This window comes from Culicoides brevitarsis, chromosome 1 (assembly GCF_036172545.1).
Source record: "Culicoides brevitarsis isolate CSIRO-B50_1 chromosome 1, AGI_CSIRO_Cbre_v1, whole genome shotgun sequence".
Classification (NCBI taxonomy): domain Eukaryota; kingdom Metazoa; phylum Arthropoda; class Insecta; order Diptera; family Ceratopogonidae; genus Culicoides; species Culicoides brevitarsis.
Genome location: NC_087085.1, coordinates 41,265,041 through 41,322,412, shown reverse-complemented (window position 1 = coordinate 41,322,412; position 57,372 = coordinate 41,265,041). Strand labels below are relative to the sequence as shown.

General features: G+C 23.2%; 4 protein-coding genes and 1 long non-coding RNA gene across 9 annotated transcripts; 2 read left to right on the top strand and 3 right to left on the bottom strand.

Annotated features, from left to right (window-relative positions):
• Window positions 1-15,138: 15,138 nt before the first annotated feature.
• LOC134837847 (leucine-rich repeat-containing protein 15-like) lies at window positions 15,139-16,539 on the bottom strand. Its single transcript, XM_063853240.1, has one exon. The coding sequence runs from the start codon at window positions 16,537-16,539 to the stop codon at window positions 15,139-15,141; it is 1,401 nt and encodes a 466-aa protein (XP_063709310.1).
• Window positions 16,540-20,970: 4,431 nt separating this feature from the next.
• Window positions 20,971-39,763, top strand: LOC134837969 (DNA-binding protein D-ETS-4). The gene is made up of 5 exons (XM_063853367.1): window positions 20,971-21,488; window positions 29,576-30,392; window positions 34,376-34,536; window positions 37,388-37,532; window positions 38,459-39,763. Exons 1-5 carry the CDS (start codon window positions 21,453-21,455, stop codon window positions 38,920-38,922), a joined length of 1,623 nt encoding a protein of 540 aa, XP_063709437.1. The 5' UTR covers window positions 20,971-21,452; the 3' UTR covers window positions 38,923-39,763.
• Window positions 39,764-42,403: 2,640 nt separating this feature from the next.
• Window positions 42,404-44,058, bottom strand: LOC134827260 (ninjurin-1-like). The gene is made up of 3 exons (XM_063839841.1): window positions 43,857-44,058; window positions 42,894-43,070; window positions 42,404-42,824 (listed from the first exon to the last, which is right to left on the bottom strand). The coding sequence occupies exons 1-3, from the start codon at window positions 43,911-43,913 to the stop codon at window positions 42,612-42,614; spliced, it is 447 nt and encodes a 148-aa protein (XP_063695911.1). The 5' UTR covers window positions 43,914-44,058; the 3' UTR covers window positions 42,404-42,611.
• Window positions 44,059-46,761: 2,703 nt separating this feature from the next.
• Window positions 46,762-47,937, bottom strand: LOC134826954 (crustapain-like). 4 transcript variants are annotated; one of them, XR_010161741.1, is made up of 4 exons: window positions 47,766-47,937; window positions 47,617-47,657; window positions 47,150-47,348; window positions 46,762-47,078 (listed from the first exon to the last, which is right to left on the bottom strand). XR_010161741.1 is itself a non-coding variant. In XM_063839468.1 (4 exons), the coding sequence occupies exons 2-4, from the start codon at window positions 47,630-47,632 to the stop codon at window positions 47,002-47,004; spliced, it is 306 nt and encodes a 101-aa protein (XP_063695538.1). In that variant the 5' UTR covers window positions 47,633-47,657; window positions 47,766-47,937; the 3' UTR covers window positions 46,762-47,001. The 4 variants fall into 4 exon arrangements, 3 of the variants coding, with proteins under 3 accessions (XP_063695538.1, XP_063695539.1, XP_063695537.1); XM_063839468.1 differs by having other exon boundaries at window positions 47,603-47,657; XM_063839469.1 differs by having other exon boundaries at window positions 47,603-47,657; window positions 47,773-47,937.
• Window positions 47,938-48,516: 579 nt separating this feature from the next.
• Window positions 48,517-56,412, top strand: LOC134827344 (uncharacterized). Of its 2 annotated transcripts, XR_010161775.1 has the most exons (5): window positions 48,517-48,686; window positions 55,168-55,363; window positions 55,427-55,615; window positions 55,676-55,750; window positions 56,165-56,412. It is a non-coding gene; the product is annotated as an uncharacterized LOC134827344 (long non-coding RNA). The 2 variants fall into 2 exon arrangements; XR_010161774.1 differs by lacking the exon at window positions 55,676-55,750.
• The last annotated feature ends 960 nt before the right edge of the window (window positions 56,413-57,372 follow it).

The following is a 57,372-nucleotide window of genomic DNA, read 5'->3' as shown; positions in this document are numbered from 1 at the left end:
TATTATGAACAGAAATGAACTTTAGAATGGATATTTATTCAATTTTAGGCTTAAAAGTGATCAAAAAATGACATGTAAAAAAATCAGCGTTTTTACTTCCAAACGCTGATTTTTTTGTTTCATCAAATATCGACCCAATATGAACATAAATGAACTTTAGAATTAATATTTATTCAATTTTAGGCTTAAAAGTGATCAAAAAATGACTTGTAAAAAAATCAGCGTTTTTACTTCCAAACGCTGATTTTTTTTCAGAAATCATCTATAGAATGAATATTTATTCAATTTTAGGCTTAAAAGTGATCAAAAAATGACATGTAAAAAAATCAGCGTTTTTACTTCCAAACGCTGATTTTTTTGTTTCATCAAATATCGACCCAATATGAACAGAAATGAACTTTAGAATGAATATTTATTCAATTTTAGGCTTAAAAGTGATCAAAAAATGACTTGCAAAAAATCAGAGTTTGAAGCTCCAAACTCTGATTTTTTTTGTTTCTTCAAAAATCGACCCAATATGATCAGAAATCATCTGTAGAATGAATATTTATTCAATTTTAGGCTTAAAAGTGATCAAAAAATGATATGTAAAAAAATCAGCGTTTTTACTTCCAAACGCTGATTTTTTTGTTTCATCAAATATCGACCCAATATGAACAGAAATGAACTTTAGAATGAATATTTATTCAATTTTAGGCTTAAAAGTGATCAAAAAATGACATGTAAAAAAATCAGCGTTTTTACTTCCAAACGCTGATTTTTTTGTTTCATCAAATATTGACTTAATTTGATCAGAAATCATCTTTAGAATGAATATTTATTCAATTTTAGGCTTAAAACTGGTCAAAAAAAGACTTGCAAAAAAAAATTTCCAAAATTTTAATTTGATTCAATTTTAGAATGAATATTTATTCAATTTTAGGCTTAAAACTGATCAAAAATTGACTTGCAAAAAAAATCAGCGTTTTTACTTCCAAACGCTGATTTTTTTGTTTCATCAAATATCGAACAGAAATGAACTTTAGAATGAATATTTATTCAATTTTAGGCTTAAAAGTGATCAAAAAATGACATGTAAAAAAATCAGCGTTTTTACTTCCAAACGCTGATTTTTTTGTTTCATCAAATATTGACTTAATTTGATCAGAAATCAACTTTAGAATGAATATTTATTCAATTTTAGGCTTTAAAGTGATCAAAAAATGACTTGTAAAAAAATCAGAGTTTGAACCTCCAAACGCTGATTTTTTTGTTTCATCAAATATCGACCCAATATGATCAGGAATGAATATTTATTCAATTTTAGGCTTAAAAGTGATCAAAAAATGACATGTAAAAAAATCAGCGTTTTTACTTCCAAACGCTGATTTTTTTGTTTCATCAAATATCGACCCAATATGAACAGAAATGAACTTTAGAATGAATATTTATTCAATTTTAGGCTTAAAAGTGATCAAAAAATGACTTGCAAAAAAAATCAGCGTTTTTACTTCCAAACGCTGATTTTTTTGTTTCATCAAATATCGACCCAATATGATCAGAAATCATCTATAGAATGAATATTTATTCAATTTTAGGCTTAAAACTCATAAAAACATGTAAAAAAATCAGCGAACTTCCAAACGCTGATTTTTTTGTTTCATCAAATATCGAACAGAAATGAACTTGACTTGTAAAAAAATCAGCGTTTTTACTTCCAAACGCTGATTTTTTTGTTTCATCAAATATCGACCCAATATGAACAGAAATCATCTTTAGAATGAATATTTATTCAATTTTAGGCTTGAAACTGGTCAAAAATGACTTGCAAAAAAAAATCAGAGTTTGAACCTCCAAACTCTGATTTTTTTGTTTCATCAAATATGAACAGAAAGCATCTCTAGAATGAGTATTTATTCAATTTTAGGCTTAAAACTGACCAAAAATTCGCAAAAAAATGTAATTTAAACTCATTTTGATGACTCCTTAAACAAATTTTCGTCTTATACTTAACAACAATAACAACTTAAGTCCTTATTATTTTTCATTTTCCACTGTCTTTTATAATTTTTTCTTTTTCGTCTTGTACCTTAACTGACTTTCTTTCATCTCCTGTGAGAACACTCAGTAATATGATACAATAAAATAAAGAGACACAGCAATTATTCTTTTTTTTTTTTGTATTTTATTCAGAAACAAATTTTCATTCTTTTTTTTATTAAATTATTGTTTATTTTTCTTTGTTTTCGTTTCTCGACGATTATTTTGTGCTTTTTTATTGTCTCTACTTTTACTTTTGCACTCTGATGAAGCCGAGAACAAATAAAAATATAATAAATTATCATTTAATATCATTTGTTTCAGACAAATTTCGTACCTAATGATCCCCCAATGGCCGATTAAAAAATACAAAAAAAAAAAAGAAATACACAAAACGAGACCTTTCTGCGTTCCCTTTGAAAGTTTCACTCACACGAATGACGTGTGTGTGAGAAAGTGTCCTTTTTGTGATTTTTCTAATGACCTACTTTCAAAGCGCTTTTAAGGGAACGGAAAAAAAGTTTTCTTTCATGATCCCTATTAGTGTGAAAAAAGCTTGAAAATGGATGAAACGGTGACTTTTGTAAATAAAATAAATGAGCAAACACATTTTATTTCTGTTTTATGATAATAATAATCCACACAAAGAGCGCATAAAAAATTAAGCAAAAATTCTCTCGGAACACTTCCTGTTACCGCCACGAAGTCCCATTAATGCTGGACAGAAAAAAACTTTTAAGGCGACAATTTGTATGCACGCATAACTCTCCCATATAACTGACGACACACGGAAAACATAAGAACTCGGAAAACGTTTACTCAAACGAGAGACAGAGACAGAAAAAGGACATAAAATGAAATAATAAAATGGAGAAAAAAAAAATATAAATAAAAACCACTTTTGTTCGGTCGTTCGGAGTGGATGTGAATGTTGAGATAACTGTTTTTTTTTCTCTTTTCTCTCTAAATCACACAAACACACGCATTTGCTGCTGCTTTTTTTTTGCCGTGCAAAGACCAGGAGACACGACATGCGAGAAAAGAGCGGCAAATGTCAAAGTAATCCTTTTTGTGTCCCTTTTTCACTTTTTTTTTTAACAACTCTATTGTGTAAAATTACGTTTTACGATCGACGAAATTATGTCTTTTGTTGTCACAGCAATGAAAATTAATTGGATTTCTCGGTATTTGCGAGAAAAAAAAAGTGTTTAAAAAATACGAAGTCGTTCATTTCAACCGTAATCCGGAGAGAAATTCATTTAAATCTGGAAATTAATTAGATCAATTTGAAACAGAGATTTCATTTTAAAATCAAAAATTATTTTTCACAAAAATCTTTTGAATTCAGGAAATGTCTTTTAATTAATTTGAAGTTTTATGAAGCGGTTTTCCATGAAAAAAAAAATTCAAATGTGAACAAATATTTTTCATTTAAACCACGATAAAGAGGAATTTTTATTTGCTTAGTTATTTTTATTTATTTAATAAAGGAAAATAGTCAGACACTTTTCTTGTGAAACTCCTCTGCAATTCCAACTATTTGTTTATATTGGAATAAAACGAGAAATTTTCCCTTTTTCTCATTTTAGAAATATCAACAAACTAACGTGATGTCCATTTACCTGACATGAAGCTATTTTGAGAATTTTTATATTACCTTCTAGTTTACTTGCACATGTTTAGAGTTTTTTTTAATATACTGAAATGTGAAACAATTGAAGATTGGATGAAAATGCAATTTTAGTTCTTTTATAGAATTATTTTTGGAGTATTTTAGAGTTTAGAGAGGAAGTTTCATTTTTTAATGTAGAAAATTTGTATTTCTCATGAGAAAAAATTTATTCTATTTTATTTTATTGAATTTAAAAAAAATCAAAGTAATTAGTTTAAAAAAAATATTTAAAAATAAAAAATATTTAATTAAAAAAATATTAAATATTTTTAATTAATTATTAAATTTTAATTTAATTAAATTTTTTGAAAATATTTTTTTTTTATTTATTTTTTTATTATTTTAGATCATTTAAATTTAGACTTCTTGAATTATTAAAAAAAATCTGAAAAATGAATTTATTAAAAAAAATAGAAAATAATTTTTAAATTAATTATCTAATTAAAAAAAAATATTTAAAAAATATTAATTCAAAACTAAAATTATTTACCTAATAGAAATAGAAAAAATAATTTAAATTATTAAATTTTTTAAAAAGATTTTTTTTTTAAATTCAGTTTAAAAATTTAAATAATAATTTTTTAAAAAATTTAATATCTAAAAAAATTAATTTTAATTGAGTTAAAAAATAAAATTTTTTTAATATATTAATATATGTTAAATAAAAAAATTAAAAATATAGTTGAAATAAATGAGAAAATAAAGAAATAAAATATATAAAATATTTTATTTATTTTTTCTTTTCCTTTAAAAAGTAAAATAAATAGACTCTTATATTTTTTTATAGTTTTATATTTTTTTTATAAGAGAAACATTATTGTTGTACAATTTGAAAATCAAGCGTCAACTAAAAGAATTTCATTAGTTTCATGGATGGAACGAAAAATTCTAAAAATAATCTTTTTCCAAACATTTTCTCCTAAAACATGCAACAGTTGATTGACACTTTATTTACAAATATTCTTAAATAGTACAGAAAAAACTGAAAGCTCTTTGACGTCAATTCGACACGTGATAAAAAATTTCAATAAAAATCACATCTTGTCACTAAATAAAATATTAAAATTATTTATCGACTCTTATCCCGTCAATATGTGACACACTATTTTCTTTTTTGTCATAAAGTAACAACTTGTTTTTTCATTAAAATTTTTCAAACAGGTCAAATGACTCAATCTACTTTACAAAAGCAGAAAGAGTAACGAAATGCAATGACCATAAAACAGTTCGTTACCTGGGAAGTCATAGAAATTTTTCCTCTTGATCGAGTAGAAAACTGATGAGAAACATGTTGAATGCAACGGAACAATCCAACCAACATGTCATGAATAAAGAAGTCATGTAACTTGTTTGCAACAAAGAGAGACGTAACTATGACACCTGACTTTATGTTGCAAAAGAAGATAAAAAGTCTCCGTTTTGCCTTTTTTTGTTTGTGTATGTCAAATGCATGGACTTGGATGCTTTTAGAAGTAATTAAAAACTTTTTTTTCGCATGAATTTTTTTTTGCAAATCTCTACCAATGAAATATGTTTGTCTGTCTAGACTAGACGAATCAATCACGACAACAGATAACTTGAGCTAAAAGAGAATGGCAGTCCAATCATGCGAATATATGGTCTGCTACGTTCCGAGGATTAACTGCAACTACTGTCCATTTCGTTTCCATTAAGATGTTTTTACAGAGCAATGGACACAGACATGCCCTGCGATTGAAAAAGGTAAGAATTTAGCTTTTAAAGAGATTAATTTTATCTTTTCTTAAATTCCTTATTTTTATGATGCTTTTTCAATGAGAAAAATCTTTAGAATAAGAAATTCAGTTGAAAGCAATAATGTTAAAAAAATATTTTAAATGTGAAATTATTCCAAAATTACTCTTTCAAGATTATCAAAATAAGTCAAACAGAATGATTCTTAAGGTTAAAGCTAATACGTCATCTTAAAGTTTGGGAGTAAATAAAAATGCCTCTGACCTGATAAGGAACTCAAAGCAGCAAAAATTTTTAACTTATGCTTTAGTTAAAGAATCTAAAATTTTTGACCTAAATATTGAGGCTTAATGCCATCTTTTTGAGTTCATTACATGAAAGCTTTTTTTGTTTTACTTCAAGCCAAAAATTCATTTTTTGGAGCTATTGAGAATAGTTGAATTGAGTCAATTGAAATCATGTTTGAAGATTTTTCCGCCTTGTTTGATTGTACATGAGCAAACTTCAGTTATTTGACTCCAGATGATGTTTGCACATTTCAAAATAGATCAAGTCAAATATCAATAATATGTTTGAGTAAAGGTAATGAAAGTCTTTTGGTTTTCTGTTCCCAATGCCAATTATTTCATTGTTATGTCGGAACCCCATCCTCGTCGCCAAAATGTTATGTCGGAGGAAGAGTAAAACGCCTGCTGTTCGTTCGAATAGTGAAGATCAAAAAAGAGCGAGTCTGCTAGAGAACAGCAATCAGTTCATCTAAGTATGAGTCTTCAGCTTATTAACATAGATTTAATTCCCTAAAATAAGGTTCATAATTGAAATTGTATCTACATCTCCATCCTCCTTCTTCATATGTAACTCTCAGTATCATTATGATAATTTTTCATTTCAAAAATAGTTTCAGATTTTAATAGTTTTTGGTTGACCATAAACATTTCCTAAAAAATAAATCTCTTTAAAGCAATAAATTAACTTTAAAAATGATAAACTTACCTTTTTTCCTTAATCTGTTCAGTAGATTAAATTTAATGTTCAAATTAACTCCTTTTAGCTTCACAGGGTACTTTGCTCTTAATTTATAAACATCAATTACCCTTACCTTGTGTTCTTTTCTGTGATGCTTTTCAGTGACTAACGCTTTCGGACATTTTATCCGATTCAACAATGTTTCGATTGAGTTAGAGAAGGATACTTGTAACAAAGACTAAACACGAAATTTATTTCAACAATATTGTCAATATTAAGAGATTTGCAAAGAGAGTGACTTACGTTTCAAAGCTCCAAAAACTGATGGCATCGTCAAAACCACACAAGTAATTTATTTTAATCAAAAGTTAATTTTAAAGAATCATCTCTTGTCTTGTTACGCCACGAGACATAACACAAAACAACACGACATGTGTCTCATTTTAGCTGATTAAACTATTATTATTATTATGTTATGTTTGTCTAATTACACCACAGAGTCTATCTCCATGCGATTCGCTAAACTCATTAATTTATCTTTGTTTAGCGAAGAAATTTAGAATCATGATTTTGATACATGTCGTGACAGAGAGACACTCATAATGCACCACAAAGGGGGATTTCAGGGCGTTTGTAATTTTCAAATGTGTCACCATTAATTATAATCAAGTAATTATTTTTGTCTAACATCGCTAATTACATCACGCAAGAGTCTCAATCTAATTGCTTATTATCGATAATAATAACGAAATTCCATGAATTTTAGCGTGAAAACCATAAAGTTCTGAAGAAATTCCCATCTGGCAAGTTGCCAATCGGAGAGAACGCCTGGCACGTTTCAATTTTTGCGCTCCTTTGTTTCATTAATTCGCAGCGACTGACAACCGTTAATTAAATACATCAATCAAATTAAAGCAATTTCCCTCCCTCGAAATTCTCTATCTTCGAACTTTTTGGCATGACGCGACTACATTTATTTTTCGGGAGAGAAGCAAGAACGGTGTTGATAAAACCATTCGAACGTGGCACACGCATAGAAGTCGCAAAATGTAGTACATTAATCAATAATGCGAACGCAACGATTTGTACTAAAAGTCAATTTATTTTGTCCGATATCGCTGCGAAAAGTGTAGTAATAGAAAGGAACATTAAGGCACTTGTTGTTGATGGATGCGAGTTGGAGAGAAGAGTTTGAGCGTATTTTGTATGAATTTTGGTAAGTTTTACATTTTATTTTAATTTTTTTATTTTTTAAAAAAAAATTTAACGAAGTGAAAATTTTAAGAGAAATTATTTGTTTAAATTAATTTTTTTTTCGTATTAAAAACAAAATTCATAATTTTTAAGTTTATAGGCCTCAAATACAAATTTCAGAAGCAATTCAGTCTTCAGAATTAAGAAAAAATTTTAAATTTGAGAAAAAAGAGTTATTTGGACTCAAAAAATTTTTTAAGGAAAATTGAAATAAAATATCAATGAAAAATTTTTTTTTTTTTTTTAGAAAACCATAAAAATTTAAAATTTTTAAGAGCAATGAAACAAAATTTTGAAAAATATTTTTTGCTTCAAAAATGTATTTTTCATTTTTAAAATTTTTTTAAATTAAAAAAATTTATTTTAAAAATTTTTTAACAAAATTTAAAGTAAAAGAAAAAACAAAATATTGAATTTTTTAAAGTTCGCTAAAAAAATCGAAAAAAAAAAATTATTTTTTTTTTTAAAAATTAAAAATTAAATTTTTTATTATAAATAAAAATTAAATCAATTTTAAATTTAAAAAAATAAAAAAAAAATTAAAAAATTAAATATTTTTAATTAATTAAATAAAAATTTAAATTAAAATTAATTTTTAAAAATTAAAAAAAATATTAAAACTGCCCTATATTTGAAACAGTTAAAAATTTTAAGAATAAAAAATTATTTAAAAAATTTTATTATAATTTACTAAATTTAATTTAAAAATTATTTTATTAAAAAATATTAAATAAAATTATTTTTATAAAAATTTCAATTAAATAATAATTTAATTTAATTTAATTTTTAAAATAATTTATATTTTTAATAATTAAAAAAAATTTAAAATAATTCCAAAATTTTTTTTAAATAATTCAATTTTTTATTCTATTTAATTTTCAGATCACGACAGACAAACATTGCTTTTGCAACAAATTTTCTCCCGTAAAACGTTCAGCATCTGAGGGAGAAAACGGATGGCGAACACTGCTGTGCCTGCCAACAAAACGATTGTTTTTATGTGCAATAAATTACAAATAATATGCCTTTTCAGAAGACGATGGTGATAAGATTAGATTTAAAGATTAAATTTGTGTAACGAATGTGTCTCTCTACTCACTCCGGGCCTCGTTGCTGATAAACGAAAGAAAAGGCAGTAAAAACTAGGAGAATATTTATTTGCTCGAGTTACGACGAACGATACCTTCTTCTACCAGAGAGTGATTATTTTAATGTTTATATTGTTGTTGGCATATTATTTCATATTAGTGGTCATGTTACAAACAATGTTGTTGCTTATTTGCATACTAAATGTTTTATTACCGTATGCATGTCTTCGTCTCCCGCACAGCAGCAGCACGGCGGCGCGTGGAGGAAAAAAGAGATGGCAGTCGGGTGTTGATAAATTTATGATGAAAATTTATACGACAAGTTAGCATGTTGATGTTAGAGAGTGGTTTTGTTCACTTTTTTTTTAAACAAAAAAAAAATAAGGATTGTGTAACTCTCGTTGTTTAGAAGAGGAATGAAGCAAAAAGAGATTGCACGATAATGTCATAAATCACTTAGCCGAAAAGTTTTGTGTGTTTTCTTCTTCTTCTACGGTACGACGAGGCTCGTTTCGAACTAAAATATGTACAAACATTCGTTTACATTTCTTCTTTGATTATAAAAGCAAAAATAAATCTTGCTTATGTTTTGAGTGGCTTTATATGAATGAATCGTTCTTGGTGTGACTGGCATGCAACCTACTTGGCGGAAATGTAAAACTTAAAAAGCACGTCGGCGTTAACACACAACAAAGGAAAATCGACCATTTCATTCAATCATAATAAAACTTAATGTTGATATTATTCAAAGCAAACAACAAAAAAAAATTAAGTTATTTGTTCAGATGCCAAGTCATCGACGAAGCTGAAAGAACTTGACATGTCCTTTCATCATATTCATAAAATTTTAGCAAATCTTGGTCAATACACGAGTTTTATTGTTATTTTATTATTGTAACAATGTCTCTCATTCTCTTCCTGCGAAAGCACTTTGGGGAGCTTTCCACAAAATTCCGAAGGACAAGCGAAGATGAGCACCGACAATAAACAAGCAAAAGTATGTGTTTGTAGTTTAAGTGGCCAAAATGTACAATGACACAACTACTATACTTATTTATGATTTTCCTGACTCAGCAAATAATGGAAAATTATTGGACAAATAACAATGCTATTTTACTTTGGAGAAATGTTTCTTCTTTCTTCATCATTTTCATTATTTGGCGAGTGCAGTTTTCAAAAATGTTTCACTTTATAATTTTTGTTTAATGAAGAAATTCCAGAAGGGAATATTTTATTATGATAAATTTTTTTATTAATTAAAATATCATATCAATTTTCATTTTTCAGTCTGAAATGATAAAATTATCATGATATTTTAAATAATAAATAATTTAATAATTAAATAAATTTATCATAAAATTGATGAAAAATATTATTATTTTTGCATTTAAATATTTTTTGACAAAATTGATAAAAAAATTAAAAAAAAAATATCATAAATTTACTAAATATTTTTATATTACCTATTTTTTTTGTTTTTAAAATAATTATTTCATAAAAATTTTAATTTTTTTAAAATTATTTTTGAATTAAAATTTTAATAAATAAATTTTTAATTAATATTTAATTTTTTTTCGAACTAAAAAATTTTTCGAGCTTTTGAAAAAATAAGAAATAAATTTAAAAATAAATATTTGAAAAATTTTATGAAATGAAGTAATATTACTTAAAAATAATATTTTTAAAATTATAAAAAAAAAGTTATCAAAAAAGGCAAAAAAAAATTTTCTTAAAAATTTAATTGAAATAATATGAAACATTTTTAAAAATTGTACTTTCCTCATATATTTGGTCAAATGATAATAAGAGGAGGAACATCAAGATGCATTTTCTCAATTTGATGGGCTATTTCATTTTGAAAATCCTTAAAAAAACAAATTTTTTGTAGATTAAATTTTTTTTAAACAAAAAAAAATAAATCTTTCTAAAAAAACCGGATTCACTTTTTAACAAGTATGGACCAAAGCTCTATTGTAAGCATCCATCAATTTTTCATCGACCTTTTGCAATAAGTTGATGGTTATTTGGTCGTTGAAAGCGATGAAAATTCTCTCCAACTCTTGGAAGCTGTCTTTGATCAAGACGAGGTAATTTTTTTTGTACAATGTTTCAGCCTGAAAGAAATTAATTTTAAAAAATTAATAAAAATTATTAATTATTAATTAAAAAAAAATAAATTAATTAAATAATTTTAAATTAATTTTCAAATTTATTTAAATTTTTTTAAAATTATTTTTTTTAATTTAATTTAATTTTGTTAAAATTATTTTTATTTAACTTAATTTAATTTTAATTTTATTTTAATTTAATTTTTTTTTTAATTTAAAATTTTTAAGAATAATTTTTATAATTGTGAATTTTTTTAAAAATATTTTTAAAAAATTTACATTTCATCAAAATTTTTTAAAAACTTTAATTTTGAAAATTTAAAAAAATAATCAAAAACTTACTCTCAACATGCATCCCTTCACAGTTTTATCGGTCATCGGGTGTTTGCAAGCAACCAAACGATTACGAAGCTTCTCAAGAGTCCACAAAGGAGCATATTGGCTAAAAATCAAACTTTGGTAATGGTTCACAATCTCATTGATTTCCGTTTGTACCATGCTTTTGATGTCAGCAACAACATTATTGATGAAATCTCCAACTTGAGCATCGCTGCAAGATTTTCCGTCGAGCACACGATGAACATCTCCGCCCGTACGAGAAGCAACTTCAAATTTAGACTCAACAATTTCATATTTGCTCTCGATATTGGACATCACATGTGAACGAGCTTGTTTGATAACAGCGTTAATGGTATTGACGACGTCAACGTAGTTTTTGCGAACGGTAAAAACGTGTTCGTAAGCCTCAGCCACGTCAGAAACGTCAGAATCGATGCCGTTAAAGTAATTTTCGACATTAGCATTTGTGAAGAAATAATTTTTGAAGAGATTACGGAGGTTTTTCAGTTGGTTGTTGATATCGGTGATGGCTCCTCGGATGGGAACGTTGTAATCGAAGCAGGAAATTCCCTTGAAAAAGTAAGTAAATTTTTTTTTTAATTTTTTTTAATAAAAATTTTTAAAACTTACGCTCACGGACAACAAAACAACTGATAAAACAATAGAAATCTTCATTTTAAAGATGTTTCTCGAACAGAAAACTTTAAACTAATTAATTTTTGGAATATTTTCAGTTTTTATATAAATTTTTTTAGCGAAAAAATATTTGATCAAGTGTCAATGACGCACGAAAAAAATTAGTTTTAATATTTTTTTTTGTAAGTTCGTAATATTTTTGACATGGAATTTTAACATGAAACGACTCACAAGTTGTTTGTGTTATTTTGAAATTCATAAAATATTTTCCTTATAAATTGTTTTATATCAAACGCAATCATGACACAAATATGATGAGATAATATCAAGAGAGAGAAAATATTTGACAAATTTCCAACTTTTGAAATTTCGTAAATAAATAATGAATTAATAATATTCAGTTGTTGTGATATATGAACATTTCTTATTTGTTCAACGAGAATTCTCTCTAAAATATTATTTATGGCGAAATTTGAATTATTTAATGAACCTATTGCAGATTTCTGAAACGAAACAAAATTTAAATCTGAAAATTATCTTTTTTGTATGATTTTTTAATTTTAAAAATTATTAATAATATTAATATTAATTAATTTAAAATTAAAAATTTTTTTTTTAAATAAAAAAAAATAATAAATAATTTAATTTATTTTTAATTTAATTTAAAATAAAATAAATAAAAAATAAAAAATAAAAAATAATTTAATTTATTTTTTTTATTTATAAAAATTAATTAATATTTAATTTTTAATTAATATTATGAAGTTTATTAAATTTAAAAAAAAATTATTTATATATTTATTTCTTTTATTTAAAAAAAATATTTTTTAATTTTTTTTAAAAAATAAATTAATTAATTATTTTTTTCTATGATTTTTATTTTATTTTAATTTAGTTTATTTTATTTTAAAAATAAAAAAAATTTTTTGTTTTATTTATTTTACGCGCAAATTTTATCATCGGAAAATTACCATTTTTTTACATCTTTGTTTTTGAATAAATTTCTTAAACAGTTGAATCAACAAAAAAAAATTATGTCTCAAGATTTTTTTACGTATTTAATTTTGGCTCGTGTAGCAAACAAAGACAAAGATACTTTTTATTCCATTAATTATGCTAACAAAATAAGAAAAAAAATCTCACACAAAAAAGGCAACTTGCATCTTAAATTACTTTCGAAAAAAATAAAAAGTTTCCATACATGAGTCATGTTGAAAACACTTGCTCCCCAACATATATCTCTCGCTTTGCATAATTATTTAGACACCTACTGCGATGAAAGTCGGAATAAGTTATGAGGAAGTTATTTTAAACAAAAAAAAAAAAATGGAAAAACTTTGGTGCATTTTCAAGCGATCTCTATTTTTTGTTCGTTAAAACTTTTCTCCGAATGACAAAGTTAGTTAATTCCGAATAAATTTTCTGTTCATTTAAGCAACTTTGAAAAATATTTTCTTGCACACATTAAATAAATCTCTCGATGGAAGCGACTGGTTACTATATACAGAAATTTTTTGATTAAATGTCTTTCGTTTTTTTTTCGTATTCTCCAAAGAATCAATTTTTGCACAATATTGATGTGTCGCAGCAAAAAATGCAAAGTAATGGAAAACTAATATCTTTTTTGTGTTGCCATCAATAGTTGTTGTTGCTTTTGTTGTCTGTCTCGGGGAAAATGTAGCAAACATAAATCGTATTTATTCCGTCGTTTGTTGACTTTTGGATTATTTGATGTACCTAAACCGTAGATGATGCATGTAAAAGACGCTAAATGGGAAAATGTTACATGTCATGTATCGTAAATTTTAAATTTCTTGAATTAGCGAGCGATTTCACAAATAATATGAAGGTAATTTTTTTTTTCTGAGCAAAAATCAGGTAAGTTTTGAAATAAAATTATTTAATTTAATTTTTTTCATTTTAATTAAATTTAATTTTTTTTTAAATTTATTTTATTCATTAATTAATTAATTTTTTTATTTATTTTAATTTATTTTTAATTTAATTAAATTTTTCTTTAATTTAAGAATTAATTTAATTTTAATTAATTGATTTAAATTTATTAAATTTTTATTTAATTTATTTTTTTTATTTTAAATTAATTTATCATATTTTTTTAAATTTAATTAAATTTTATATAATTCAAGAATTAATTTAATTTTTAATTTGATTAAATAAATTAATTTATTTTTATTTTTATTTTTATTTCATTTTATTTTATTTTTATTTTTATTTTATTTTTATTTTTATTTTATTTTATTTAATTTAATTGATAAATTTATTGAATTATTTTTTTTTATTTTAATTTATTCTAATTTAATTTTTCTTTTCAGATGTAACTTTTTCGAAAGAAAAAGCTTCAAAAAAATTTAAAATCTATTATTCCAATTAATCCAAACCAAGCAATTTATTTAAAAAATAATTTTTTTTACAGCTTGAAAAAAAGGATCAAAACCAAAATAGTACTTCAAAAATTTTATACCACAAAAAGTAAACCAAAAATTGCGCCACACAAAAAGCTTTCACGACGAATGATATGAAAAAAAAAAGAAAAATATAAAATAATGTTTCTGTCGCACTTTTCTCTCACTCCCTCTCTCTCAAAATGTACAAAACTGTGAGTTTTTGTGTGACGACACGGATTTGTTATTGCACGAAAAATGTCTACTACTTTGCATACTTTTAGGATGAAATATTTTTATCAGGGATTTTGGATGCTTACGTGTTTGTGGATTTGCGGGAAGCCAAAATGACATTTGATGTAAATATGTATTTCGAGAGAAAGCGAATGTTAAAGTTGCATCGCGTGGAAAGGAATTGCACCTTTTAAAAAAGTTTATGCAATTTGTTTGCATGTCACTTTGTAATCGCCTTAGCAAAAGTGCTGACATATTTTATTGTGTCTGCTTACACAAAGCTTGTCGCAGTAAAAAAAAAATAAAAAAAGGCGGGAAAGCTGTAATCCAGAAGCATCTCGTTCCCTTTCAATTAGAATCGCATTCCATATTTTTATTTCATGGGTACTTAAACTTTTTTCATTTCCGCGTACAATGAAAAAAAAAATATATAAATGCAAAAAAAAAAACAAGAATTTGTCTGCTGTTGACATTAATGCATAAATAAATTGTGTTGCACAGAAAAAAACATTAGCGTCAGACTGCGATTCGCTTCAGTACATGGCAATGGGAGGAAAAAGAAACTTTTATTATGCTATGAAAGAAAGAAAATAGCATGTCAAAACTTTTAACATATTTTTTCCCAAAAAAAAAGGAGAAAAATGAGATTTAGAGAAAAATTCTCTACTATTTTTTATTATCATGTCACAATATCTTATTTACGGGTTTTATGCAAAATCTTCTATTTTTGACTTGCTGGACACTTGCTTCTCGATGCGTTTGGCTTCTTCATACCCAATATCCGTACCTTGTACTTTGAAATAGTTCAAGTTAGGAAAAGCTTTCTTCACAGCTTCAACGTTGATTTCCTTCAATCCACAAAAGTTCAAAATAATTCCTTCGATATTCTTGCCCGCATTTGTGATCTCACTAAAGTTCAATTCGCTCAGCTTTGGGTTATGTGCGACATCAATTAATTGCACTTTCGGATGTTGTACAATTGTCTTGAATTGCTCTACGTTGATGCCACTGTCGTTCATACTGATCGTTATCAAGTCCTGCGTTTGTAAGAGCGGCGAAAGGTCAGAGGTTGAAAGATCGACATTATCAAAGTACAGGAAATCAGCTGACTTGATGCCATCAAAGGCAAAATGCGCAATTGGATTGTCACGTAGCTTAATTTTGTTGAAGAAGATCTCGCGAGGTATATCAACTTCGGTTAAGCGATTGTTATGAGCTTCAAGGGTGAATTTTCGTTTCAATCCAGGTATGGCAAGTTTCACACTGAGCTTTGTCAAGTCATTGTTGCCAATGTACAATGAGCCCATGTATTCACTTCCGATGTTAAGTTCAAAGGTTTTGAGTTTGTTGTTTTGAAGTTGAAGCACTTGAAGGGATTCCAAATGATCGAAGGCTCCATTTTCGATGGTTTCGATTTGATTGTAGTCCAAATAGAGTTTGAAGAGACTTGAGCAATCAGTGAAGGTATTTGCAGTGATTTTCGTGATTTGATTGTTTGTCAAGTAGAGTCGTTTGATGTTCTGATTGCCTGTGAAAACATCTTCAATTGATTCAAGTTTGTTTCCTTCCATGTTGAGAGTTTCAATAGAAGGAACTAGCAGAGATTTGTGCAAAACTCGAATCAGGTTATGGGCAAGTTCAACTTTTTTCAAAACAGGAGTATTTTTAAAGGCATCCGGATGAATGACTTCAAGCAGGTTAAACTCCAAGTTAATCTCTTCCAATGCTGGATTGTTAAAACTCGTGTCACGGATCTCATGAAGAGCATTATGGCGTAATTCGAGTTCTTCTAACTGTTTCAAGTCACTAACGCCCTCTAGCGAGTAAATTGATCCGTTTTTGATCTTCAACTCTTTAATGCTTGCGTGATCGTTGATGATCGAACTTGGAATTCGCCCCAAATGAACATGTTTAATTTTTATTTCTGTCAAAGAACTGCCGATGCGAGGGTTTAAAACAACCTCCTTGTTACTGAAATCTCCCTCGACATTCGATATTTTGCAAACGTCGAGTTTTTTCGACAACGCCGGGTATTCGCAATCCAAGGTGACTTTTTCCTCGGCACTTGCGGCGTAAATAAATAATAATAAAAATAATTTGCGAAACATCTTGAACACTTGCTTATTTGTTTCGAACTAACGACGATGAATGAAGACTGTCTGAATTTATAAGAATTTTGAGGAAAATAAAACGCGACATATACAAACGAGAAGAAATTGATAACACAAAAGGTCGCCTTATTGATAGCGTTGAGACAAATATAAATTTAAAAAAAATTGAGAATCACGAACTTTATAAGAAAACGAGAGAGAGAGTAAAGGATGACATCGACTTAAATTTCGGATAACAGAATATATAAACATGGAATTAATGCGATTTTTGCACTTTTTTCTGACATAACATTAAAATTCCATGCAAATGTTTTAAAAAAAGGAGGATAATAAAAATATTTATGACAATAACAAATAAAGAGATTAAATTTTTCCAACTAATTGTGCGATATTTTTGCTTCCTCGTACCAAGAGGAATTAACGGTTGTTGGTAAACAGTTCTAAGAATTGTAGAAATGATTATAAAAATCATTATTTACATAAAATGAAAACAATTATAATTATTCTAAAGTGCAAAATGATGAAAACATCATTAAAATTACAATAAATAAATTATTTTGAACTTCATTATCATTAAAAAAATATTTTTTTTTATTAAAAAGAAATGAATTTCAACACAGAATAATTTTATTTATTTTTTTATTAAATAAAAAAAATATTTTTATTGTAAAAATAAAAAAAATATTTTTTTGAAATTTAAAAATTAATAACCTTGAATTAAGTTATATTTTTTAATTTATTTTTTTAAAATAATATTAAAAAAATTCATAAAATAAATAAAAATTAATTATTTTTAATATTGTAAAAATTTAAAGAAATAATAGGTATTATATTTTTAAAAATTAGAATTTAACTAAAATTTAAAATAAAAATAAAAAAATAATATTTAAATTAAAATAAAAAAATAAAATTATTAAAAATTTAAATTAAATAATATTTTTTTAAAAAATATTTCAAATATTTATATAATAAAATTAAAATTATATTATTTTTTAATTTATTTAATTAATAAATAAAATTTCTGTTTATTATTTTTAAATAAATTAATTAAAAAAATTGATTTAAAAAAATAAATATTTTTATTAATATTTATTTAATTATAATTTATTAATTTATTAAAATAAATATTTTTTATAATATATTTAAACATTTAAAAATTTTTAAAAACATATTTAATTTAAAAAAATATTTTTTTTTATTAAAAAATTTTTTTATTATTTTTTTTAATTAAAATTTTAAAAAATCAATTTAAAAAAATATTAATTAATAATTCAATTTTTAAAAAATTTCCATAAAACAAATTCAATAAACAAAAAAAAAATATTTCATCAATATAATAAAAATAATTTTAATGTTTATAACGCGTGCTACTGTGCTGAACGAGGATTATATTTTTAAATACTTCCCAAAAAAAAAAAAATAATATTCTTCAAAGAATTAACAAAAAACATCAAAAATTCTAACTAAACATTTATTTTTCACTGTAAACATCTTCTGTGTATGTTAATAATTCATATAAAAAATTTTAATCCTTTCAAATGAGTTCTCTTTTATCTAAGCCGATGTTAAACTGTTTTAATATCAAATTATAATAAAACGATGTTCTTCTATTCTTTTTATTCATTTTTTTTGTGTTCATACAAAAAAAGTTTCGATAAAAGCTTCTTCTTTTTGAAACGACCTTAAATCAAGGTCGTTGAAAGTTTTTTTTTGTTTTTCTTGTTGTTAGTTGTTTTGATAAGTTTTTTTTTGTCCTGCGATGAAAAGTATTTCGTAACATGAACCTCCGAAAGGTGACTAATTTCATTAAATTCTCTCATGTCGTAAATAGAACGAAAAATTCGCTGTATCATGATTTTAATGAATATTATAAAGATATTTTATTACCAAAAGAGGACTTGTGAGGTGTCATTTGCACGAGAAACCGATTTCTTGTTCTCTGTCTCACTCGGTTCTCGTAAATTGAAAAATTTTCCGTGAAAGCCACTTTGACATCATGTCTCTTTATTTAATGTTCTCCAAGTTTGTCATTTTTCGTTAGAGCGACATCCAAAGATATCGTGTTGCAGTAAAATAAAAGTGGACAAAAAATTACACGCTGGCATAGTTCTTTATTATTATTTTTTTTTTTTGGGAAGGAAAAAAACCAAAAAGATGACAAAAAAGTTGTCTCCCAAACCGCAAATAAAATGTTCATGTTCTCCATCCAACGTCATTGTCGTATTTCGTTCTTCGTCGACGAAAAAAAAAATATTGATCTCATATTAAATACTTTTATTTACATTTAAAATAAATTGCTAAAACTTGCTAAAATTCTGGTTTTTTTTACGCATACTTTGTTGCTTTTATCGTTCGCTGTCGAATTTCGTATGCGCGATGCGCGTGTTGTAACATGAATATGGACAACACAAAGAAGGCAAAAAAAAAATTGATTCGCCATGATGATTTAAAGTCATATCTAAATAAATGTGTGTGTGATTCACACCGGTCTGTGGCTCGTACAAAGATTAATGATTTTATGCAACATATTTATTTTTTCGCGAATTTCCATCCCGCGACATATGTCCCCCTTCATAGCATCGCAATGCAAAAAAAAAATATATTTTATAATAAAAACATATAAATAAATTTTATTTATCGACCTGTGAGTGTGTCGCTGGCTCGGATCGAAACAACGAAAAAAAGCAACAACAAAAACATGTAATAGGTATGTCACCCGTTCACTTTGTTTAAATAATTACGTGACTAGATTTGATGTCACATATAGCAGCGCGCCAGAGAGAGAGATATGTTGTAAGTGTATGCGGATAGTTTCTTGGTAAAGTACCTGAGTCAACAGCACTGCGAGTGACGACAACGACGACAAATCAATCGGTGTTCAATGGAACTCTACATGGAAGGTAAGGAATTCAGTGACGAACATTTTTTTTTGAGCTGCATTAGGATCTGAAAAATTTTTTAAATTAAATATTTAAAATTTTCAAACAATAAAAAAATTAATATTTAAATTTCAGCTCGAGTAAAAATTAAAAAAAAAAATTCTAAAAAATTTCTTACCTTAATTGCCAAAATTCAATTTTATATTTTTTTTTAATTAAAAAGAAATCAGAAAAAAGTCAATAATTTGTTTAAAAAAATAATTTAAATTTTTTTAAGTAGCTTTTGAATCTGAAAATTTTTAAAAATAAAAATAAAATAAAATAAAATTAATGAAGCAAAAACAAAAATTTAGAATAAATTTTTTAAAAATAAAAAAAAATTAAAATAAATTTTTTAAAATAAATTTAATGAAGCAAACTATTAAAACAATTAATTCAAAAAAATTCACAAATATTTTTTTTTTGTATTTGACTTAATAAGTCAATAATATTCTGAAAAAAAAAATAATTAAATTTCACATTTCAAGTTTATTTAATAAAAATTTATTTCATCATTTATTTTTTTTATTCATTTATTATTATTTAAATAAAAATGTTAAAATTAAACCAATGTTTTGAGTTTTTATATGATATATTATAAGAACGAGAAAAAAATTAAAAATTTATTTTATTTTTTTTTTCAATTTATGATTTATAAATATTTTTTTTAAATAAGTAAAATAATTAAAAAAAAATAATTATTTTAATTTTAAAATATTAATCTAATTTAATAATTTAACAAATAAATGTTTTTAATTTTTAATAATTAAATATTTTTAAATAAATGAAATAATTTTTAAAAAATTAAAATTAAATAAATAAATCATTATTTAAATTTTTAAAATATTTAAAAATAAGTTTCAAAAGCTTTAATTTTTTTTTAATTATTAAAAATATTAAATTTTAATTATTTTAATTATTCGTAACATAATTTTTTTTATTAATTTTGATTTAAAAATATTATATGAAAAAAAAAATTTAAATTGAAAAAAAAAATTTCATATAATTCGTGAGATTTCGGATATTTAAAAATTTTGAGTTTAATGACTTATAACAATTTCAAATATTTTAGGCAAAAAAAATAGTTAAAAAGCTTAAATTTTTATTTAATAAAATAATTAAACAGCTTTTTTCGTTCTCAAAATTCCTAAAATATTATATGTTTTTATAAAAATTAAACATAAGAAAACCTTCGCGCATCTCAATTTTTTGAATAACGTCTCTGACTTAACTTACCAACACCAACATTTTTTTCATTTTAAGCTTACCTGACAATATTACTTACGCACGACAACGACGACGCTCGTTCAGCAACTTAAAAACAGGTATTTCTTTATTATTATTATTATTTTATTGCCATATACGCCAATGATTGTAAGACAAAAATGTTCAAGTGTGGTAGAGTGCCCGAACGAACGAAACACACACACGCTTAAAAAGTTAGCAGCGTCTCAAATAACTTTCAAAAGTTTTTCGTTTCGCGATCGTGTTATTCGTGAGTCGAAAGCTGATGTGAACGGTTTATTTATTGAAATTATTCTTAAGATTATTTATTTATTTTTTTCTTCATTTCTTGTATATACACACGCGTACATGTGTTGCTTACAAAGTGAAACGCGTTAAAATACACACACAGCCAGCAACAACAACAAAAAGTGTTCAATATACGACGACGACACGACGCGCGACAAATGAAAAATTATCGCTTAATGTCTCGCTAAAAAGAAGAAAATCAATCATTTATAATATAATAATATAATATTTATTTAATTTAATGTGACCTAAAAGTGTGATTATTTATTTATCAATATAAGCAAAATATAATTTTCAAAAAATATTTCAACAACGACGTAAAAAAATACTTGGAAAGAATAAAAAAACGCTCTGTTCGAGAAAAATCGTTGAGAAAAAAATAAACTGTGTTATCAGTGCTCTAAAAAAAAATTATTTTTTTGATATTCATTTTGGATAATTAACGAGGAGTGACGGAAAATGGCTTACGAAATGATGTATTTTCAAAAGGAAGCTGTAAGTATTTAAAAATCTCCCTTTTTTGTAAAAAAAAAAAATTATTAAGAACGATGTGGGTATCAAAATTACCTTATAAGCGACGTCAAAGTACCTACAAAACCCAACCCATTAACTTTTTTCTCCGCTTTTTTTTCGAGTTATTAAAATTTTTTTTTATTAACTTCAAGTCAGAATGATGAATGAAGTTTGGCGTGACAAGTCAGGGGTGTTGTGAGTCATTTCTCGGGAAACGAAGATCGATTGAGACCCAAAAAAATCGCAATTTAAAGTAAATTACATCGCAATACCCTTCATCGAAAGTACCGAAATTCACTCGAGTTAACAAAGGTTATCTCGTCTCTCGTGCTTTTTGAATGATTGACCGGCTATCAAGCTTTTCAATCTTTTTAATTGCAAAATGCATTCGGGGAATTGCGATTTATTAGATCATCACTTTTCATTGTATGAAAATTTTGTTTTCTTTGAATTTTGTGAAAAACATGAGAAAATGTCCAGAGGAATTTGAGATCTTTTTTCTGAGAAAAGTTCTTTTTAGGAAAAGAACGGTTGAATCATATTTTTTTGTAACAAAAATGAGAGTTGAAGGTCGATTCGATACATTTTTTGTAAGTTAATGATAGGCTGTCAAGGACCAAATTATCGACATTTACATAAACCTTTTTAATTTGGTTCCGATGAATTTCTTGATTGGGCAAAATTTGATGAGATTTACATGGAAATGGTTCACGTTGAGAAGAAATCACGTGGGTTATAACAAAAAATCTTCTGAAAATTTATTAATTGAGATTTTTTAAAAATAAATTTAAATAAATATTTTTATTTTATTTGATTTAAAATTTAAAAGACATTAAATAAATTTTAATTATAAAAAATAATTTTTAATTAATTTAATTATTTAAAAAATAATAATAAAATAATTAGCTTAAAAATTTTTTTAAAAATTATTATTGATTTATTTTTTCAAATTATTAATCAATTTTTAATAATTAAAAAAATAAAATAAATTGATTCTATTAAATTTCTTTTTTTTTATTTTTAAATAATAAAATTTTTTTTTAATTTTTTTAAAATTAATTTTTAAATTCTTTTTTGATTCGTTAAAAAATTAAAATGATATTAGCAAAAATCCTTAATCTTTAATTTGATAACTAAAATTTTAAAAAAAATAAAATTCAATTACTTAGAAAATTTTTAATTTAATTTAATTTAATTAATTAATTTAATTTAATTTAACAATTTAATTAATTAAAAAATTCTAAATTGTTCAAATAAATATTTTTAAATTTTAAAATCATTTTTTTTTATTTGAACATGAAAAAATATTTCTTGAAATATTTTTTATAAAATTTTTTAAGCTAAAATATTTTTTTTTATTTTTTTAAAAGGTTTAATTTTAATTTTATTTTTTAATTTTAATTATCAAAAAAAATAATAATAATAATAAAAAAATACAATTAATTATTTTAAAAAAAATTATAAATTATTAATTATTAATTAAAAAATAAAAATAAAATAATTTATTAAATAAATTTATCTCAGAAAAAATTTGTTAGAAAAAATCTTCTCTCTGTGAACAAAACAGCAACAACAAAAATAATAATAAATAGACAAGCCAACCACTTTGTTGTTTATTTTCTATTTATTTATAAATAAGTGCTCGAAATTCGCAGACGAACAACAACACGCAACCACAAACTTTGTTCGCCAAATGCACTCAATTATATTTCGACAATATTTTCTTTCCTCATCAATATTCAAATTAGCGAATACAAATTTGAATTATCATGAATTACTTTTGCATATACGTGACTTGTTTATATTTTTATGGTTTCATATTATTTATAGAAAGAGAGAAGAACACACAGTCGCTCACAGAGAAAGATGCAAAATTTTGGCTTTTTTGTGCAAATTAGTGAGAACACTTACGAACCTTTTAAGGGGCGACGTGCTCAAATTTAACAAAATTTTATTCGTTCGCCTCGCAACATGATAAATGGCGAATAAAAGGGAGTGTCAGACCATTTCGTAGAAAGTCCATCTTCTTCTTCTTCGTCGTCGCCGAGTATGGGTGTGTGCCCAAAATACGAAATTCGTTCTAAATCCACGGAAAATCACCTATTTCATCACAATTCGCAAATAATTTCGCATGAAAGTGATTACAGTTTTGTTATGACTCGCTAATGAGGTTATTTAGGTCAACATCGAGCTGCGAGGCGACGATGAGACATTTCTTTTCAATACACACGAAAAAAAGAGATAAACAAGAAATTTACATTCCGAATGTTTGCGTGCATAATAATAAAGGTAATTGTCCGTCGTGGTTGTTGTTGTCACAAATTTGCAGTTTATTGTAAAAAATAAAAGAAAGAAAAGTGAAATGATATTATTGTCTATGATGACGACGATTGTTCGAAAAAATAAAATTTCATTTCGACAAACAAAGATTTGAAAGAAAAAAAAATACAAAATTTTTATTGTGTTAATTAAAACCATGAATCATTTACTCACATACTTGGTCAACGAATGAAGCAATACTCAGCAATGCGTCAGTTGACCCACAATAATGAAGAAATTATTTTTTTTTAAATTTTAATTTGAAGTCGCCTCACATAAAACCATAAAAAAAACGAAATGAAATAGAAATCAGAACTTGTGCGATTTACGTGGTTTAATTCATGTTTCAATTTCATTATTTTCAACATTTTTTTTTAAAGCACCTGTATTTAGTTTTTTTTTTTAATATCTTATGCGTTTTTAATGAAATTTTGTTTTCAAGCATTTTTAAAAATTTGAGTTCTTGTTTTTTCTAAAAAAAAAAAAAAAAAAATTAACACGTGTGCACGCCCCAAGAAGATTTCATGACACGACGATGAGAATCTCTTCATGTGATTGAAACGATGAGGTATCGTGCAAATTTTTGAGCTACTTCAACAATATTAAGTTTGTTGAAATAAAAAAAACTTTGAATTGTTTAGTAGGAGAATAAATAATATACATCATAATATTTTAAATTTTTTTAAATTTCTTTTAATAATTTTAATGTTTTTAATAGAAAATATTTAATTGAACGAAAATTTAATATTTTAAAATTTAACGGTAATTTTTTAAATTGACATTTAGCAAATTTTTCTAAAAACAGTCAATTTTTCAAAGAAATTTGTAAATAAAATTTATATTTTAAATTAAATACAAAAATAATTAAAATTGTTCAAAATTAAGTTTTGAATAAATTTTTATATTTAATTAAAATAAATTTTATATTAATTTTTTAATATCATTATTTTATATTATTAAAAAAAATTTAATTAAATTAAAGAAAAATTTAATTTTGTCAAATTTTTAATTATATTTTTTTTTAAACTTATTTTATTAAAAATTTTGAAATAATAAAATTTTACAGAAAAAAGTTAAAACTCTCAAAAAACTAATTAAAAAATACCGGTCAAATTTTGAATTGAAATTTACGAAATTTTTGTTTAAAAATTTATAATTTAATATTTATTATTTAAGAATTTAAGAATTTATTATTTAATTGAAAATTTTTTTTTTTTTCTAATTAATTTTTTTATTTAATATTTATTTAATTAAAAAGTCAAATAAAAAATAATTTAAACTAACTCATTTAATTTTTTTAATTAATAAAAAAATTCAAAAAAATCAGAAAGAAGTGGAAAAAATTAGAATTAATTTTTATTTGTTTAAAAAAATTATAGATTAATTAAAATAAAATTTAAATTAATTAAAATTAAATTTTATTAAAATAAATTTTAATTTTAAGATTAATTAAAATAATTTTTTTATTTTTATTAATTTTTAATTAAAAATTAAATTTATTTAATTAAATGATTTTTTCATTATTTTTTATTTGAAAAAAATTTAAAAAATCTAAATGAACTGAAAAAAAATTTAAATTTAATATTTTTTTTTATTTGCTAAAAAATTTTGTTTTTCATTCAAAAACAATCTTACATCTAATTACTACGTAAATGACTCTTTTTGTGCTCTTGAACACTTCTCAGAACACACAACTCTCGTAATTAAACATTCATTTGACTACGAATAGTGTCACGCTCAAATAAACTGTATCTCTATTCATACTTTTTCACACTCTTCAAAAAGACACATAACTCGAGTGGAATGAGCTCCTTCATCAAATTTTACGCAAATGTGGAAAAGCCACAAATTAATTCAATTAAAATTTTTGTTATATGCTGATGATGATTATTATTTTATTAAAACGTATGTTAGAGAGCTCCCTCGTTAGTCACGTAAAATTTTATCTTCTGGCGAGAAATCTCTTGGCTCTCTAATGACTGTCATTTATCAATATCGAAAACTTTGTAAAGGGTCATTTGTTTCACGTGCAGAATAATTATCGACTAGGGTCTTTGCATAAAATTTACCATCAAAAACTTGTTTTTTCCCTTTTTTGATAGAAAAAACGCGAAAAAAACTCGATCTCTCTCCATTAAAAAAATCAATCTTCTTTCTATCCGACAATTTATTTTATTTACTTCTACATCAACAATTTTTTGATATTTTTCACTTTATTTTTGTGTTAGAGCGAGAGAAAAAAACATCTAATTCCCAAAAAAAAAAAAAAAAAATTGTATGGTTTGGTGAATAAAATCAACATCATTATAATAATACTGTTGCCAATAATAATAATAATCATCTGTCATTACGTACAGTTGAATAGAAACACACACTTGAGACGCGCGCGCTGGAGATTTCATAGAAACCATCTCGAAATAAGCTTTTGAAAAAAAAACGAGATAAGCTCTAATTTATAGAAGTTATTCAAATACGTTAACGCGTGACTATAATTATTTTATATATTTCGCGACGACATAAAAAGTAGAATTTATTTTATTTTTTTTAAAGTAAAATTCGTCGTCGATGATAAAAAAATACAAAATATTATAATGCCACCCACACACGAAGCACGAAAAAAAAAATCGCGACGAGAAAAGAGAAGATTTTGTTGTTAAAGTTGTCGATTGTAAAAAGTTTTTTTTTCTTTCGTGGTTCTATTATATTTTTCGCATGCTGTGCGACAGACACACTTGAGCCATTTAAAATAAAATTTAAATGAATATTTAGATAAGACGCAGCGACGCAGTACTTAACAATATAAAAGTCGTTAATAATATGTAAAATGATCTTTTTTTCTGCGTTATCTCTGAGTCGTTCTGATAAGTTTTTTTTAAACTTTTTTTTTCATTCCCCTTCGCAAGAATGTACTACAAATTATTCGCAATTAGGATGAACGCAAATTTATTAATAGTAAAAAAAGAAAAAGTTGTCGTCTAAAGAACTATATCGCATTTCGATATTGCATACTTACGCATTTTTGTACTCCTCACTTCACATTTTCAAACTTTTCATTTCACATTTTCGAACTCCTCATTTCACATTTTGGAACTCCTCATTTTACAATTTCAAATTCCTCATTTTACAATTTCGTACTCCTCATTTTACAATTTCAAACTCCTCATAATCTGTGAACTCTTCCTATTAAAAATGAAAATTTTTCACAATTTTGTACTCCTCATTTCACAATTTCGTACTCCTCATTTCACAATTTGATACTCCTCACTTCACTATTTCGAACTCGTAATCATCTGTGAGCTTTTTCCATTAAAATTTACAAATTTCACAATTTTGTACTCCTCAAAAATTTTGGGCGGAACGACAATTCGAGTTTATTACCGCATTTTTTCTTCGAAATGCGGTAAAAAAAATTCATTCATGCAAAAAGTGAATTAACTAAAGTACTATAATGACGTTCATATCACTTTCAGTTATGCGCAACTGTAAAAAGCATTCTGATCCATGTAATAAACAACAAACTTAAATTACACAATCAATTGGTTTTTCCCGAGAATGTAAATCGACTTCCAAGCTGCGAATAAAAGAAAAAAATTAAATCAGATGAATGAAATATAAAAAACTTGTGCGAAACAAATACGCGTGTAATGACTATTTATAACTTTGAAGTAATTGAAAAAAAAGATGCCAACTGAGTCATGAACTGAGAATTTGTATCAGATAATGATGAGCAAAATCACGCGTTTGACGAAAAAATCGTGAAGCTCAGTCGATTTAAAAGTCACCGTATTTCCCCCGAAAAAGTTTTCTAAAAAAAAAAATATTTGGTTTTTCGGTTCATTGAAGATAAATATATTTATTTGGGAAGAAATGAGAAGAAAAAATTGGTAATTCCAGAACGTTTGTCATTCTATTAAAAAAGAATGTTAAAAAGAACAAATTTTTTAGATTAACTTTTTTTTGTGGATGTTCAATTGGTGTCGTTTTGTCACGCTTCTGGACATACTTTTAATAGCGGAATAACATTTTATTTTATTTTTTAGGTTTATTTGAAAAATAATTTCGATTTTCGAAAAAGTTTTCAAATTTTCGAAAATGTTTGAAATTTTCGAATGAATTTTTATGTGTAACAAATATTTAAATGAATTTAAGATTTTTTGAAAAAGTTTTTTTTTACTTATGTACAATATTTTAGATTAAGAAAATTGCTTCTTAACTTCGTTTTCAAATTTTCGAAAAAATTCTATTGAAATTCGAATATTATTTTATAATAATATTAAATAATTTAATAAAAAAAAATTTTAATTTTTTTTTATTTTTTTTTTAAAATTTTTTAATTATTTTATTTTTAAACTAAAATTTTTATTTTAATTTTTTTTTTTATTTAAAGGATATTTAAATTTTCAAATTCAAGATATAATTTTTAATATTTTATAAATTTTCGAAAAAAAAAATTTAAATTTTCGAAAAAAAATTATAAGTTATTCGACAAAGTTCGAATGTAATTCGAAATTTTTTTTAAACACATCATTTTCGAAAAAAAAATTTATTAAATATTTAAAAGTTTTCTTCGAAAAATTTTCGAATTTCAAATTTTCGAAAAAATTCAAAATTTGTTTCAAATTTACCTACTCATGATTATTTGAAAAAAAAAAATAACAAATAAATAAATAAAATAAAATAAATATTTTAAATAAATTTACTTTAAAATTCTAAAATAATTTAAATTCAAATTTTACAAATTTTCGAAAAGTACTTTCGAATTCGAAAAAAAAATTAATAAATTTTATTAAAAAATAAATTGTTCATAAATAAATTTAAATAAAAAAATCAAATTATTTTAAATTCAAATAAATTTTCGAAAATTCGAAATTCCCTCTCAATTTTTTTTAAACCCAAATAATTTTTGATTTCAAAGTTAAATTAATTTTAAATCCCAAAATAAGATTTAATCAATAAATAATACAAATTTTCGATCAATATATTTTTTTATTAAATAAAAATATTTAACATGGGTTTTTTCTTCAATAAAAAAATCAACCAAAACATTAAATGGAATAAACTCTCCTAAATGTAGTTTAAACTGCTTGCGGTTTAACGCCTAATGCAAAATTATATACTGCAAGACAATAAAGATTGTTATCATGTCTGGTAATTCCATTCTTTCATTATTATTTTTTTTTCTTGAGTCATAAAAATTCTGCACCGAGAACGTGAGCTTGGAGATTGATCACGTTGGTCAGGTTTTTGGGAAATTGAAATAATTTTTGAAAGAGCGAAAGTTGTCGACATTCCGAGCGATAATTAAAGCGTCAAAATGTTGAACCATTTCTAAGCATTTCGTGTCAACAACGCCAATTATTGCTTTCAAAAAAATTAACCATCTTGCTTTAATTTAATCACTGTTGTTTCAATTTTGTTCGTTCATGCAAAACAACGCTTCGCATATGTTTCCGTAGCTCACTTAAGATAATAAATAAATAATATTTATACAAAACCTGTTACTTATACACGAAGCCCGAGTGTAGACGATTTTTTCTTGAGCCTAAATTAGTGTCGTTTGCGTGTGTTTGTGTGGAGTTGAAACTGGATTTGTGTTCGTTTCTGAGAAATAAGTGGCTTTGTAGTTGTGCGTTGCTGCTGGCGAATGATTTATTGTAGTATTTCTCAAGGTTGTTGTTTTTTATTCTCTCTTTTTTTTATCTCATTAGATTACAATTAAATAATTTCGATCGTTTTTCTGCCATTTTCAGGCTTCACAGATCTCCATGGACATTTACGCCTCGTATGCCGACAGTTTTGACTTGTCTCTGTTGAAAAATGTGACAGACGAGAAGAAAGAAAATATTTCGCAGATGTCACCCGAGTACATTCCCGCGACGATTTACCCTGATTCGATGCAATCACTGAAAAAGTCGCTCGCCTGGAACCAACCGCAACAAGTCACTGACGTTCCCATGGAAGAAGATCCGTGCGCGATGTTTTCCGCCCAAAATATCCACAATTACAAACAGAATTTCTACTCGTATCCATTACCGAGCCCACCCCAAGAGACGACAGTTTCCTCGTCAACAGCATCGCCGCCCGCCTACCAATTCTTCAACAGCGCCGGCAGTCACGTGAATATCAAACAAGAGCACATAATTCTGCCTCCGTCGCCGCCCGAATCGGATGCCGCGTTCGAATCGGATGCGGATGTCGTGAAAAATGAGCCCACAGAACAAAACACAGCAACAGCAACGACGACCACAGAGCCTCCGAGCTGCATCGACATTGAATATTTTTTGAAAAGTTCATTTGATTCTATGAATCAGTCAACGTTAGCGAGTAATAGTAGTAGTATAAGTGATAATGATAGCGATAAGAAAGATCATCAGCTGCTAAGAGAGTGCCTGCAAGACACTTCGTTCCAGAAGAAGCACAATCTTAGACCCGTTGCCTTGGAGTCACTTTTCAACACGAATTGCGGATGGAATTTGCGCGGCGATATTGAGCCCGTGATTTCGCTCGCACTCGAACAAGCCAAATGTGATATTCAGGCAACGTGTGCTGCATTAGATATCTCACCTGGTAAGTCTGAAATTGAAATTTTTTAAATGAATTTTATTTTTTTTTTATAAATTATATTAAATATTTTATTTTTTCCTAAAATAATTTTAAAAAATATATATATTTAAAATTTTATTTATTTTTTTAAAATTAATTTAATTTAAATTTTATTTTTACATGAAATAAATTTTACTTTATTTATTTTAATTTCTTTTGATAAAATTTTAATTAAATTAGTAAAAATACAAAAAATAAAATTTTATTTAAAAATTAATTTTAGTTTAATTTATTAATTTAAGAAAAAAAATTCTTATTGAGATATGAACAATATTAAAAATTAATAAAATTATCATTAAAATATATTTTTTTTACTATATTATAAAATTAATTATCGTTTATTTTACAAATATTTTTTTTTGATATTTAGAAATTTTAAAATAATTTTTTTTTCATAATTTGTTTTTAACTTTAATAAAATAAATTATTTGATAAAAGAAAAGTTTTTACATCCTTAATATTTAAAATTTTAGAGAAATAAAATTAATAATTTTTAAAATAAAATAAAATTTAATAGCTACTCACAAAAGTAAATATAAAAAAATAATAAAAATTTATTTTTATTTTTAATTAATTATTAATTTTTAAAATTTTATTTAGTTTTTAAAATTGCATTATTTTTTTAAAATTAAGTTATTATTAATTATTAAAAAATAAATATTGATAACATTATTTTTTTTTTAAATAATTCATCATATTCAATGAAGTAAAATATTTTGAAGTAAAATTAATTAATGATTTTTTTTGCTTAAATTTTATAACATATTGTTATTTTTATCATTTAAATTTATTTAATTAATTTTTATTTAAAAAAATAATTTGAATAAAATTACTCTAAAAAAAATTTAAAATTTAAATAAAGTAATTTAGTAAAAAATTATTAAAAAAAAATATTATAAATTCAATTTATTTATTTTTTTTTTTTTTTTAATTTTAAAGAAATTTTCAAAGTAATTTATTTAAATTTTTTATCAAATTAAAAATAATTAAATTCAACATTTTTTTCTAAAAATTAAATCAAAATTGAATAGAAAAAGTTAAAAAATTAAATTTTCGTAACATATTGACTTAAAACAAAATTTACATAAATATTATCTCGTAACACAAAATTTAGCTGAAAAAAAGTTCTCAAACGTTCCTCGCTTGTTTGATAAAACAAAATGACCTTCGAAATCGCCACATGATGCAAAAAATAAAATCAACCTTATTCTACATAAATAATTATAATAACGAGATTAATATCAAGCGATATAAAACATGCCATGTCAATTTATTTGCCTTCCTCGTAATAGCAAAGCCCCTCTCACTCTCGCTAGAACAAAGAAATCTAAAAAAGGGGTGTGGTTTTATATCATTATATTTTATTATTATTATTATTTATTTGGAACAGATTCGCGCGCTAAGTGATTCGCACTCGAAGCCACTCCGAAAAAAAAAATTTATCCCAAAATCCTCTTTTGGCAATAAAAAAATTTCCACGTATTCGAGAACGAATTCTCGAAAGCAGAACCACAAAAACCGGTCAAGTATCTCTCACACTCTTTCTCTCTTACGCCGCGCTGACTGAGCATTTGTTATGCTTAAATGACTATAAATTTTATTATCGTGCTAACACACAAAAAAACGGGCACGAAAGGAATTTAGCGAATATGTAAAACGAATCGCAAAGCAAAAGAAAAAAATATTCTAATAAAAATAGCAAATAACAAACAAAAGAACTATTTATATTTAGATCAAAATACATTAGCAGTTACATTTCAAAAAAAAGAGCGTTGTTTGTGCTGCAAATACAAAGCGATCAATTAACATACATCGAAATGTTGATTTTAAATGAATAAAGTAAAGTTTCTGTCCTTTAGTCACTTAATGCGCGACGATCGACGACAACGACGCACGTTCGATGACGTTTGTCGATAATTCGCTGCGCGATGCTTTTGTAGCAAATCTAGCTGAATTTTTCAAGGTATTCTACTTTTCGTTCTTAATAATGTGTCAATGAGGCAAAATCTATAATATAATGTAGAATTTTTAATATTGGCGTGTGTATTATTATTGTTATTATTATTATCGCTATTTATATTTATACATACATTAAGATATAGATTTTGTATAAGTTGAACATATATGAATGGAGAAGTAATATAAATTGTAGTAAATTTAAATAAATAAAATATGCGAGAGATTTTGATTACTTGGGAGTTTAAAGTTTATTATTATGAAATTTTTAGAATTATTACGATTGTTTTGTAATTAACTATTGAAATAAAGGATATAAAAACATTAATTTATACAATTAATTATACATTAAAAATAATAATACTTATTTTTAATTATTTCTTGATAATTTATATTTCTATTTTTTTTTAATATTTATTTAAAATATTTATTTATATTTTTTTAAAATAATATATGATATTAATCATTTAATTTTTATTATTATTATTATTTTTTTTTTAAAATTTTTTAATATTAATTAATTTATTTTAAATTAAAGAATTTTAATATAAATTTTCAAAAATTTTTCTTTTACAATTTTTTTTAATTATTAATTTATTTATTTTTAATTAATATTTTTATTATTTATTAAATTTTTTAAATTTAAAAAATTTCAATAATTATTTTCGATAATTTTATATTTTAATTTAAACAAATTATTTTTTAAAGTTAATATTTAAATAATAAATATTTTTGAATAAATTTCTTAATTTTTTAATAAAAAATTAATTATTTTAATTTATTTATATTTTAAAGTTGACAAACTTCAAATCTTGATTTTTTAAATAAATATTTGTATTAAAATATACATATTGTTTAAAAATTATTTTTTATTTAAAAATCTTATAAATTTTAATTTATTTATTATTAAATATGATTTTAGTTTTAAAATTAAAAATATTATATTATTTTTTTAATTTTTACAAAAAATTTATTAAGATAAAATTTAAATAATAAATATTTTTGAGTAAATTTCTTATTTTTTTTTTTTTTGCAATAATATAATAATTAATATTGAATTTCAATAATTATCAGTTATAAATTAACATATATTAAATCTGGATTTAAAATAATTTTCCATAAGATGTGTTACTTTTAATATAAAAAAATATAAAATATGTTTAAATAATAATAAATAGTATTTTTAAAATTTAATTTGAATAAAAAATAAATTAAATTTTATTATTAAAAAAATATAATTTTTTACTTTCAAAATAATTAAAATACACTCAGATTTTTTTCAATAAATGCAAAAAAAATATTATTAAAAAATTATTATGATGATGATATTAATTTCTTTTTCAAATATTTAAAATAAAAACGCAAAACATTTGTAGACATTTTGTATACAAAAAAAAATATTTTGCGTTGATTAATTTAAATTTGATTTACCTGGACTTTGATATCGCTAAAATTGATAATAATTTAGCAAAGACGCAAAATGTGTGTGGAAACAAGTTTGAAACATTTGCATGTAAATGGCTTTAATAGAAGAATTTTATGAAACATAATATTGTAAACATTTTAAACAACATAACAAAATCAACCACAAATAAATATAAAAAGTTTTAAACTAAAATATAAATTTTAGAATCGACTGCAATAAATTGTGAACAGAAGTTAATCATTAGTTTTCGATCGCTTTGGCTTTGTTTGTAGCTTAAAGTAAATGTTTTATCGATAAACATATATGTATATTTAAATGTACATCAGGATAAAACTCGTTTCAGTTCACTTAAAATTTATAGAAACAGCAGAAAAAAAAATATTAATTTATTCAACATGTCTAAAAATTAATAATAATGTTAATAAATTTGTTTTCTGCGTCGAATAAAACTTTTAATATTATTTTGTTGATATAGGTTAGTTCAAGGTTGTTGTTAATCTAGTAGTTTTTTTTCAGAATTTATGCATTTTTTTATTAAAAACTTTTTTTTTTTAATTTTTTTCAGATCCGAAAGAATGGACCACCGAACAAGCCCATTTGTGGCTCCGATCCACAATTCAGCAATTCAAACTTCCCGCCATACCGAATATGGAGAACATTTTTCCAGAAAATGGCGAAGAATTGTCACAATTGAGTGAAGATGAATTTATCGAAAGATGTCCCCAGGTGAGATATTTTTTTTTTCTTAATTTTTTTTTTGCAAGTAACTTTCGCGTGATACGAGAGAAAGAAAGAGAGAAGAAAAATAAATAATTTTTGTCACAAAGCAGCATTAAATAATTTGCAGAAACGGCATCCAAAGTTAAATAAATAGAATTAACTTTTCAGCTGACATCATCCAAGTTTATCATTGTATAACTTTCAGACTACCACATTTTGTGTCTCGCACTGTGTGTGGTACACATCTAAATAATACGAAGCTTAAACAACATTAGCTTATATTCTGTTTGCCAACAGCGTATCATACTAATTGAAAATAATAAGACAAGTACAATGTGCCTCAAGTTATGAATTTTTTCTTCTTCTTTTCTCTGTCTGTGCGTTTGTTTGTTACTTGTGGTCTAATAATCCATTCCGACGGACCAAGAGGAAAAAATATTTCGTATGCGACGACGAAACCGCAAAAGACACATTTTATAAACGAAGAAAAAGTCCGATTCATTGTGAAGTCATATGAAAAGAATTTTATTATTATTACTCTCGTACGGTCGGTGTCGTGTTCGTACAATATTAAAGAAAGTAGGTTTTTTTATTTAATATAATAATAATAATATAAAATAATAATATGAAGCAATCAGCAGGCAATAGTAATGTATTTAGCAAAAAAAAATGTATATATATTTAACAAAACGAGCCAATGTGCGTCATACGTCGTATCACTTTCACCGTTCGCCTGTTATTATTACTACAACACACACTATTTTAATGTCTATTCGTGTGTCGAGGAACGAGATTTGGACAGACACGGTGCACCAAGAGCTTTTTCGATAAATTCTCAATTATTTTCATTTTTCATTAAAAAATTTTTATATGAAAATTTTTTATTTTAAATTATATAATTTATATTATATAATAATTAATTATATATTTTAGATAAAATTTATGATTATTTTTATTGTTTATTAAATTTCAAAATTTTTCGTTTATAAAAATTAAAATAAAATTTTATTTTGAAAACTGAAGTTCAAAAATTGTTATCTCAAAATATTTATTTATTTATATATATTTTTTTAATTTTTTTTTTTATAAATTCAATTATTATTTATTTATTTTTTTTATAAAAAATTATTTGATATTAAATAAAATTTTTAACAAAAAATGTTTTAAACCCCAAATTGTAATATTTTTAATTAAATTTATTAATTTTAAAAATTTTATTAATTAATATTTTATAAAAAAATCTTTATGTCAGGAATATTTTTTTATTTTTATTTAATATTTTTGTTAATCAAAATTTTTAATTTTTTGATATTTTTTTTAAATTTTTTGTCAAAAATTAAAATTAAATTTAAAAATTAAAAAAAAAGTTAGTTCTAAAAATATTTTAAATTTAAATTTTTAAGCTGTAATAATATTTTTTTAAATTGTTTAAAATAATACTTAAATTAAATTGAATTAAAATATATTTTTTTAAATAATTAGGTAAATTATAATTTTGAAAACTATTAATATTTAAATTAAATTAAATTTAAAAAATAATGAATTTTAAATTATATAATTAAATTATAATTATTTAATATTTCAATTCAATTAAAATTTATTAAAAATAATTAAATTTTAAATAAATTGAATTAAAATAAATTTAAAAAAAATTTCAAATAATTAAATTATAATTTTAAAAATTATTAATAATTAAATTAAATTAAATTTACAAAAATTAAAAAAATTTAAATTATATAATTAAATTATAATTATTTAATATTTCAATTTAATTCAAATTTATTAAAATAATTAAATATTAAACTTTAAATACCTAAATAAAATAAATTTTAAAAAAATTTAAATAAAAATAAAAAAAAATCTTAAAAATTTAAACCCACTGTAAAAATCCATCGCGTTTCTTCGTCGTCTATAACTGACCATATAATATACATTTATAATTTAAAAAAGAGAAAAAGAAAGAAGAGAAGTAAAAAAAAGTTGATACAACTAATGATCGGATAGTATCGAATGCACGTAAGCATTTCACACACATACAGTCGCGTCACTCGCTGCAGTAATGCCTTTTGTAGTGTTATTCAATATATATTAATACATTTCAAATTGTATACTATCCATTCATCTACCACGCACGTAGCGACGACGGTTTTTTGCAGCAAAAAATAAAATTAATGTTTTTTGAAAGCTATGTTACTTGCATAAAAACGACCTTGGAAGGACAGAGAATATGAAATTTGTTATTTTCCGTTCGATTTTGTGCGCAATTTTGCAGCCAATTCACCGTAATGACGAATAATACGGCGGAAAAATTGCAAGAAAAGGCAAAAAGGGTGAAAAAGGGACAGCAATCAAAGGCGACTGATCAAACAGCAATTTCCAATGCGACGCTGAGTGAAAAAAAAATCAATATAAAATTCAAATTGAGTTCCGAAAAATACACAATATTGAAAATTTATGTTTGAAAAAGTCTTAATATTAGTTTGCAAAACCATCATATTTCTTATGCAAACTTATCTTGGCACGTTCTGATACCGAATATAAGCATCACGTCTCCGGTACATTATTTCACTGCTCGTTCTTCGTCTCGAGAATCTCTCCTCGTCGCTTTTTTTTCTCATTTCATTTTATATTCGTATGCAAACAGATTGCAGTTGGGCTTATTTTACATTTTATATGAGTTTTTGAGACGCAAATATATTTCTTGTTAAACGAAACAACGTTTAACAGTTTCACTTCATGATGTGACGTCGCTTATTCGCTCGCAAGTCGATGTGAATAAGTAAGTGTGTGGTTTCTTTTTTCTCTTTCCCGTTTGAAATTATTGCAAAAAATAACGTTTTTTCTAACTTTTTTTTAGGCTGGAAGTACCTTGCATGGTCAGCTTGAGGTATGGATTGCCGCATGTCCTGATGTTTCATACACACCAACGACGATTGAAAGTCTCGGAAGCGAGACAATTGTTGAAAATCCCTCCGATATTTGTATGAGCACTGTTATTAAAAGTAAGTTTATAAGAAAATGTTTTATAAAAAAATAAATTTTAATTCATTAATTATTAAAAACAAAATTTTATTTATTATTTTTTTTTTTAATCAAAAAAATAAAAAAAAATAAATAAATAAAATAAAAGTTAAAAGAAAAAAATAATTAATTAATTTTTTTAAATAAAATTATTTATTTATTTTTTTTTAAATAAAAAAATTATTTTTATAATTTAATTTATTTTTTAAAATTAAAATTAAAAATAATCATACAAAAAAAAATGTTAAAAAAAACATTTTGTTTTTATTTTTTTTTTATGATTTTTTATTATTATTATTTTTAAATAAAAATTATATGAATGTTACAAGAAAAAAAAAATAAAAAAAATAGTTTTATTAAAATTAGTTTAAAATGATTTGAGGCACAATAAAAAAAAATTAAATAATTCTTGATACATTAAAAAAAATTAATTAAACAAAAAATTAATGCTACTTGTACATGAAAATTTTTCTTTTTTTTTTAAATTAATTTTTTTATTTATTTATTTTGAAATTTGTAATTTTTTCTAAATTTATTTTATTATTTTTTTTTCTTTAAACTTTCATATAATTTATATTTTAAAAAAATATATTTTTTTTGAAATAAGAAATATTGTATGATAAAATTTTTTAATTAATTTAATTTAAAATATAAAAATTGTTTCTAAAATTGAAATTCGTTTTTTTTTTAAATTAACATAAAATTTTTTATATTTTTTTTAATATAATATTTTCGAATTTTGAGCAAATAAAAATTAATTAAAATTTATAATTTATTTTATGTAAATTTAAAGTCAAAGTTAAATTTACATTAATTTAAATTAAAAAAAAAAAATAAATTAAATTAATTAATTAAAATATTTTTTTATTAATTGAATTTTCATTTTTCAATAAAAATTCATTTTTAGGTGAAATTGATGAAACCTCAATTGCCTCACCGTTATCTACAGTGTCATGCAACAACATTTCAACCACCGTCGCGCCATCTTCACCCTCAGCGCAAGCACCTGCGAGCACATCCAAGACATCCACAGCAAATTCAACATCATCAACGACGACGACGACAGCGACATCAACAGCTACCCGTCAAGGCAGTGCCCACATACATTTGTGGCAATTCCTCAAGGAATTGTTGAGTGCACCACAAACCTACGGAACCGCACTTCGATGGATCGACCGAAAACAGGGCATCTTCAAGATCGAGGACAGCGTTCGCGTGGCCCGCTTATGGGGTCGTCGTAAAAATCGCCCCGCGATGAACTACGACAAACTCTCACGATCGATACGACAATACTACAAGAAGGGCATCATGAAGAAAACTGAGCGATCGCAACGACTCGTTTATCAGTTTTGTCATCCGTACTTCTTGTAGATTTTATCAGCTATTATTATTTTTATACGATTATTATTACTTTAGAATCACACTGAACCCACATTAAATTATTTATTATATTTAAAAATATTTATTTCAATTGAAATGCACGCGAGATTCTTTATTATAAAAAGAGAGAAAAAAAAATTAGCAAAAGGCGCGAATATTTTGCGACCTTGCTGATGGACAATTAAAAAAAAATATTTTGTTTCTATTATGGAACGTTATTAAACACAATTATTATACATTAAACAAATTTTAATGGAAACGCTATCAAACGGGGTTCGTTTTACACAGAAGCACTGGGACGTCAATAATTAGGGGCGGCATCCACGCACTTGCATTACGGACCATTATTTTAGCGAGTCCATTAAAACTTTATTAATAATATTTTTATTATTATTTTTCGTGGATAATATTTATCCATTTTTTATTACAAATATCACATTATATAATATTATTATACTCACAAAAAAAAATTAGTTTAGTTTTATTAAACATTATATACATTATTAGGGTATTAAGGAGGATCATAATTATATTATCATAACCCATTATTTTATTTGTTTGTAATAAATGGCAGCTTCACAAAGCATCTCGCCACAGCAAAAAAGGGATCCTCATGGGAGATGTTTGGTGAACCTTCATTTCACAAACAAACTAAAAAAACATTAATTATCTAAATAATTTTAATCACATGTTATTTTTGTGAAAAAAAGTTATCTAAATTTTGTTTTGATTCCCCAAAGGTGTGATTGAGTGAACCTCGACAATTGTTGATGCGCATCGAGAAACTCTATGAAAAAATTGGAATCAAGATAAAATTTAGTTTAAAGTTTAAAATTGATAATTTTTAATATTTTTTTTTTTCATTATTATTATAATAATATATAATAATATTATAATTATATATAATATTTTACATAATGTATATTATTATAAAAATTATAATATTAATATTAATTAAATAATTATTAATTATAATAATATATAATATTATTATATTTTTTATTATATATTATATAAAATTAATAATTAATTAATGATATATTATTAATTATAATTATTTATGAAAAAAAAAAATTATTAAAAAAGAATCTAAAATGATTTTAGTTTTAAGAAAAAAAAATATTTTTTTTGTTATTCATGGTTGCGGGAATTTAATAATTTTTTGTATAGGTTTAAGAATTTCATGTGAAACATGAAGTCTAATAATCTTTAACAAGAATGGTTTTTCACATGTTATTATTATATAATTACATATATAATTATTTTAGTAAGGCTTTTTTATTTTATATTTGTTATAAAAATATAATTTAAATAACTTTACTCACATTTTTTGCTTTTTTATACAAAGCACACATAAAACGGACATCAATAACTGCCATTAACAACTGTATCAGTGCAATGGCTTTGATTAATGTTCATCTTGATAAAAAAAAAGTTGTAATAATAATAAATACGTCAAATTTTTTGATAAATTTTTACTATTATTACACGAATGAAGTTTCAAAACTGAAAAAAAAATTTTTTTTATCAAGAATCAATGAGACGGCAACAATTTTTATGTCGCCGTTTCATAATACAAAAAAAAAATCAGAAGCGGACTAACTCAAACTTGGCCACGTCATTCGTTCTTGTAATTATGAGAACGAAAAATGCGGTTTACTTTGCGTTGGATCCTCTTTCGCAATTTTTATTGTTTTTATTTTTTGGCACATTTTGTGACTAATGATGCTATTTCGGACTTAACACTGTTCTAAAAATATCTTTTTTTTATGACCCAAAAGTTATTTTCATCTAATTAATACACAAAAAATACAGAAAAAAACGTAATAAATTCCGCAAAAAAAAAAATAAAATAAAATATTAAAAGAATACCACGCGTCATCATTAAGAAGCCATAAACGTTTAATAATTTTTTTAGAGTAGTAAAAATAGAAATAGGAATTTTTTAATGTTGTAGATGGTAGGCACACAAAAGTGCTAATTAAATGGTTTTCAACGTGTCTATTTTTTACAACATTTCAATCAATTTCAGTTTTAATTAAAAAAAAAGTGAACTTTTCTATTTTTTTTGCTTTTAATCATAAAATAAATAAATAATTAAACAAAAGGAAATAAATACTGTAATAATTACACCTACAATACAGAATAATAAAAAAAAACATAATGTAATATCAAAGATATATTTTTTTGGTTTATAATTACATATCTACACATAAAACGATAAATAAAGGAAAATTAACAAAAATATTGATAGTTGATGTTATTTAAAAGTGTTAAAACGCATTTTTGTAATGAAGGTTCAAGGTAAAATTTATTGTAAGTATTTTTAATAATTTTTTTTTGAATAAATTTTTATCTATTTCAAGATCTTGAGGAGTTTGTATTTTTCTGAAAAATATCAGATAATTTATTTTTTTAAATAATTAATTAATAGTTTTATTTAAATTTTTATTTAAACTTAAAATGATTAAAAAAAATATTTAAAATTTTAAAATATAATTTATTATTATTTTAATTAATCATTATTTGAAATTAAAAAAGTTATTTAATTTAAGTTAAATTAAAATAAAAATAAAATAAATAAAAATTTAATTTAAAAAAATTTTAAAAATTTTTGTTGTAAAATAAAATAAATGGTAAAAAAATATATTTTTCTGAATATAAAAAAAATAATTAAAATTAATAATTAAAATTTGATTTTTTAAATTTTAATTAATAATTTAATATATAAGTTAGATAAATGAAATAAAATTAAAATAAAAAAAAATTTAAATATAATTAAATAAAAAATTTTTTATTTTTTTTAAATTTTAATTTAATAAATAAATATTAAATAAATAAACATTTAAACTAATTTTAATACAAAAATTTTTTAAAATTATTTTTTTAAATTTAAAAAAATAATTTAATTCAAAACCCATTTGTTGTGAAAATGAATTAGTTATAAAAATATATTAATTAATTAAAATATTTTTTTTACAGTAATTAAACATTAATTTTATTTTAATTTAAATTTAAAAAATATAAAAAAAATTCCTTTGATAATTTTAAAATAATTATAAAAAAATAACTTTTATCTTAAAACTCATCATAAAATGTATATTTAAATATTATTATCAAACAAAAATCTTTATTTACGCATTAATTTGTCAAAACAATTATTAAATCCTCGAAACGCCTCCAAACATATCATCAAAGTTGAATGCCTGAATGTCAGATCAAAGTGCAAAGCCCCAAGGAGACGTCTGGTTAAACACTTGAAGCCATTATTATTATTCCGAAATTTAATACAAAGTGTCAACGAAATAAATTAAATTGATATCACAGTTAATTCCTTGGGCACATTAAATTGATTTTGATTGAAATTCAAATTTAATATTTTTCGCAGAATGCGCGGCGAATAAAAGATTTTCATCAATTTCTGTAATTAACAACATGTTTATTTCATAAAATTTAATCACTTTGGTATTATTTGAAACGTAAACGGGAATGCTATCGATTGAAAAAAATTCAAACGAAATTTTCAACTTATTAAACGATAAATAATAAATGAAGCTCATCATCACAGTAGTATTTTCACATTGTACTCGCAAGTACTTGTAATATTTCAATTCCCTCGGCTCTGAATGTCAATACGACTATTTACAATAATAACGCGATGATTATTATTATTACACAATTCATTGCATTTCAATGTAGCGCAAAATTGTCGGATCAAATGCAGAAATCAGCAAATTTATAACAACCACTAAAAACGACGATCCCGTTACAATAAAACTAATTACGTTCGATGATTTATCGGCGGCATTGGGCTTGTTGTTTGTCGTGTGTCTCGCATTCACATTGCAATCATTTAATAAGTTCATTGACAAGTTTAGCACGCCCGTGCTCATCTGAGGGAGACAGAGAGAGAAAAAAACGATAATTTATACAAAATATTTGCATCGAAGGCTTTTACTTGCCTGCAAAAATATAACGACACTAAGCAACATGATTAATAATGTATAAAATTCATGTTTATGTCCCACTTGTAGGACATACTTCAGCTGTGAAATGTTTGCCGTTAGCAACGATATGTCGAGCATTCCCTGGGCAATTGATTTTTTCGTCTGGTATCGAGAGAGGTTGAGTGGTTCGTGCTGTAAAATTTTTACGTTGAATTATAGATGAATTTAAAAATCAGAAAAAATTATTTTCTTTAGCGGCATTTTTTTAATTTTTAATTTTTGTTTAAAAAAATTATTTACTTGTTAATTATAATTTTTAAAAAATTAAATTAATTAATTTAAAATAAAAAAAAAATAAAATTAACAAGTAAATATTTTTTTTTGTTAATAAAAAATATTTTATTTTTATATTTTTTTTATATTTTTAAAAATTATAAATTAAATAAAAATCTTTATGGTTGAATTTAAAAAAAATATATAAAAATATTTTAAGTTAAATACAAATTTTTTGAAAAAAATTATTGATTAATTATTTTTTAAATTAAAAAATATTTAATGATTGTTAATTTTTTTTATTTTATAAAATAATTCAAAAATAAATATTAATAATAAAAATAAACAATAATTAATCAAATTAAAAAATAAAATTTATTTAATTAAAATTAATTTATTTGAAAAAAAATTAATTATTATAATTTAATAATTTTTTAATAATTTTTTTTAATAATAATTTTATTAATAATTATTTAAATAATTTATTTTTATTTTATTTATTTATTTTTTTCATTAATTAAAAAAATAATAATTTTCAAGAAATCGTTAAGCAAAAAATCGAAAAATATTTAAACAAATTTTTTTCTTGTTTATTTTAAAATAAATTTAGTTATTTATTTTTTATTATTTTTTTTTTTATCAAAATTTAAAAAACATACCGCTCATTTTTTATCAACTGCTTAAAATTTAAAAATTAAAACTCACCGATAATTCCTCATTAGTTTGTGCAATTTTCGCGTCAAGCGGCGTTACTTTGACCATGATGAGAATTTCTAATTTGGCATAATTGATTTTGAAAATTTTCCACTAAAATTGTCAATTGTTGCTTATTTAAATTCCTTTTGGCACTGCAACGACTCGAACTTGAAAATTCGCTATTTAAATAATAGATAAATTGCTCTTTTTAACGTCTGTTCGCGACAACTGCTGTTTCCCATTTGGTAACAGGTAACAGAAAAAACAAACGAGAAAATTACCTTCGAACAGTTTTTTTTTCTTTGTACGGAGACATTCGATTCACGTGTGTGGGAAAGGTCCCTTCATTAGAAATCAAAATCGATAATGATAGAGGAAGAGGTCGTAATTTACTTTTTATAACATAGTATTTTGTCTGTGTAGGCGATCAATGTTATCGCTTACTCGTATCTCGATAGCTAGATAGCTGTTGATTCATTCATGGATTTTTATGTGTATTTACTACGAGGTACAAGTTTCAATGAGAATGTCTTTTATTATTGATTGATCGTCGAGAATAGGGTGGAAAATTACTCCTTTTATGGTATGGTTATGGTACAAATTTTTATTTTTTTCCGTTTTATTTTTATTATTTTTTTTTTTTTGTATTTTAAGAAAATTTAAAAACTTTTATTTTTTTTTTGTGAATAATATTTTTTTTTTAATTTCAATAAAAGAAAAAAAATTATTATTTTAAATAATTATTTTATTTTAATAATTAAAATTTTTATTTTTTTTTAATTTTTATCCCAACTCGAAGGTAGTTTTTTTTATTTATTTTTTTTAATTTTTTTCATTATTTTTTTAAATTTTTTTTATTTAAAAAAAAAAAATTTTTTCATCTTTTTAATGTTTTTTAAATAAATGTAATTAACCTAATTTAATTAAAATAAATGTTTTTACGAATTTTTGTGAATTTTGGTTGATATTTTTAAGAATTTTTTTAAATTTATTTTTTTTATTTTAATTTATTTTTTTGTTTATTTTTTTTTTAATTTTAATATTTTAAATCCAACTCGAAAGCAGTTTTCCTTGTGTTTTGAATTTTTAACGAATTTTCTTTCATAAAACTGCTGAATGCCGAAAGACAACGAACGAAAATGAAAATCAATACATATTAAATTTTAAAAAAGAATTTTCCAAGTAATTCGATCGTGATGAGAGTTTCGTCCTCGAGACACCGTGTAGACATATAATTACATTTTTTAAATTAAACGAAATGAAAAAAAAAGTGAAAACATTCCATTAACAACTTTGACAGCCTACATGGGCACACGCATGAAATATTTATGAGACAACTAAACATTTCGGTCAGTCCTTTTTCCCTCGGCAGATAAATAATTGTAATTCAAACACACAAAAAAAGTCACAAAAACTACTATTTGTGTGAATAGTAATCCGAGCAAACAAATAATAAAAAAAGGTGACGAAGTCCTATCACAATTGATGTATATTTAATGGAAATCGAGTTGTATCGAAACACACGTGGAAGCAATTTTTCGGTTTTTGGATGATTAATATTTATTTGTGTGAAACCCTCGTAGTTATTGTTCCATTTACTTTTTTTTGTGTGTTGTGATTGTTTGCATAGACAACACTTAGTGCCGTGATCATCATCATTACTTGTCACGTGTCAAATTTCAGGAAAAAGTCAGGTACCTGCTGAGGAACGTGGCGATTGCGGTTAGAATTTCTGAACACTGATTGCGAAACATAACGAGGGTGAAATATTAATTAATGGTAGTGTGCGGGTTGTTAAGTATTCAAAAATAATTTATGATTTTAAAAGGGATTTTTTTTTCTACAAAAGGGATGGCATTTGAATAGTTGAATATATTTTAAGGAATTTTTCTATTAAAGCTGGAGTTGAATTAATAATTAATTAATTATTTCAGATTTTTAGTTGATAATTTTTTTAATCAAAAATTTTTATGAGTTAATTTTAAATATTTTTTAAAATGAAATAAAGAATATTTTTGAAGAAAAAATTTTATTTTTATAAATTAAATAACATTAAAATTAAATAAAGAAATTTTAAATCTTACAAATAAAATTTAAATTAAATAAATAAATTAATTAATTTATTAAATAAATTTTTAAAAATAAAAAAAATTAAAAAAAAATAAAAAAAATCTAAAAATATTTCAAAAAATTCATAAAAAAAAATTTAAAACTTGTTTTTTCTATTTTTCTCTTAATTTAATCTTTTTGTAATATTTTATGATTTTATTTAATTTTTAATTTTTCTATTTAAAAAAAAATTAAAGAAAATTATGTAGAATTTTTTTTTTTGAAATTCGTCAATTTTAAATTGTAAAAAAATTCAAGAATTCAATTTTTTTTATATTTAATTAAAAAAATAAATTAATAAATATTTAATCATAAAAATTATAATAAAGACATGTTTTCAAAATATAAAATATTTTTTTCAAGCCTTAATAATTTTAATTAATTTTTTTTTAAAGTCAGTTAGGTATAATTTTTTTTTTTGAAAAAAATAAATTAATATTATTTTAATTTTCTTATTTAAAAAAAATACACTATACGTACGTTTTTTATAATAAAAAAAAATAATTTTATTTAATCTTTACAATTTTAAGCCTTACACTAAAGATTTTTTTATTAGACTATTTATTTTAAAAAAATTAAAAATTATTTTTCAAATTTTAAAAATTAATTTTATAAAAAAACAATTTGTTATAACACTTGAATAATTATATAAAAATCCATTTTATAAATTTATTTTTTTATATTTTAATTCCTACCATAAACAGTTTAGAAAATTTAAAAAATAAAAATTTAATTGAAATAAAAAAAAATAAATTCTTGATTTTTTTTTATATTTTGACAAATTTCTTTATTTTTTATAATTTTTTAAATTTTAATATTTAAAAAATTCTCAAAAAATAATTATTTAATTAATTATGTAACGAAAAACCTTGTCATGTCAATGTCAAAGGTCACGAAAAAAAAATTCAAAATAATAAACAAACGTTTATAAATCACTTAAAAATCGTGTGACACGAAACCTTTTCCCTAAAACAAGTCATTTGCACACAAACACAAGCACACACACATAAAATACCAATTATTTAACATTAAAAATTAAATTACTTTATTTTCGATTACCATTAAGATGATTATTGCTACAATGGGGCTTTATGTGTTTGATGAAATATTTCTCGTCAAGCACTGTGAGGAAAATGAAAAGATAACAAGAGTAAATAACAAGAACAATAATGCCATTTAAATAATTTACTCACATGTTACACGTATACTGCGATAATACTGTCGGATTTCGTCTTCCGTTAAATCTGTAAATTCATTCTCTTCCTTCCAGTATGGCCGTTCCCCTTTCTTGTAGTGTATATTGTGTTTCTCAATTTCACGCATATTCTTCAAGTAAATCGCTTTATGAATTGCCTCGTCTTCGGCACTTTTGTAAATTTTTCCGTATTTCTTCTGTGTGCAAATACAAAAATAAACATTAGACATTGTTTGATAACTTTTTTATTTTAAGAGATAGAGGGCTCAAAGTAGGGTCAAAACATAATGAACATACTCCCATCATTAGATGTCGACGACGAAACCCGTGTGACGATGTGGGTGCAAATTTTTAAATTTCACATGATTGATGGCATTTCAACGAGCCCTCGAGGAATTTAACACACACACACACGTCGCATGGGTTTTTACGAAAGATTACGTTCCAATACCTTTTTCCGCTTACCTTGTACGTCTCCCATTTCAGGCTTTCACTGGCAGCATTAACTTAAAAAAAATAAAAAAAAACAGGGGAAGTTGTTAAAAAACAATTTTCATGGCGGCTCATTTTTATATCGAAAAAAAATATTAAAAAATGAGAAATTTTTTTTTTACCAGAAACCTTTTAATAAAATGCTCTTCTTCATTATCAATTATTATTTTATTACATAAGAAAATTTTTTTAACGGAAAACACTTTGTAATATTAACTCACGATCGATCGATCGAAAAAAAAAAAATAAAAAATTGTCACAAAATTAACTCGTAGATGTTCGTCGTTCGAGATGCGAAACGATATTTATTTTGTCACTATATTAATAATTGAAACAGTTCAAAATCTAATTTGTTTATGACTTTTGCGAAACACTTTAAAACACAACTGAACATTTTATTGTCTACCGATTTTATTTTTTTTTTTCGACGTTATACAAATAATGTTTTTATTAAAAAGTCACATATGATTCGAGACGTGCCTCAATCCTTGTTTACACACACACATTGTCGCTCACGCGAGCAGGAAAAAACACAGAAAATGCCGTTTTTACGCGAGAAACCAACACACAAACACACGACTTTTTACTCAAAACTTAATTGCGCAATAAATTTTTACAGGTGTACCGGAGTGACATACTCGGAACATATTATCATTATTATTGTTATTGCCACTACTCGGCTCTTATACAATTTATATATATATTAGAAGGCACTTCATGAGGAGATAATGCCGCGAGAATTAGTGCAATAAATGTAAAACTGCGCGCGCTCATTTTCTCGCTGAATGCAAGTGTAAAAAGTATCAGGAAGTAGTTAAAATATACAGAAAAACGGTGAACGTGAAATTTCTTCATTATAAAGTGACAGAGTGTTCCATAAGAAGTTGTTTTGTGTTTAAAGATTTTTTTTGTGAAATATAAGAAAGGAATTTACGGAGAGACTCTGTAACGTGTTGTTTATGCATTTTTGAGCTAACGATGACACTAATAAGAAGTTGCAGTTGATTTGTGGCTGTTAGTGAGCTCTTTGTGATAATTTTAACGTGAGTGTAGTTTAAAATAGTTTTTATATGGAAATTCTTTGTTTTTATTGAGAAATCGTTTTTGTGATAAAAAAATATTTTGAACAAAAAATTATCAAATTTTATTCAATATGATGAGTTTTTAAAATTAATTAAAATTAAATAATTTTTTTTATTTAAAATAAAAAAAAAAAAATAAAAAAAAAAGCTCATTTTTAAATCAAATAAAATTTAAAATTTTTTTTTTTAAAAAATTTTGACGTTCAATTATTTTTTTAATAATTTTAAAAAAATTTTGATTAATTTTGCAATAGGTATAGGGAAATTTTTTATAATTTTTTAATATTCTAAATATTTTTTTTGTGTTTTTTTTTCCTTAAAACTATTAAAATTAAATCTTTATCTATAAAATTTGATTTTAACCAAAATTCAAAAATTAATTTTTTTTCAGTACTCAATTTTTTTTTTGCTAAAAACAGAGAAAAATAGTTTTAATTTTGTTTTAATTAACATTAAAAAATTCAAATTTTAAAAAAAAATTTTTAACTATTTTTTAATGAAATTCTTGAATTTTATTTTTCAATTTAAGCTTTGAGTGAATATTTTTATTTCATGTATTAAATTTTTTTTTTCTTTTATTTAATTAACATGTTTGTCAATTTTTAAAAGACCAAGTTAAATTTTTTTTCATTTTTTTTTTTTAGAATAAAATAAAAAAAAATTTTTTTAAAAAAATTTAAAATTTATTTGATGCTAAAATTTTATTAAAATTTATTTATTGAAATAATTTATATTTTATTTTTTAATTATTTCATAATTTATTGAAATAAAAACAAAATTTTTAAGAGTCCTAATTTTTTAAAATTATTTTAAAAAATTATTATTGGTTTTTATTTTATTTGTATTTATTTTTAATTAATTTATATTTAATTTTTTTTATTTAATTTTTTTTTTATTTTATTTAATTTTTTTAAGTTAAAAATAAATTTAAAAAAATAATAAAATAAAATTTAAAATATATTGATTATTTTTTTTTTGTTAATAATTTTTTTTAATATATTTTAAGTTAAATTATAATTTTTGAATAAATTAATTTCAAAATTATTCAGAAATTTTTTTTTTATTAATTTAATTAAGAATTAATATTAAATAATTATTTTTTTTCTCTTTAAATCTTTCAAATAATTTTTTTTAACTTTAAATAATTTCATCAAAAAATATTTTTATTTTTTTTTGTAAAAAAAAATCATCTTAACAACACTTAAAATATATTGTCTGACATGAAATACGTCTCATCTGACAAATATGTAAATATCATAATTTATTTCAACTTTATATATTAATATTTTTTATTTGTATTAAAAACACTTGTTCAAACTATTACTCATTGTTCTCAATATTATAGAAGGTTATCACTCTTCAGTATTAATCATTCTATGAACGAATAAATAATATTTAAAATTTATTAAAAATAACCAAAAATATTAATTTAACCAATAAACCTTAAATAAACCAACAAAAAATTAAAATAACGCTTCCGGAAATTTTAAAATAAAATTGAATTAAAAAAAAATCTGTAATTCATCAAAAATCAATTGGATTTGCATCGCTTTGTTAAAAAAATAAATTATTTTAATTTTTACCTTTATATCAAAAATTATCATGGGACCTTTGTAAAAAATTATTTTTTGTGCAATAAAATGAATGGCTTAATGAACGATTTTTAACACAAACTCCCTGCGGGCAACATACCAAACAAAGCGAATTTCCCGCCGAACATCTCGTTTGTCATCATGCCCAATTCATCGTCAATCAACTGCGTTTTCGATCTGCAAGGCAAAAAAAAAATCATTGTAAAACCGACATTTGTTGATAAATTTGTTTCATTGACGCGCGATATTTCGAATGAATTGGACCACAACCGAACCGAAACTCTCATAAATTCACATTCCAGCGGATGAATTCATCTCGTGACGACCACTTTTGATGCAACAAAAAAAAAGTATGATCTAGATTCGGATGAGATTTTTTTTGACGTTCCTTGATGAGAAATTGTTATGTGAAAAAGTGTCAAATTTTATTGTATAAATTCCGGGTGCGTGTGCGGTAGATGGTAATATGCATCATCAATTCAACTTGATTGATAGGTCGTCGAATTTTTATTTTTTTTTTGCCACTGCTCATCTATTCTTTATGATGATCTACATTTCAAATGAATGATTTTATGGAGCGCGTTCGGTTGTCATTGCAAAAAATTGCGTTTTTAATTTTTGCATGAGTGCATCGCTTTCGCACACTGAAAATATATTTATTTTTCAACCTTGCTGAATAAATAAAAATATGTCATGTTGACGAGTTTTCAGCATAAAGAGATTTATAAATTATTAGGGATGTGCCGATGATGAAGCTCGCGCGCGAAATTTTTTAGTTAAATAACGGGGATAGATGAAAAACATTTTATTGTTGATTTAATTGGATGGAGTGGCATTCACGGCTTATCTAGTTTGTGCATATTTAATCTGCAACTGAGTTATTTTTAATGCTTTTCCGAAAAATAAACTGATTGATCTTCTTCTCTCGCGATGTTTCATCTTTTTTTCTCTGTCATTTCAAAATGGAAATGGTGGTTTGTTGAAAACGTATTTTTTGGAGTAAACAAAATTTTTGTGAATAGGATGTTTTTTTAATTCTTTGTTGCTCTATAAAGCGAATCCTATTAAAATTTTCTTTGAGGCTTTTTTTGCTTGATAAGATTTTATTTATTTTTTCAAAGAAATCTGGAAATTAAATTGATTCATCCGGAAAACATATTACGAAATTTCCTCCAGATTTAGATCTTTAAAAATAATAAAAAAATATGTCTTTAATATAATTTTTACATTAAATCAAAGCTTAAAAATTTTATATAAAAAATATTTTAATTGAATTTTTAAAAAATGTGATATTCATAATTTTCATTAATTTTAACAACTATTTTTAAAACTTAAATATATAAAATATATTTAATTTTTAAGAAAAAAAATTTAAATTTAAATTAATTAATTTAAAATTATTTTAAATATTAATTTTATATTTGAATTAATTGAAATTTTATAAAATAAAAAATATGATATTTAATTTTTATCTTTTTAATTTTTAATTCTTATAATTTTTGAATTTTTTTTTATAAAAAAAGTCGAAATTAATTTATTTAAAATAATATAAAATATTAATTAATTTTTAAAATTTAATAATTTTATATTAAATTTATATTTTTTTTATTTTAAATAATTAATAATTTTAAATTAATTTCAAATAAAATTTTTAATTAATTTTAATTCAATAAAATATAAAAAAAAATTGTGAAAAATTTTAAAAATATAATTTTTATTTATTTTTTAAATCAAAAAATTATTTGAATTTAATAAATAAATTTAATTTGCATAAATTATTTTTTTTAATTTATTAAATAAGTTAAATTTAATTATTTATATTGATTTTTATGTATTATTTTATTTATTTATAGACAAAGTTTTTATTAATTAATTTATTTATCTAAAGAAAATATTTTTATTAATAATATTATTTTTAAATTAAAATTTTCTTAATTTATTAAAAATTATTTTAATTAAAAATGACAAAAAATCATCTAAAAAATAAACTTTCATCAAAATTTCTTCTTCACTTAATTTTTATAAAAATTATCAAACCATAAAAAAATTCAACAAAAATAATCAAAAGTCAACATGACAAAAAAAAATGAAATCAACTGAAAACCCGAAAAAAAAATTATTTATTCAAGAAAAACCCACTCAATCCTCTTCTAAACAATAAAACATCTCGGTATGCACGTTTCGCTTCAGGTGAAATAAATAGCATTGTTTTGCCTACATACCTACCTTCGTCCTACTGAATAAAAAAAACCAATTGTGATACTTGCCTTATCTGACCTATTTATTTTTTTCTCCTACTTTTTTCCGCTCATTCTCTAAATCGACATGCCTAGACATTAAATACCAATTATCCTAAATAATCGGCATTGTGAAAGATAAATGGATGATTTTTTTCTTTCCAATATTTTTTTTTATTTTATTTTACCGCAAGCGATTCCAGTTATATAGGAGAGTATAATGATGATAATAATAAACATTATAAGATAAGTTTTTCCTCTTCTTCTTGGGAAAAATTGGACAGTTGAAGAAATTATCGGCTCTTTATTGAGATAGATGCAGACAATAGTGATACACACAATTAACTAAAGTTTTTCCTGTAACATTCGGAAAAATATTTTGCCGCCCGTTAAGGGAAAATATCAAAGGAATTGAAAAATCGACAGATAAAAATTAAACGCCTGTTGCAATAATAAATTTCTGTTATGATATAAATATTTTTCCCGATGGCATGCGGTGCGAATTGCTTCGTTTTCTTCTTCTTCCTTCGCTCGAAAACGCGCCTTATCTCGAAAATTGAAATGAAAAAAAAAATATAAGTGGAAAAACTTGTAAATGGCTTCATTAGTGGTTGAAAAGATGCTCGCTTATCTGGAGAGTATCTTGCTTTTGCGGCGTACTTTACAACTTTTTGAATGTTCAAAACAAACTTTCTGTTGCGGATGATGTTACGTGGTCACTTTATTTAGACTTTAATAACTTAAAATTATGTATCACAGGAAACTCTTCAAAAACTACAAAATTTATCTTAACATATTTGGGAGAACGATGCCGGTGTGCGTTTTCATAAATTCCTCCTTTGTGAGATCCGAAAACATCGAAAGCGATTCCTTGTAACTTGTTTCGCCGCGTTCATAGGCAGCGTTGTGTTTTTGAATTTCTCTCAGGTTTTTGTAGAAAATTTTTTTGCGGAAGGCATCTTCTTTTGGACTGCCGTATTTTTGATGGTATTTCATCTTTTTGAAAAAAAAAAAATAATTAAATTAAATAATTATTAAAATAAAAATAAATAAATAAAAATAATTTAAAAAAATATTTATTTTAATTAATAATAAGTTAAATTTTTTTTTTTTAGTTAACAAAATTTTAAAAAAAATATTGATAAAATAAATTAATTTCATAAATATAAATAAATTATTGAAATAAAAAAAAAATAATTTATTTAAATTAATTATTAAAATAAAATTTATTTTAAATAAATAAAAAAAATGTAAAACAAATAATAAATTAATAAAATTTATTAAAAAAAATTAAAATAAATATAATTCAAAAATAAAAAATTATATTAATTAATTTTTATTTAAACAATTTAAAATATTTAATTTAATAGAAAAAATTAATAAAGAAATAAATAAAAATTATTATTTATTTATTATTAGTTAAAAAAAAAAATAATTTAAAAAAATTAACTTCATAAATATTAATAAATTATTTAAGTTAATGAAAATTAATTTAATTAATTTAATTAATTTATTTAAATTGATTATTAAAATTAAATTTATAAAACAAATAAAAAATTAATTAATTAATTAAATTTATTTATTCATTATTTAATTTATTTTTATAATTAAATATTTAAAAAATTTAAAAAATAAATTTTTAATAAATAATTTTTTTAATAAATTTTTTAATAAAAAAAATAAATAATTATAAATTAATTTATTAATTAATAATTATTTTTTTTATAATTTATTTTAAAAAAATACCTTCCACGATTTCCATTCGTCATTCGCGGGAAAACTAACAACAACCGCGATTAACAAGAAGACCAAAAATAATTTCATCATCATTATTTTTTCTTGTTTTATTTTTTTTGTACGCACTTTTATTTCTTCTGTTTTCTATTATTTTTATCACTTTTTCATAATAAAAAAAAACTTTTTTTTAATATTTTCAAAGGTTTGACTTTACTTCTTAACTGCCTCGTTAAGGCTCGATTTTGTCGCGTTTTATACAAGAATATTTTTCTGTTGTTGCTCCGCAGAGACACTTGAGTCAATAATTTGTCTCGTTACTGCTTGGTACCATCATTGCCGTCGTCGTCGTTTTGGGAATACCAAGTTGACTTGGGATTTTCTGAAAAAAAAATTTAATTTGAATTTTTTTCGTAAGATTTCTCGAAATTACTTTAATTTAAATGTTTTTTTTTTCTTTTTTTATGGCTTCAAGTCACAGACAAAAAATAAACGAAAAAAATTGAATTTCCTGTCCCGTGTGCATGAATTTTTTTTTGTTAAAATAAAAAAAAAATGAAAAATTTGATGAACAAGCTGAAACAAAAGACAAATTGACTTTTCATATTGAAAAATCTGACGGATTTTAAATTGTGAAAAATTGTTGCTGGACTTGAACGTTGTCAAATTTTATGATACGATCAACAAAATTTTGAAACATAATATTTTTCGGCATTTCCAGCAACAACAACAAAAAAGTATATGTTGTACAAAGTTGCTCGAAATTGGATCGTCTTGTGAAACAAATATTTAAACAGCTGTCGTACAAAGTTTATTATTATTATATGTGAAACAATGAATTTTGTCTGTTTTTCTACTTCTTTCTCGTTTTTTCAGCAGATATCAAGACTGACACGTATCCAACAAAATTTTAGAATTTAATTCTACTTCGATAGTTTTGAGTTGGAGACACGCAAAATTTTCTTTCGCATTTTATTCCTAAAAAAGAAAGAAAAAAATGAAAGTAACATTAATATTTTTGGCTGTCATCTGCTTTTGTTTTGCGGTGCAGGATTCAAAATGGGAAGAGTTTAAAGTAAGTTTTTAAAATTTTTATATGATAAAAAAATATTTTACATATTTTTCGAATTAAAACTAGAATACGTACAAGAAAAATTATAAAGATGCTGAGGAGGAAAAATATAGAAGAGGAATTTACGAAGAAAATATGAAAAAAATTGAGGAACATAATAAAAAATATGAGAATAAAGAGGTGACGTGGTTCATGGCAGTAAATAATTTCACTGATATGACATCGGAGGAAGTTTTGAAATTACACACGGGATTGGTAAATATTTTTTAAAATTAAAAAAAAATTAAAAAAAAAAATAATTTGAAAAAATTTTAGAATACAAAATTTGACGACGAGTTATAATTAAATTATTTATTAAATTTTTATTTTCTAAAAAAAATATTTTTTAAAGTAAGTTTATTTTTTAAAATATTTTTTTTTCAAATATTATTTTAAAATTTATTTTTTATTTATTAAAAAAAAATAATTTTTATTTTTATTAATTTATTTTTAATTATTATGAAAAATTAAATTAATTTATGATTTTTTAATTTTTAATTAAAAAAAAAAATAGGTGACTTTATGTTTTAATTTTTTTTTTCAATATTTAAAAAAAAATAAATATTTAAAATTAAAATAATTAATTAAATTAAATTTATTTTTTTAACTTTAAAATTTAAAACAAATATTTTTAGAAAATATTAATTTTTTTTAAATATTTTTTAAAATGTTTTTTTTTTATTAAAATTAATTTAATTGAATTTTTACTTTTTTATTTTTAATTATTATAAATAATAATTTTAATTTTTTATTAATTTTTTTTAGAATCTTGATCATTTGCTCCATAAAAACGAAACCGAACTAAACAACAATAATAACGAAACTGACCATGAAGAACACAAACACGAAGAAAAAAAAGAAGAAAAGAAAGACGAGAAAAAAGGAAAAAATGATGCTTCAATGGTAATGTTATCGACAGTAATCGTCATTTTATCAACGATTTTTGCAATTATTTTAAGTTAATTCCATTTCAAGGCAAAATCATTGGAAAATTACGAAACAAATGAACTAGAAAAAACTGTATCAATAAAATTTTAGACTCAATTAGAAAGAAAAAAAGAACTTCTCATTAAATTTAAGTATTTTTATATTATTTTTCGATACGAGACTTGCACATATATGATGCGCTTTTGTCATAATGTAGTGATAAAAAGTCATTATTTGACTCATCAAAATCATCGTTATTATGATACTTGTTACATTTATCGAGGCTTATGTGAAAACGAGATACACTTTTTGTGTTTTTATTTTATTTTTTCTCTTTTGAATTGCAACAACAGGGAATTTTTCTTGCAATGTGCAAACTTTTTTTTCAATTGAAACTCTTTAAATTGGATTATCCTGTAACGAGACAAGTAAAAAAGAGAATTTTATTCATCATTTCGTGCAACGTATGGATGCCATCTAATTGAAATAGAGTATCAAAACACTTTTTTATGCATCTATCTTTATTTTGTGTATTCACATATGGTCTCATATTTCTGCTTTTTATTATTATTTTTCGTCTTATGTGTTTGGGGAAAATTACATTTAAACCTACTTGGTAGCTGCGGGAAAATAATTATTTATTTTTTTTAATTTTTAAAAATATTTTTCAATTATTTATATTTAAAAAAAAAATTATTTGATTTTTTTTTAATTTTTTTTGATTAAATTTATTTAATTACACTTTATTTAAAATAAAAAAAATTAGTTTTAATTAAAAAAAAATAATAATAATAAAAAAAATTATTTTTTTTATTTAAATTTAATTTAAAGAAAAATTAACATTTTAAAAAATATTTAATAATAAAATGAAATTTAATTTTAATTAATTAATTGAATTATTAAATAAATTAAAAATTTTTTTTTAAATTTAATTTATTTTTTTTTAAATATAAATTTTATAAATTTGTCATAAATTGAAAAAAAAAATAAAAAAAAAATTAATATTTTATTTTTTTTTTTTCAAAATTTCCCGCACTTACTTGTAA

Bases quoted from the DNA above. Each gene is read 5' to 3' on its own strand.
- LOC134837847 (XM_063853240.1), bottom strand. From the start codon at position 16,539: ATGTTTCGCAAATTATTTTTATTATTATTTATTTACGCCGCAAGTGCC.
- LOC134827260 (XM_063839841.1), bottom strand. From the start codon at position 43,913: ATGGTCAAAGTAACGCCGCTTGACGCGAAAATTGCACAAACTAATGAG. The intron at 43,071-43,856 runs GTGAGTTTTAAT...AAAATTTTACAG, and splicing joins AAACTAATGAGGAATTATCG to CACGAACCACTCAACCTCTC. The intron at 42,825-42,893 runs GCAAGTAAAAGC...TGTCTCCCTCAG, and splicing joins GTGTCGTTATATTTTTGCAG to ATGAGCACGGGCGTGCTAAA.
- LOC134837969 (XM_063853367.1), top strand. From the start codon at position 21,453: ATGGCTTACGAAATGATGTATTTTCAAAAGGAAGCT. The intron at 34,537-37,387 runs GTGAGATATTTT...ACTTTTTTTTAG, and splicing joins TTATCGAAAGATGTCCCCAG to GCTGGAAGTACCTTGCATGG. The intron at 37,533-38,458 runs GTAAGTTTATAA...ATTCATTTTTAG, and splicing joins TATGAGCACTGTTATTAAAA to GTGAAATTGATGAAACCTCA.
- LOC134826954 (XM_063839467.1), bottom strand. From the start codon at position 47,797: ATGAAGAAGAGCATTTTATTAAAAG. The intron at 47,658-47,772 runs GTTTCTGGTAAA...ATTTTTTTTAAG, and splicing joins GAAGAGCATTTTATTAAAAG to TTAATGCTGCCAGTGAAAGC. The intron at 47,079-47,149 runs GTGAGTAAATTA...TTTTCCTCACAG, and splicing joins TCGCAGTATACGTGTAACAT to TGCTTGACGAGAAATATTTC.